General features: G+C 38.9%; 1 protein-coding gene across 1 annotated transcript; it reads left to right on the forward strand.

Annotated features, from left to right (window-relative positions):
* Positions 1 to 8,383: 8,383 nt before the first annotated feature.
* On the forward strand, positions 8,384 to 44,664 carry RUNX3 (RUNX family transcription factor 3). The gene is made up of 5 exons (XM_072136667.1): positions 8,384 to 9,457; positions 12,043 to 12,199; positions 17,988 to 18,092; positions 30,544 to 30,711; positions 40,800 to 44,664. Exons 1-5 carry the CDS (start codon positions 9,200 to 9,202, stop codon positions 41,315 to 41,317), a joined length of 1,206 nt encoding a protein of 401 aa, XP_071992768.1. The 5' UTR covers positions 8,384 to 9,199; the 3' UTR covers positions 41,318 to 44,664.
* The last annotated feature ends 27,425 nt before the right edge of the window (positions 44,665 to 72,089 follow it).

Genomic DNA, 72,089 nt, shown 5'->3' on the forward strand with positions numbered 1-72,089 from the left:
CAGCCCAGGATATTATACAGATCCTTTTGCATGTTAAATGGTAGATAACTTTTTAATAGACTTTGCATTAATCAATATTACTTTGAAATATATATTTCTTTTAACTCAGCTTATTGAACATAACACATTTGTAATATTTGTTATCAGGAAAACAATGCTTCTTATTATAATGAGGATGATGCCACCTTAGCTCTTAATCTGTTTTTTACTGTAAAATTTCTGCTAAATGTCGTTTTCTATCAAGATGGGCAGAAGCTCCTTGAGGTGTCAGATCATTTAGAAGCTCTATAAAGGGGGGAGGTAGCAGTAAGTCATAGGTGCATGGGTGTATGTTACAGCCAGAGAGGCTCTGGTGATGTCTGCAAAGCTTCATTTAAATAAAGTTAAGTAAAATTTATTGGTAAAGTTCTGTACAAACAATTCTAATAAACATATGCCTGTATTCACGCCACTGGGAGCTACCCATCAGAATGAATGGTTGATAAGTCGATCACAGGATCAGCCATAGTACCTTCTTAGGGAACACTGACATGAAAAAAATTAACAAAATCCTTGGTAGTGTTTTCCAAAGTAGATTTTTTTTTTAACCTACATGCCTATTTTGAAAGCAGCGACTCACTGGAAAAACATTTTTGCACAGAATGGGCACTCTGTAGCAAAATCTATTCTGTAACGTGTTACAGTGCCGGTGCTGCAGTCCAATAGAATTCCAATAGAGGATAGCATTTACAGAGAAAACCCCACCATTGGCCCACGTTTATTAATGTGGAAAACTACTTGCACATGTCTATATAAATTGTTGCGTAAGTATTGTAAAGTTTTGTGTTGTGGCTGCACTCTGACAAGTCTCTGACAAGACAGAAAGAAATGTGCATCTAAAGGGGGGTGTTAGTGCTTGGTCGGAGTTTGCACCACGTTGATTTTGCATCACAATTCTGCACCAGTGTTGACGCAAACTGCACATTCCACAGGAAAACTGAACATAGTACAGACTGCATTAGTTTTGATAAATATGGACCATTGCTTCCACCACTGCTAATAAAGGAGGTCACATTTTCACCTCCTATCTGCTCGTCTAGAAAACTCGTTATAGCACTCAATGATTTGGTTCCAGACTATTGCTACTATTGAAACAAAAATTAGTGAAACATAACAGTGGTAGCCACAATGCCATCCGTCCCTCTCTCTATTATTTACATGTACTTTAAGTGATAACTAATCCAGGTCTAGTAGAATATATTGAAAAAAATTCAACGGAAATAGTCCCTACAAACCAATGTATTAAAATCCCATCAGTAAATCAACATCTTCGACTATGCTCGTCTCAGACAGGCATTAAAGAAATCACCTCACGTCTTCATGTTTTTACATGTGTAGTCAGCAATTGAAGAACATGTTATTCTGAAGAGGAGACCTCTCACTCATTCTCTGCTGATATATAAACCATTTGTAGGTTCTTTATTCATAACCCAAATATTTCACAGGACAGTGCCATTTCATGGGAAACATCAATAATATATTAAAGGGCAAAGAATCAGCAGTGTACACTACTTAAATGCTTTGCAGAAAGCAGTGGAACTGTGAATTATTAATACATAATCTGCTTTCCTGTATTTTCAAAAATTACATTTTAAACAGAAAGTGGTATAAACCTTTATATTAGAGTGGAGTATGTTTTGCATTTCAACCTCAAGCAATCAACATTACTGGCATGTACATTGAAATTTCTAGAAATCACAAGAAAGCATTGATAAGTGTATGAATGATGCCCAGTTAAGTGTCTCAGCATCCTTGTTTTCATTTATTCATGGGGCAATCTTTTAACATGCCACTGAGGTATCATCATATGACATCTGTATAGGGCTATGAACTTAGAACATGATGGATTCCCAAGATGGTAAGGTTACAATGCCTTTTAAAAAGTTACGTCACTGTTAACCTTTAACAGAAAGCTTCTGCTTCTTCACAACATATATACCGTATATACTCGAGTATAAGCCGACCCGAGTATAAGCCGAGACTCCTAATTTTACCACCAGAAACTGGGAAAAACTACTGACTCGAGTATAAGCCGAGGGTGGGAAATGCATTGGTCAACCCCCCCCCAGTAGTATACAGCCTTCCAGCCCCCAGTAGTATACAGCCTGCCAGCCCCCAGTAGTATACAGCCTGCCAGCCCCCAGTAGTATACAGCAGCCCCTAGTAGTATACAGCAGCCCCTAGTAGTATACAGCAAGCCCCCTAGTAGTATACAGCAAGCCCCCTAGTAGTATACAGCAAGCCCCCTAGTACTATACAGCAAGCCCCCTAGTAGTATACAGCCAGCCTGCCCCCACGGCCCTTAAAAAAATAAACTTATATACTCACCCTCCGATGTCACCGCGGCTCCCCGATGTCGGCGCGACTTACCAATGTTCCCGATGTCAGCGCGTCCCGTCTTCTTTCTTTTCCGCGGCTCCTCTTCTCTCTTGGACGCGGCATGGACGTGGCCATGTTTTCTTCTAGCATGCGCATACTATGACGCGGCCGCTGCTGACGTCATAGTATGCGCGGCCACTAACAAACCATGGCCGCCTCCATGCCGGATGAGAGAAGAGGAGCCGCGGAGAAGAAAGAAGACGGGACGTGCTGACATCGGGGACATCGGTAAGCCGCGCTGACATCGGAGGGTGAGTATTTAAGTTTTTTTTTTTTTAAGTGAGTAATTTTTTTTGTTATAGACTCGTGTATAAGCCGAGGGGACGTTTTTCAGCACATTTTTTTGTGCTGAAAAACTCGGCTTATACACGAGTATATACGGTAGTTCCCCATCTCTCTCAGGGCACCTTTCTGTTAAGCAGTATAGGGAGTCACTGAACGGCTAGCATTCAACATACCCAATCATCATTTCCATATCATCTGCCAGTAGAGTGGAGAACCCACATGAGTAATAACTCTCATTGAATTTATATTTTACTATTCTGTGTGTTTTTTTTTTCTTCCTTTGCTTTTCTGGTGTCTTAAGAATTTTTCCTAATAATAATAATAATAATAATACTATAATACATCTTAAAAAGCTGCAAAAAGTTCTGATCTGTTTTGTACACCTGTTAAGAGCATGGATTTGTACACCTGTTAAGAGCATGGATTTGCGCCATAAATGTTACTTTTGTTAAAAAGTCACAACTTCCACACCTGTATTTAAGAACACTGTCAAAAATTAGACAAAGGCGAACAGTGGATGTGTTAGGTGCACAAAAAAGTTTCAAGAGTCCATAAAAGGTCTCAAACAAGATGAAAAAGCAAAGACAAAACAAATGGACATGCTACATTTTGATGTATCCCGCTGGGAATATGCAGCGGTGGGGCACTATGTCTGTTTTTGGAGCTCTGCTGCTCATCAGATTCATTAAAGCCTCTATTCGACTTTTTTTAGACTTAAAGGAGGACATTTATCATACGCTGGCGCTCGTGCATAGTTGCAGCGGGATACATCAAGAGGTGGAAGCTTTATGCACCAATGTAGCCTAACAAAAAAGTTGATGCAAAGATTTAGGATGTTCATTCATTATTTCTTTTGGGTTGATTTCTTTCAGGTTTACAGACTGATTTGTGTCATGGGATCTCCTAAGATTAGCTGGAATTAGAGTCTCTTAAAAGTTCTGATTCACCTCAGGTCAGCACATTCAATGATTAAAGGGGTTTTCCAATTTCAGAAAATAAACAGTAATGTTTTTATGATGAAAAGTTATACAATTTTCCAATATAATTTCTGTATCAATTACTGTATCAATAGATCTCTGTTTGTTGTCACTCTATAGAAACCTTCTATGTTTACTTCCAGTGGACAGAAATCTGTCCATGGTCACACAGGTGCACAGCTCGTTATAAGAGTAATAGGAGCTGTGGGTTATAACGAGACGTGCAACTGTGTGACCATAGTCAGATTTCTGTCCTCTGGAAGTAAACATAGAAGCTTTCTATAGAATGACAGCAAGCAGAGATCAAGAGAACTGTGAGGAATTGATACAGAAATTATATTGGAAAATTGTAGAACTTTCTATAATACAAACAATAACAGTAATGTGCTGAAATGGGAACAACCCTTTAAATATGGCACATAAAGTGAATGGCTCGGTTAGTGACAGTCTCAATAATTGAGCCCCACTTTGCATACATACTTTCAATATTTAAAGGGGTTGTCCATAGGTTGAGAAACATGGCAGTTTTCTGCAATAAGCAGCCATGCAATATTGGCACAACCCATGGTCAGGTGTAGAGATGTTTTTTGTAGAAAGCAGCCATGTTTTTTTACCCTTTTTTGGACAACCCCTTTAATGATAGACTGTTAGGGTTTGAGATCGGCAGCATACAGCTCTATTTTCTGTTTCATGGTTAGACTAGGTAACTACAGATCAACCATTTATCAGCTGGTAAGAACATCTGAACTGTAGAGGTGCTGGTAGTTGGACATCCACCAAGTTAAGAAAAATATCTCAGACGTGCATCGGAATGCCCCCATCCAGTGCAGAATTTTGTTTCGCATTGGGTATAGTGCAGCCACAAAGCAAATGTGTCACGGAAACTTTATAAATAAATGTTCAAGCAATTTGCACTAAAAAGAATGTGCAAAGTCAGGCAAAAAACTGGTGCAGGGGCTCTAATAAATGTGGGCCAGTGGGTTGTATATAATGGCCTTGTTCAGAGGTTGCTTCAAGCTGCAATAAACTTGTGTGGGTGAAGCATAAAAGATAAAAGCTTCAATCATTTTGGCGAATTCTTTTTGCAGCAACTTCTACTACTGGCTCTCTACTTTAATGTTACTGCAGTGACAACTAGTGGTCAGAAATCCCATAGCAATGTAACATACAGGTCAATGCAGCTAATCCACTCATACAAGGTAGATGAATGAGGAGGAGAAATCCATAATCGTATTTTATTCTCTGCTGTATAAGACTTAAATATTTAGAGAGAGAAATAAAACTTTTAGGACAGATTTAAAGTTTATGTTTAAACTAATAATATTTCATTATAAAGGAAGCTACGATTCAGGGGTTACAGTATTCACAAACATTATCACCAAGCTTTCCACAGATAGGGGCAGGTATATCCTTTTATTTGCATTTTTTTTCTTTAATTTTTGCATTTGCACATTTTTTGCGACGTCACTGAAGCGCACAGCAAATTGGTTTTCCTGCTTTGTGCCAAATTCATCTTAGAACTGCAGATTTTGGCGCATGATTTATCACTGATTTGCATCTAAAAAGTTGCAAAAAAAATGTGCATATACACTTCAGTCCCCAACAGGCATAGGAAACAGTTTTGTATAGGTTGCGGCAAAAATTGTTCAAATTGCACAAATATTTGCGCGACAAAAACCTGATTTATCTAAAAGATAAGTCAAAAAGCAGAACTATTCAATAAAAATGAAACACAGGAGCAAATTGCAGGACAGAATTGATTAAAAATATATCTGCCGCATATTGTGATCTGCTTTTCCTACTGTACTTTCTGAAATACTGGGAATAGGTCCATGAACCAGTTGGACAGACTGAACAGCACCATAGGTTTCCTACTCACAAACTTCATGGCATCAAGTAAGTGTATTCTAATCTGCAGGCAGCATTTTATAGAGCAAGTGCAAATCTATGAATTCTGCAGGCAGCATGTTAGAGAGTAGGAATCTATCTCTCTAATCTGCAGGTAGCATGTTATAGCGGAGGTCTCTATCCATCAAATCTGCAGGCTGTATCTTATAAAGTAAGCGCCTATCAAATCTGCAGGCAGATTTAATAGAGCAGGTAGCCTGTTATAGACACAATTTTCCATCTATCTAATCTGCAGGCTGAATGTTATAGAGCAAGTTTCCAAAATAAGCAGGCAGCTCTATATCATGCTGTCTGTAAATTATAGTATATTGTCATGTGACAGTTTCATTTTAAGTATGGTATATTTTTTTCTCGTTTTTTTACTTATTCAGTGAAGGAAATGGGGAAGGCAGCACACAGTTTTGTGGAAAGCTGGGTGACAATGTTTGTGAGCATTGTAATTGCTATGTATAATGAGATATATTCTTGTTGTTAAAGATTTGATTTAATTGGTCACGCATTCATTAATATCACTGTACTCTCTGTATTGTGTCAGGGGGTGGGCCATCAGGGGTTGAGTGTTATTTTTCATCATACAGTCGTACGCCTCACAGCACAGGAATGCAAATATATAATTGACAGGTTATGTTGAATCTTTTGCTCCATAACTATATACAACTATATACAATTTCAATCTGCTCATCTCCCTCCACTTTATAACATGCTGTCTGCATCCTGCTTTCTCAGTGACAGGTCCCCTTTATAAACATAGTCATATAAAATTGAGTTTATGTAAAGGCTCTCAAAATGCATTTCTCACATAAAAAGGGAATATCCAAAGAGGATCATAGTATTGCTCTCAAAAACAGAAGAACAAAAAAGTTGTTGATTAACTTCCATCAAAGCTTAATGTAATAATCTATTCCTCCAGGACAGACTTCCATGTTGAACTCTCCATTGACAAAACAATGTTCTGCTGATGCTACATGATGTAGTAGTTCCTAGGAATTGTTTCTTAAGAGTTGTAGCTAAATGAAAGCTCATGACAATATTATGAGTATGTATATATATATATATATATATATATATACACAAACAATAACAGTGATGTGCTGATATGGGAACAACCCTTTAAATATGGTGCATATATATATATATATATATATATATATATATATATATATATATAGAGGGGTTCTCTACTTAAGAATATCTGACTTGCAGACGACCCCTAGTTACAAACGGACCACTGGATATTGGTAATTTAATGTACTTTAGCTTTAGGCTACAATAAACAGCTATAACAGTTACATCACAGGTGTCTGTAATGAAGCTTTATTGTTAATCCTGGTTCTTATGTCAACCCAACATTTTTAAAATCCAATTGTCACAGAGACCCAAAAAAATTTGTCTGCCTGTATATATATATATATATATATATATATATATATATATATACGTCCTATATATATGTACTGTATATATCTATTTATGATACATCTTCATTTCCTTTTTCCCAGGTTTACACCATGAAGTAATTTCCCTTTAAATGCAAACTGTTGGTTAGATGAATTATTAATTACAACAAAAACAGAACAGAAGTGACATTAATACAAACAGGAATCACATCTAATTACTTATCATTGCATTTACCTTTCTTTTGATGTCACTGCATTATCTCCACACCTTATCTACTTATAACCTTATTACCATTTACATACAATTTGTAACGATTATCTATCGTTATTATTACTATTACTATTTAATAACCTGTCTTCCTACTTATTTAAAAAAAATAATGTCTCCTCAAATAGAACCTATTAATTTTAATTTGAAATAGATTTATTACCATCATGAATTCTTTATCTAGTTCATATATTTTTGTACATTTGATATGTCTTATATCTTTCATATCTTCAATCTTTGTCTGTTTTCATAACATACCATCGCCTCACTTGTCTCTTCATCTGTTATATCTAGCTAGCTATCTCACATCTATCTAACAATAAATCTATACAATAATATAAATTTGTATCTCAAAATTAATATCAACTTATCATATAATAATCACATAATATGCATCCATCTAGCAAAAGCAAAGACTGTATTGAATAGTTGCTAGATGAGAAATACATCCTTTTTCTCTTTACATTTTGTTATTCTATTTGTCTTTTTGCTTTATTATTTTTCTCTCTCCCCATCAATTGATCTATTTTCTATGTGCTATCAATCTAAGATCCACATCTCTTTATCTGTTTCTATCTAACTATCTATCTTTCTATCTACCCATCTATCTACCACTTGATTAACTTTCTATCTAGATCATGTAATCAATATCTACCTAGTTGATATCTATATATTGTTTGTTTAATATCTATATGTATTGTCTGTCTATGACATGTGGCTGGGTTACCAATGATGAGATCATATCAATGATCAGATCATTATTGAGATAGGAATGGTAACAATCTTTGTGTAAATACTTTTTCTGATACAAAGTGATGGCCAATACAATGTATACCAATCAGCATACAATAATCTGAGTTGCTTTTTAGAAATACTGTGAAAACAGATAGTTGTATTTAACAGTTTATATGTATGTTTCCGTTATATGCACAGCAGACCCTGTTACTAATTTTGCAGGGGGAGTTGTCCTGACAGGCACACCCTTCAGTGAGCTTCTGCTCTCCTATACACAGGGGCTGCTCTGTTGATTTGCCAGTCACACTTATTCTCTCCTCCTCCTCCCAGTGACAGCTCTGGTGTAAATACTGGATGACAGAGCACCACTCTTGCACTTTTTCTGGCCAGATCAGTAGAGAGGAACCTGGAGGGATTATTACATGTATCAGCATATGAGATGGTAGCTGACTCTTACCAGTTCACTGTGACCTGTGATTTGGAATGAAGTGAAGTGAATTTTTACACTGATGTGAGAGTCGCAAACTTGGACTTCCAGGATTGTTTCATAAGTAAATTGAGGTTTTAAGAGAAATCTTTAACCACCCCCGCATCATTTTATGCTGACACTGCTCTTTCCAAAACCATCAGGAAGAAGATAGATGTATTCTAACTTCTGTTTTCTCATGTATTTTTTCACATTTCATAGAGTTTTTGGACTGTGATATAAAGAAAACTACTGTTCTAAGTCATCAGAGAGACTGCGTCATTTTACCAGCCTTAAATGAGTGACTAACTTATGACTGTGATGTTACTTCACAAGAGACCATTGCAAAAAAAACAGCTGCAATTTTATACAACTCAGCGCTTGTGAAGTGTTGTTTCTAAGCAGTGCTACTTGGATTGCTCTTATAGCTGTAGACTTCGTAACATTTTGTGGTTTTGGTGCTTTAAGGAGGGCACAGAAACTTGAGAAGACGAGGTTGGGTGCAGAGTTTCTTCACATGCTACACCCCTTCTCCACCACCCCTGCAGATTTCAGATCAGACATTCACTTCCTGAGCTACTGATCTCTGGACTCTTTTATTCTGTTCAGAATAGATCAGTGATAAAGAGTCTTGAATGAGAATTGAGTGCCTTGTCTTGTATACTACATTTTACAACTTGTGAAACAGGCACTAAACTTCTAGTTCAGACCCAGTGGCTAGCTCTTTTTAACTCTTCTTGTTGTAATGCGTATTCCAGTAGACCCAAGCACCAGTCGGCGCTTTACTCCTCCTTCGACTACCTTCTCCTGCGTCAAAATGGGAGACAGTAATGGAGCCCTCAGCTCTTCTGGCCCAGGGCGAACAAGAACAGAGGTGCGAACGGTAGTGGATGTCCTTGCAGATCATGCTGGAGAATTGGTTCGGACTGACAGCCCCAACTTCTTATGCTCTGTCCTGCCTTCACATTGGAGATGCAACAAGACCCTTCCAGTAGCATTCAAGGTATGTTCGGTACACTCTTCCATAATATTAAGCGTAACCTTCATATTTATGTAATTTAAGAACAACTGTAGTCTTAATACAATGATTGTTTAGTGACTATTACACCTGCATCCAAGTGACAGTCAACATATGGCATGTCCTATAGACTGTATAGTAATTTAGTGATCATTGTATATATTCTTTTACTTTTTATGGATACATTTTTATGCAACATGCTAACTCTCTGTAGTAAAATAATGCAGTTGGATTCTTGTAAGTTGAGCCAAAAAGCAAATACATCAATTCTGCATCTGTACAGTCGGACAATTCTGTTATTCCAATTATTATAATTATACTGATAAAGCCTAATTTTCCACCTCAAATAAAAATCACAATATCAAGATTGTGAATTGACAGTGATATTTTTTATGGTTATTCTGCAGGTATTGCTTAACCAAATTGAGTGCATTAGGAATGGTGATAGGGTATGGTTTGGTATGATTGGTACACCACTTCACAAACCAGTCAAACCTCATTGTCACTCCTCCATCTCTTCTGAAGATTATCAACAGTAATGATCAGGAACCAAAAAACCTACATTAACCATAAAATTCAGTAAATTGTGTGTTCCTCTGTGAACCTAGCATCCACGTGTGCTACTAGCTCATTCACTGATTTTCCTTCTATATAACACTGCTAGATGATAGTTCTGTAATTACATAGATTGATTAGATATTTCCAACGTCACACTAAATTACAGGGTTTCATTTTAAGGAAACCATCTGAAACATACATATGAAGCTCAAATAACTTCTAATTCACAAAAACTGCAAACGGTATTTTTTAGTAACAGAACTATAATTATTAGCATTTGCAATTGTAACATTGTATAAAACTGAAATTTCAAGTTTTATTGAAGTGTTGTATCTGATGCTGGGAAATCAGTGGGTGCTGCTTAACACATTCAAGCACATGCGATATCTGCGGTTAGAGATAGAACAGAAGCAATATGACATAGATCTGAAGAAAGTTTTGTTGAGAATAAAGTACAATGACATCTAAGCATAGAAGTAAACAAGAAGTGTTAAGGTTTTGTTTCATTTCCTCCACTTTAAAGAAATGTAACAGTAAAGCGAGTCTCCATCAGTAGATGCTGCAATTATCTTGATGCTTATATTAATAAATTGTCTACTCTTAAGCTAGAGAGTGAATACGTATCAGTATCAAAAGCATATATCTATCAATGCTTGATAAAATGGGACAATAGTAAAGTATAATGTATCAGTTGCATATTAAAAATATGATAGATGTTTCATCATATATTTTAATATATATTCCTCTTTGTAACCATCAGAATTGTTGGGAAACATTAAATATTGTGATTTTAACATTTCATCTGATTATTCAGTGTTAATTTAACGAATTATTTTTGTATAGCGAAAATGTTATTAATGTGTATATTTTCTTTAGAACATCAAATTGAAAAAAAAAAATTAATGTAGGAAATAATAGTTATCAAAATGTTATTCCTGGTATACATTTAAAGGCTCTATCAAATTTAAGGTAATATTTCAACAAAAAGCAAAAACCATAAATATTAAAATAATTTGTTATAATAATTTGCTATAATCAACATATTGAAAGTACAGGTGATTAAATAGGTAAATAAAATATAAGAGGTTCTTTTTTACTTACAAAATCTTTAAAGTACTAAAATGACAAAAGAGAATTGATATAACCAACAATCATTCAAATGTGACAAAACGTTTGAGGAGCAAGAACAGATTCAAAATGAGGAAAAAAGACTATAAAAAGAATGACTGAAAACTAAATTACAAAAAGTCGAAATCACACATGTATACCAATATGAATACAATTTGTAATGCTACGCAAGTAAAACATACATAGTAAAGGCATATTCTTATGTACTTTATAGGTTATTAGCACTAATAGTATCTAAGACAATTCACAGCAGCATAAATAGATATATTACCTATTATATAAAATAGTAAAAAAAATACAAAGATTATGGAATTAATAGAAACGAAAGAAATAAAAGAGAATTTTATATAATGTATCATTTGTCTTAATTTTACAACTTTTGTATCAATTTAAAACTGTAGAACAAATTACATCATTATCTAGATGCTAAAACACAATAATTAGAATGAGAATAAAAAAGTTGTGGCATTTGTTTTAGGAGATAAATAATCTCATAAATTCACCTGCACTGATGTTGCCACTGTCCATGTAGGAAATGCTTCTCAGTTTTTATATATCTTTGTTTTATGTATATATTGTATCAGATTAAATCACTGCTGACCAAAAAGCATCTACTGCACCCTATCCAAACCATTGCAGATGGTGCATTTAGATAATGCGATATCAAGCGATATCAGGCTAGGTCATATCTAGCAATAAGTCATAATTCGCCCAAAATGAAGAATTGAGTTGAATGAAACATATGGAATTTATAGGCAGCATTTACTGATTCACACACAACTCTCCTATCCTCTGGTCTTATTAACATTGCACACGTGATATAGACCTGGTTAATATTAAAGAAATATCTTCCTCTAATCATGGCTGTAAATGTTTCCCTGCAGGTTGTAGCACTGGGTGATGTGCCTGATGGGACAGTGGTTACAGTGATGGCTGGGAATGATGAGAACTATTCAGCTGAATTGAGAAACGCTTCCGCTGTTATGAAGAATCAAGTAGCTCGATTCAATGATCTCCGTTTTGTTGGTAGAAGTGGAAGAGGTAGGCCTCACCCTCTCACTATTTTAGTAATAACACAGAATGTGACCTATATAACTGTTCTACTGAGTCATGTCAGAATAGAGATACAATACTGTTGGTAGCTGTGTTAATGTCACCTCCATAAGGCATTATTTATTATGTATTATTCAATTATATTATTTATTTCATCATTTATTTCAAATGAATCAATTATTCTTATAAGGCCAGTTACAACATTATTTTTGTCAGTATTTAGCATCAATATTTACAATATATACTTGGGCATACACACCAACATAATATACGTCATACACATGGTACAAATACGTTAGCCATGTATTACACAAATTAGACATACTCATCATACACATTAGTTAAATGCCACACAAACAAAACACACATATCAAACACATTAGATGGAAAGGTTCATCCTAACCCTATGCCCTTCTTTTTTCTTGGTACTTCTCTTTTTATAACCCACTCAAGTTTTTAGCTTAAAAAATGCATCAAAACCAATTTAAACACTGACTGTATACTTAGACCCTTAATGGAGGTCAAAGACAACTTTAAAGGCTAAATACTATACATTGTATATGATCTAAATCTTCAGCTATAGCTTTACAAATATTCCACTGTAAGTAATATATAACAGAAATATTCATTACATGTAATGTGTCAGTGGGAAAGAGTTATATAAGCTTTGAAGTAGGTCATCATAATTTGATGTTTGGATAATTTGGAGTTCCCAAATTAACAGGCTGAAGTGCATTCAAAAGCTTTATTGCTAGTATCTGTATGTGTTCTTTTGATTGAAATGCTAAAACCTCACCCTAGGACCAGCAGTAAAACAATAAAAGGTTTGATGGCATTACAAACAGTAAGAAGCAATAGCCTACCGTTAGCAATTAACCCAGGGCGACTAGTCTGCAAAACCAGTAGTCAGCATGATGCCACAGAACACTTCTTGTAAGTAATTGACTCTTGATTTAGAACAGCTTGTAGAAATTACTCGGAACACATAGAGAAAGAAAGACCACTAGAGCCATACTGCTCTATGAAAGAGTCCTGGCATCATAGAAATTGGGATGTTTAAAGCATTCAGGTTAAAGGTGTCAGTGAGAGCTCTTGTCTGTTATTCCAATGATGCTAACAATGTTTATATCGATGATGACCCCAGATAATACACTTATTTTGTATAGTACCGTATACTATAACATAGTGTAATACAGAATATAGCATGGACAAACATGATGGGGGGAGATAAGATGCAAGTGTTTGGCCACCAGCAATCTTATGTGTATATCCAACTATACAAAGCAGTGGTGTATGATTTTATTTCAATTATGAATATTTTGGTTTCTGGGTTGTCAATTATGCAGTGCCAAATGGTAAGCCATGGGTTTATTAGTCAAATTCTTTAAAAGTTCTTTAAAGAAGAGAACAAGAGAGGCCTGGAGTAAAATGAATGAGAAATCCCCTTTAAATGATGAATAAATCAGTTACACTTGGTACATCTAGAAAGAAACAACAAACTTTCTCCCAATATGTTGTACACAAAAACATAGGGCTCATGCCATTTTTAACAACACCAGTGTGCCTCCTATTATAAAAGGCAGACATATTTTTTAAAATATGAACATCTAATCCAAACCACTTATTGTCGTAGGTACTGACTACTTTTAAAACTTTCAGCATCCTTTACGTTGGTAGAAGATCACAGATCTGACATCACACCACAAACTCATTTAATTAGATCTACTGAGGAAATCAAAATCATATCTAAACTATCAAAACGTATCAGATGGGTGAAGTATAGGATGTATTTAAAGGTGCCAACTACCTCCAAGTCATCAAGAAGAAAAGCAACATTGTGTAGTAAATTTGATAAGCGTTATTTTAGAGGAAAATCTGTTTTAATTCCAATGTAAATTAGCCTATCTGTGCATCATGGGCAAGGTCATGTCTGCTGGTCATGCCTGCTTTCTTCTTACTATGCTGCCCAGCACAAACAATTTCTTTACAGCAATGATGGAAATAATTTGCAGAAAGAAGAAATAGAAAGAACAAAACCTCTTCACCAGTAGGCTTTTGGTGGGTCTCTGAAAACCCCACAGTCCCCTAAATGTGTGTCCTGAGTCCCCTATTTCATAACACTGGAGTAACCCTTTGAGAAATTTAAAATCTCACAGTCCCACATACAAACTCCATTCACTGTCTATAGGGAAAAACCCAACATAGTGCAAAGTTTCATGTTATTTAATTTAATAGTGGTGTAGAAGTTTAATATTATAAAGTTCATGTCTACATGCATGGATATAAGCTTTTATGATTTATAATTACCTATAGATGTTGAAGCATTAACATTTCTTTAACATTTCCGTCTTCTTGTTTAGTTTCCTAAAATGCATACTTTTTTTTCGGCACTTAACTGACTGCAGATTGGCGATGGAAAATCTGCCCTTTTATGAATTAAGCTTTTATTTCTGTGCTTAATTATCCTGTTAGAGTTTTTTTCATGCTTCCAAAACAAATTCCCAAACTGGAATGCTTTATAATTCTAAATCTGGTCTTTGAACTGATTCATCTTGAGTGTATTGATGTAATTTCAAAACTCAAAAATAAGTGATCACAATAGCCTCATGTCTATCCAAATGTTTTGCACACAGTAATGATTTAATAGTCTACGATGTCTACTGGAAACTTATAAAAACAAATTAGTATCTACAGTGAAGGTATGTTATATGACTTAAACTTTGAAAGAAGTCTCCAGTATGTTTCCTAAAATTGCTTGTACTGGTGCAGGCAGACAATCGTTAAAGGGATATTCTTGAAATCAAAATTTTACATCTTCCCACAGGAAAGGTGATGATTGTGAGTGGTACAACCTCTGATCTAAAGAATAAGGATATTGTATCAGTTTTTTGTTTAAAATGGTTCTCATGAGGACATAATATTCCATTCAAACATCACGATTGCTGGGGGTGCTAGACCCCCAGCAATCAGACATGTATTACATATCCCATAGTACTGTTTTGTTCTGAGAACCCCACTTAATGGGGGAAGAACACGATTCTCTCAGATCCCACAGTCATAAGTAATGTAGAATTATAAGAGCCACCAAGCCACCAGGTTTACAGAAAGTATCCATGATAGAATCTAGGGGATTCCCTAGTGAATTTTTGTAAAAAAAAATACTCTGAAATGAAGCCATTTCACTTAGTATTTACACCAACAGGACGTCAGTGGTATGAATGGAGTGCTTTACACTGTTAGGGCTCATTCAGACTGCTCATGAGGTCTGTATGCTTTCCGTATTTTGGGGGGAGATGGCATACTGACCCATTGATTCCTATGGTCTGTTCACACATCCATTTTTTTTTTACAGTTGTGAACACGTGAAAAAAACAGATGCCGATACAATATGTATCTGAACAGGGTTATGACTATGAACATAGAGTGTAAATGATGAAGAGAAAGGAAGCTTATTATGTTGAATACAGTATCTTGCCTTGGGCATCAGCTTTGCATACAAGACTTGAAAAAGTTGCAATTTTAACACATGGGATGTACTATTTAACTTTCGGCCACAAACGCCACTTTTTTTTTTTTAAAAAGTGGGCCTGGCAAAAATAAAGGTTTGCAAAGACAGGGGCACCTTGGTCTACCATATTTAAAGGGAATCTGTCATCAGTAATTGGCCTCATAAACTACTACCACTATGTTATTTAGTAGCTTCACACCTTACAGCTTATGTTTCTTTGTCTCTGGATGCAGGACCATCAATTACAGTGAAGGGGCATTCTGAGGCAGGGAGAGCTTGAATACAGTGCTAAACTCTCCACCTGACTTTATACAACCAATTTACACCTCACTTCAAAGTTGATTTTCTGGATGAAGCCACCACACTGGTCCATGAAAGAAACATTATCTAGAAGGTGTTCAGTTGCTTGACAACACACTGGTAGTGGTTTATTAGGTATATTTGTGAAGTCAGTTTCCCTTTAACTGGCGCAGTTAAAGGTTACAGAGGAAATCAACAGTAGACCTGGCATAAATTTAATTTCCGATGCTCAAGTGTTGCGCCTTTTTGGAGTTTTGAAATGTTGTGTGCTATGTGCGCTGATTTTTAAAATTGGTGCATAACACCATGGAGGCCTTTCATCTATATTGGTGCAGGTTCCATGTATTTGGCGCCCAAATTGGGCTGTAATTTAGACTGGGATATTAGGGGTTAATGAAATGGTGCATGAACAAAATTGGTCTGAAATCACTCCACCTTCATGAAGGTGAACTCTGCAGTCCAGCTTTTTGCAGCTCTAAGTGTGCACAAAAGATTGTGCCAAAAAATGTGCCAGGAAATGAGGAGTGCAGGAAAAGTGCTGGGATTTAATAGCTCTACCTAAAGTTCAGGCCCCCCAAAAAGAGGTGTGACTATCAGAAAAGTACCAATATTGTGGCACTGACACGTAATAAATAAGGCTCAACAAGCACAGCAAGAAAATCAGCAAAAAACTGTCGGAAAGTTAATAATGAAGGCCCCCCCCCCCATGTGATGCACATTTTTCTTTTCTGGACTAATCTTTCTCAGGACTTCAAGTCCATTGACGTCCTTCAGATGCCAACAGAGATGAATACAAAGAGTCATCAGCTCTCTGCATTATCACTGTGCCTCTGCTGCTGCTGTGTGTAGCAGAGGTGGCAGGCACGTTGTAATGCTTCAGGGGGGGCACAATATCAAGGTGAGCTAGGAAGCACAATAGCAGAGGGGGTCAGAATATGAGAGGACGACAATGTGATGTGGGAGCTGGCAGAAGCACATTGTGAGAGGGAGATGGGGTCACTAAGGGGGTAATTATACTGGGTGGGGTTGTAGTAAGGGGCAATACAAAAGGCGGGGCTTAGGTAAAGAAAATTATCTGCTATGCGCGACACATCCTTTGCCCTTCTTTCTGCATTGCAAAAGTTGGGTGGTATGCTTATTGATTTGTGACTTACTGTGGAATAAAGGAAGCAAACTATAATTTTCTTTAAATTGTATTTATACCACATATTGCCCCCTTCTAGAAGCCCAGAGTGACCTGTCTGATGCTAACATGAACATTAAACCATGTTATGGTTTTCTATCTGTACTCTACGTTGTTAGATTCTGCGCTTTGTGAACAGGAAGTGATAACAGACATCAATTCTTGGAATGGAATATTTTACTTGTTCAGTTTCTGACTTACCACAAGGCAGTTACCATATACTACAGTGCCAACCACAATTCCAGTACAGGCAGTCCCCGGGTTACGTACAAGATAGGGTCCGTTGTTTTGTTCTTAAGTTGAATTTGTATGTGAGTCAAAACTGTATATTTTATAATTGTAGTTCCAGACAATTTTTTTTCCCCAGTGACAATTGGAGTTTCCAAATTTTTTGCTGTAATGAGACCAATGATTATCAATAAAGCTTCATTACAGACACCTTACAGCTGGACATTGCAGCCTGGGACTATAGTAAAGCATCCAGAGAGGTCACCAGAGGTCACAGAGGGCAGAGTGGTCCATCTGTAACTATGGGTCGTCAGTAAGTCGGGTGTCCTTAAGTAGGGGACCGTCTGTACTCATAGTAAAGTTATATAAAATGTTATAGAAATACTTAGGTGGGTTAGATGAGTTACTAATGGAAGAAGTCATCCAAAATTAAATATTTTAAGGAGAGATTATTATAATGCAGCATATCCACTGATTAGAAATCTAAAGTATATATTATGTAAATTAGGTTCAGTTGTATATTATAAATAAATTAATATGTTTCTTTTTATCCTCAGGAAAGAGTTTTACCCTGACAATCACAGTTTTTACAAGTCCTACTCAGGTGGCCACATACCACAGAGCCATTAAAGTTACTGTTGATGGACCACGAGAACCAAGAAGTAAGTCCTTTAAATAATGTAGTAATACTAGAAGGAATAATTTACACATGTTGATACCGAGAATGCAATATTTTCATGTTGCCAATAATTATTTCCACCATAATTACTTGGGTTATTAAGAAACCTGCAAATAAATTCAATAGTTTTATTGTCTCCACAAAATATAAACTTTTGGAAAAAAAATAATAGTCACCTTGCCTGATATGTTTGTTTTAGAACATTCTAGAGTATTCACTTCATTAAAACATTGGAAATTGTCTCTGTTATTTTTATATAAATAAATAAACTGATAACTGTTTTTTGCCATTGCATTTGGCATAGAGGTGTATCCATATACATTCTGATATTCTCATTGCTGATCGGTCAGTGTGTGTAGACACCTCCAACTGCCAACACTCAGTTGACAAATTTTTTAGAAATGTCTTGGTGCAATACCAGGAGAAACACACAGAATAACAGCATTTATTTTGACATATATTACATTAAAGGAAACCTGTCAACAGAAATTGACCTAATAAACCACTACCATGACATCAGCCAGAAAATCAACTTTAAAGTGATATGTAAACTGGTTGTATAAAACAGTCATATAGGTCCCAAATTGATACAAGTTAATACGTCATCACATATTGCAAAAAATGACACCTTACATAAGAGTCCGTACACGACTCTTCACGACTGTGAAAAAGTTGCCTCAATATTTGGCAAAATGGAAAATATTTTTCATGTACAAAACATTAAAATATTTTAAAACCTATTAAAACCTTGTAAGACCTAAATATATTTTATATCCCTGTGATCCTAGTGACCCAAAGAATAAAGAGAAAGTGTAATTTGGAGCGCAACATAAAACCAGTAAAAACGTAGCCCAGAAGAAAACACCACAAATGTTTTTTTTTGTCAATTTTACTGCACTTGTAATTTTTTTCCAGCTTTCCAGTACATTGCATGGAATATTAAAAGGTGCCACTAAAAAGTACAATGTATCCCGCAGATAACAAACCCTAATGCATCTCTGTAAACCTAAAAATAAAAAAGGTAATTCTTTTGGAAAGAAGGGAGTAAAAAACAGAAACACAAAAACGAAAAAAGTCCTGTAAGGGTTGTCTCATTTCTTTATCACACACAAATATTTATTGTATATGGCTGTAAGATACACCTAGAAGCATAAAAGAGACTAAAAAGTTAATTTTACAGTGCAGGTTCAATAGGTATTATATTGGCATATAGTGCCCCTGGTTTATCAAGCTTGATTTTGTTGCTAGATTTCCTTTAAGGCAGAGAAATATTGTTTGATTCACCTCAACATTTAGGAATGTTCTTGCTGTTCTATAAATATGATGCAAAGAGAATTACCGTATGTAAATGTGAGGAGTTATGAAAAGGAGATTTAAGCTGCAAAATATGAAAACAACCGTGCATAAAAATAATCAGAAATCTGTCCTGGTTTTATTTAATGAGAGCATAACATGAAACAGCAGGCTGGCAGCCTGTGGTCACTATGTGGTTTCTTAGGAAAGAAAATCACTACTGTTCAGCTTGCAGAACTGTATATAGAATATCTAGCAGTAATACATAGCATGAAGTTGCAGACCAGTGTTCCAGAATTCAAGTAACCTGGCTTGTTGTTGACTCAGTTCACCTGTAAAACTGATATATAGAGATTTTAAATGACCGGGCTTGAAAAGGCCTGAAAATTGTTGTTATTATATATATATATGTGTGTGTCTTATATTCTAGGTTCTATTCAAAGTAGCCACCTTTTGCTTTGATTACTGTTTTGCACACTCTTAGCATTCTCTTGATGAGCTTCAAGAGGTAGTCTCAATTGGGTTCAGGTCTGGTGACTGTGGAGGCCAAGTCATCTGGCGTAGCACCCTATCATTCTTCTTCTTCTTAGTCAGATAGCCCTTACACAGCCAGGAGGTGTGTTTGGGGTCATTGACCTGTTGAAAAAGAAATGATTGTCCAACTAATTGCAAACCGGATGGATAAGTATGCTGCTGCAAGATGCTATGCTTACCATGCTCGTTCAGTATACCTTCAATTTTAAATAAATCCCCAACAGTGTCACCAGCAAAGCACCCCCACACCATCACAACTCCTCTTCTATCCTCTATGCTTCTAAATGGGAACCAGGCATGTAGAGTCCAATCGTTCGCCTTTTTCACAAAGACACGGTGGATGGAACCCAAATTTGGACTTATCAGACCAAAACACAGAGTTCCACTGGTCTAATGTCCATTCCTTGTCTTCTTTAGCCCAAACAAGTTTCTTGTGCTTGTTGCCTATCCTTAGCTGTGGTTTCCTAGCAGCTATTTTACCACGAAGGCTGCTGCACACAGTCTCCTCTTACCAGTTGTTGTAGAGAGGTGTTTACTGCTAGAACTCTGTGTGGCATTAACCTGGTCTCTAATCTGAGCTGCTGTTAACCTGCAATTTCTGAAGCTGGTGACTCGGATAAACTTATCCTCCACAGCAGAGGTGACTCTTGGTCTTCCTTTCCTGGGGTGGTCCTCATGTGAACCAGTTTCTTTGTAGCGCTTGATGGTTTTTGCAACTGCACTTGGGGACACTTTTAAAGTTGAAAGAATATAGACAGGTGGCACTCAGGGGAGAGCCTGATGAAGTCACCTTAGGTGTCTCTGGTGTTGTGGTCCGGTAAACTGCTATGATTCTACTTGTATATGGGCTATATGCAGCGTTCTATACTTTATGACTATTGTTACATAGGAGAGTTTACTGTGCCACTGTGTTAGCATGCACTTTATTTAGCTGATTCCTTTTGGAGCTCTTATTGTATTTACATATTGACTATACATTCTGACTATATATTGACTCTTGCGGGCTATTTTTGGGTTATTGAAGTTTGTGGATTGTGCCAAGAATCTCTGTGTCTTTATGGAGATTAAGAAAAGGGAAATGAGAGGCGGCAAAGAAAATGTGGGGGCCCACATTGAGAACAGGTCAGAAAAAGCCGGGGAGATACCAGGGGGCTCAAAATAAGAGAGGGGGAATAAAGGGGGTTTCAAAATAAGAGGGGTAGATACAAGGGGGCCTATAATTAGAAGGAGAAGAAGAGAAGGGCCACAATGAAAGGGGAAATGAGAGGGGACTGACAATATAAGGACTGACAATATATATGAGGGTCCACAATATTAAGAGAGAATGCCACAATGAGGGGCCACAATATGAGGAGGAGATGAGACGCCACAATATGGGGGGGGGGTAACAATATGAGAGGCCGCAACTAGAGGAGATGATAAGCCACAATAAGTGGAGGAGATGAAGGGCCACAATATGAGAGGGAGATGATGGGGACCACAATATGAGGGAGCGATGAGAGGCCACATTATGTGGAGGAGATAAAGGGCCACAATACGAAGAGTAGGGAAAGGGGCCACAATATGGAGTGGAGATGAGGGGCCACAATATAAGGGGTAGATGAGAGGGGCCACAATTTGTAAAGTAGATGAGAGGCCACAATATGAGGAGGAGATAAAAGCACCACAATATGAGGAGGCAATGAGAGGGCCACAATATGAGATGGAGATGAGAGGGCCACAATATGAGGAGGAGATGAGAGGGCCACAATATGCAGAGGCAATGACAGGGCCACAATATGAAGAGGAGATTAAAGGGCCACAATATGAGGGGGAGATGAGGGGGCCACAATATGCGGAGGTGATGTGAGGGCCACAATATGAGTAGGAGAAAAAAAGTATAAAAGTATATATTTTATTCAGTTTTTAAATTAACTCAAAAAGACTATTCTAAATTAATTCCGTAGTGTGTGGCAGATTTATCAAGCTGTCTGAAAGTCAGTATATTTCTAGTGGCCCATGGCTCAGCTTTCATTTTACCAGTGCTCATGAATATTTTAAAGGAAAGCTGTGATTACCATGGGATTACCATGTGATTGCCATGGGCAACTAGAAATATTCTGACTTTCAGACAGCTTGATAAATTTGCCCCAATATGTATAGTCCCCCAATATGTATTTTTATAGTATAGCGGGGGATCTTTTTCATTTTATTGGGGAATATTAATTTTTATTTTTAAATATTTATTAATATGTCATGTGTATGTGCTTTAACTTTATGTGTCATTTACATATCCAAATTTTTTTTCTTTCTAGTTTTCACCTGTAATTGGGGCATCTGTAAGAGGGAAACGGCCCCTGTGGGAACAGATGTTTGATCAGAGCTGGACTAGGACTGATCAGACCCAGCAGCTCTGATTAACCCCTACAGACCCAGGGGTTGCATGAGGAGGGGAGAAGGCAGAAGCGTTCATAAACCGCTACTTCCTTCTTCCTAGGGTCTCCCCCTATCTCTGACAGCAGGAGACCCAGCAGAAGAAAATTTCTAAAGATGTCCTTTGTCAGTTGTGAGTTAAACAGCATTGCAAACACAATGGCAAAATCCCAACTCAAAACATCTCTGCATTTTATCCATTACTAAAAATTATGTGCTTGCAATGTATTTCAAAATGCAATGGAAACACATAGGGGCAGATTTATCAAGCTGTCTGAAAGTCAGAATATTTCTAGTTGCCCATGGCAACCAATCCCAGCTCAGCTTTCATTTCACCAGTGCTCATGAATATTTTAAACGGGAGCTGTGATTGGTTGCCATGGGCAACTAGAAATATTCTGACTTTCCAACAGCTTGATAAATCTGCCCCATAGTTTCAGTGTTGCCTAAAAATGTACATTTAATTTTCCCATATAGCAGTAGGTGGGCCCCTAAAATCAATTTCACTGGTCCCCCAGTCCAACCCTGGACACAGCTTCCAAAAAAGTTGGCTGAACTTGGGTCCAAAAATGTTCATATTTCCTGGTGTAAAGATAACAAATAGGTGTATAGTTAGACTACATACATTTAAACTACACCAACTTTTAGAAAGCTTTAGTTTCACTCTTAATATGTACACCAGAGGAAAATATATTACTTAATGAGATACCAGGCAACAAAATCTTGAGTATCAACAAAAAGTTACTTTTTTTTTACTTTTAATGTTTTGCAATATAGTCAATTTGTATTGTTTTGCACAAATGCACTTGAGAAATTGTCACATTACGTTGATAGTACAAATTTTAATCTGCAGCAATGATACAGGAAGATAAGGAAAAAATGAATTTCCTGTTAATTTCTAATCTTCATTAGGATGTGTACTTGATGTTACATATGGCTATTCCCACACATGCTACCCATGCATTTGTTTTTATCTTCCAGCTGCTCCTTCCATGCCAAAAGTTAACTTTTGAAATATGCCAATGAGGCTGAAGTGCTTCAAAAGTGTTAACAGAGCACCTCAGGGCTCTGGATCCACATCAATAAAAATCCCTACAATATACTTCCACTGCCCAGCAACTGTCTCTCATCCTCCCCCCTTCAGCTATATCAACACCATCGCATTTACATTCACCAAATTTTGCACAGCAGCTCCCTGGTGGGGCATTTATTATCGACTTTCAAATGGAAAACTGGGTGAATTTTTTTCCCTTTCTGCACCTTATTTATGAAGTTTCAGAGCCACAATATTGGTGCTTTTCCAACACTCACAACTTTTGTACAATATTACACTTTTGTGTAATATGAATATACAAGGTGATATGAGGTAATACGTGAGATCATTTTACCCATACATCCACACACATTATATACAGCCCCCAGTTATATTATCCATACTTCCATATACATTATATACAACCCCTTTGATTATATTGTATGTAGCCTGACAATTATATTATCCATATAAAGCCATATACTTTTTCTGCCCCTGTGATTATATATATATTTATATGCAGCCCCCTTGTTTATACTGTATTTTGCCCACCCCAATTATATTATGTCCAGCTGACCTCCCCTTAGCCCCCTTGTTTTAATAGTATGTAAAGCTTGTGCCCAGAAATTAAAAAAAAAAAATCAGTTACTTACCTTCAGTCACGCTCCCATGCGCGGCTTCTGCCCCAGCTGGGGTCATCACACGCCATCTGGGTCGTCCAGAGCGGACCTGACAAACAGCTCTGCGCTGAACTGCTGCCCCCCCCCCCCCCTCAGGGTTCGGACATCTGCTGCCTGAGGCAAGATTCTCATCTTGCCTAATGGCAGATGCGACCCTGCTTGACATAAGTAATGATAATCCTATGTGATAAAATATTTATACAACCCTACAATAGCATTTGAAAAAAAGACATAATATATATCTTAAAATGTTCATGGAATGGAGCCACTGCTATATATTTCCATATTTCTTAGTGGGTGGGTAGAGATGTTGAAGTGTCATGTACTTTTGATAGTTTAAAGTAAGATTTCATAGATAAACGCAGCACCATCAAAGCTAACAGTCTCTTTCTGATTCATTGTTGGCTACATTAAAAAGATTTTTACCAAATGCAGGTTTTGGCATCAAAGTTTGCACTTGGTAAACAGATGTTACAAGGATAAATCAACTTCATAGGATATGTGGGACAAAGCATGTGTTTTTAATTCCATTAAAACTATCAACTAACTTCCTCTTGGTGTAATATTTGACACAATGAAAGTCATGATTTGAAAAATTAATGTATGAAATCTTGAAATGCTTTTTGTTAGTTTTTTTATTACTTGCAGATTGATCTTCTATATTTAATAAAATGTCATTACTATCTTTGATAACTATTTATGAGCCAGTTGAATGATCCCAATGACTCAACATGGGGCCACAAACATAATAAATTTATCCCCTATCCCCTACTGCTCCAGTTGAGCTGACTCCTTGGTTCCTCCTCCACTTCCTGTGGCCTGCTGGCATACAGGAAATGGTTAGAGCTTCTCCCTCTGCCAACCACTGGCAGCCACTGCCAAAGATGGATCACTGCTCTCTCCTGTGATAGACTGAATATGTATCTTAAACCTAAAAGAAAAAAAAATACAAAAAAAGATACATCTGCCCCTTTTATTTTATTTGTCTTTATATATTCATGTGTTTATTTATGACACATTGGTGATAGTGAAATGTTTGGCTGAACTGAAAAGGAACTGGTACACGTCTACTTATAATCCAGTGGCATGAGCCAGATAGCTCAGTTTGGTGGCTGCTGTTGTGTGTTACTTTCTGTACGTGATGTCAAATTGGAGTGGATATCTCTATTCACTGCTCAGTGTTCCCTTGCATTAAAGTGTGTCATTTGACAGCCTAGTATCCATACTATTGGAACCTATGTTCCACAATTCAATTGCTACATGGTAGTGGCGGAGTCACTATCTACTACTGTCTGGCCTTTCATACACAGAAGGAATCCAGCTCAAGAACAAAACTGGGTTAAATTCCCTCTGTGTATGATTTGTTGGACTTTGAACAAAGTTTATCCGTGCTTGGACTCCCGGTATCACGCTGCTAAGCCCTCAGATGATCTGACTCTCCCTCACATATATATACTGTCTGGACTTTGGTATGAGTGTATTAAAAAAAGTTATGAGATTGAGGATATTTTATTAGTTTTTGCCAAGTTAGGAGCCTCATGTTTAGCCATTTTACTAGTTCAACTATTCTATTGGGAAACGCCTTTGAGCCCCGAATATTAAAAAAAGAATTCAACACTGAATTTTTCACTTATCCACAGAAAAGCTAGTAATACTTTGAAACCCTCTAAAATGCCTGAATTATTGCAAATGAGCCTCTGAGGCCCTTCTCTGAGGGCATTTTAATGCAGCCAAGCACAGGCGTCTAAACAGCCAATGTATGACATTGTGTTAATGGGTATGTATTATAAATTATGTGTGTGCCAAAAAGCTTCACTCAGCTTATACTCAAGTATATTTAAAAAAAATTAGTACTCACCTGAGCGCTCACCCCCGGCATCCTTTTCTTCCCTTGGCTAGTCTTCTCCCCACATCTTATGGCTGCACGCACACACACTATGGCCTGGCTTGTCGCCGCCTCATTATATCATCCCGTTCCATAGTGTGTGCGTGCGGGAGGAGAGCATTGTTGTGCCTCTGCCTGCACTGGCGGGAAGCCAGAGCTGTGCCTAGAAGAGGTGAGTACTAAGTTTATTATTTTATCATGAAAGGGTCCCTCTAGGCTTTCTTATGGCAAAATTAGGTGCTTTGCCTTATACTCGGGTTGACTTATACTCAAGTATATATATATATATATATATATATATATATATATATATTACAAGGTATCTTGGAAGGCAGCATTATACTTATGAATCTTTTAATATTTATTTAAGGTTTAGGGATCTAGATAGCTACAATCTGGCTGCTATATTTCGGGTTCATAGATAAGAGAATTAATTAATATGGATGAATCTCATAAGTCAAATTTTTTTTTTTGTATTGATGTGCGATGGAGACAAAGTTTTATCTCTTTTAGGCAATGGAAACATTTGCTTTATACTGACCATTCTCACTGTAGGTGTTATAGACACATACAACACAGGAAATCACAACATGAAGTGATGAGCAATATAAGACATACACACATTTCCATAGAATACATTTGTATATAGAGGGATGAAAAACAGATAATTCTTCTAGTAAAGAAAACTCAATTGGTCACATTGCTTAAAGCAAAGAAAGCAAGATTTCCATTGCTCTGTCCTCTCCAGAAAATGCATTTAGTGTGACCAACTCATTTCATCCTTTTGGCATATATCTACCCACTTCAGAGGTGGGAATATGAATCTCTCTGCAGGCACTCTGATCAACAAAGAGCCCGTAGAAAGTTTAGGAAAGATAAATAGACATAAGGTTGACGTCAAAGAGCCTTTACAAGTGGCATATAAGTCCAAATTATCATCAAACATTAAGGGTAGAACACTCTTAATGTTTCCCTTAAGCTACTTAAAGAAAAGTAATGCTCTCTTCATTCATGTTATTCTTCCCAATGATCATATGAGTGTGAGCTAAGAGTTATAATAACTCACATCACCTGCACTGTTGACATGGCTTTTAAGATCTATAAGATATGACATCACACATCTCCCCACTGAGTTATTAATTGCAGAACAAGACTAGAATTAAATCTGCTTGTTCCTAATTTGGTATACTTCTAGTGTTACATTTTAGCAGACAGAATTTCACCCAACTGATTCCAGGAAAATACCCTAACTTTTTTTTCCTTAATATTGACTATGCTGTCTGCTACAGATGTCAAAACCATGTGATGTGAAATGAATATTGATTTAGTATTGGATTAAAATGAATACAATGCTTTACTGTTTACTAAACAGCAGTCCTACCAGGTTCATATCCAGGCCTGTAATTTAGTATGCTGATGCCATTTGATACATTTAATAAGCGATTTTGACAGTATTCTGGTTACTGAAAAAAACAGTAGTCAATCCATGACTCATAACACTCAAATTGGACATATTATAGTAATATTGTTAATATATGATTATCCAAATAGTATCAAAATATGACTTAAATGGATTTTCCCATTTCAGCAACTAATTGATATTGTTTGAATAATAAAAAGTTATACAAATTTCCAATATACTTTCTGTATCAATTTCTCATGGTTTCCTATATCTCTGATTTCTAAAACTATGATGGATTGACACAGAAAGTATAATGGAAAATTGTATAACTTATTATAATTCATTATACAAACAATAACATTACATTTCCAACGTGGGCATAACCCTTTAATTTTTTGAAAGCATACATAAAATAGAATGTTTGCTTGTTAAAAGTCTTTTAAGATTTTCCAGTCTTGTTTTCCCTTGGGACATGTCCACCTTTTCCCTTTTGCCTACATGATTTTCTTTGTTAGGTACATGAACTGTTTTCAGATGTGCATACTTTACTGTTTGCTTCAACGCTCAAATCTCCAGTAGGGGCCTTTTACTATATGAGCAGGGAAGTGAAATATCAAAACCATCATAGAAACCTGCATTTTAACCCCTTAATGTTGCAAGCGGTAATCTATGCCGCAACAATAATAAGTATATATAGAGATAGGCTGATAGGATTGGGCTACTTAAAATGGTGATTCTTCTGCAATTGTTCTAAGTGCTGTCATCGTCTCCGGTTTGGATAGATGAAAAAAATTTTTAGGTTAATAGAGAGGTTGGTTGACAAATTAATCTGGGGAAGAAAGCGTATTAGGATAAAGTTGAAGTATTTAAGTAAAGATGTCTATCTTGATCAGAGGTAGTGGATCCTCTGTACCACTGCGGGTGATGATGTAAGCCGACACCTGGGACCGGAGTCTAAGTGGTACCCGGTTTGCATCAGAGCCCGCCGCAAAGCAGGTTGGACTTGTTGTCAGGAGTCAGGAACGGAATCAAGGTCATAACAGGAAATCTGAATGAATGATGTTAAAACTGGACAGGTTGTTGGTGGGTGGTTTAAGGAACTGCTTTTTGTCACCCACTAGAAGACTTTGAGAAAAATTGGTGGGTTTGAGGGGTCACTTGTATTTACACCCTTATGGTAAAATAGGAATTTTGAAGAGGTTAGGAAAATAGTTAAGGGGTTTTCCCATGAAAGAAAATTCTTAAATTTCAATCCCCTAGTAATGTAAACACAATAAAGATAATTTTAACGCTTTACTTCACAATTTTACTAATGGTCAGTGTAAAATTCCAGGCAGACACATTATGATGCATCTAGTTCTATGAGCTGACAATGTGGTTAAATTATCAGGGTACAGGTTTATCTACACTTTAATTTAGCTTATGAACATTGTACTAGTATCTGACACATAGAAAGAGAGAGAGGAGATCCATGAGATTCCTATTATACACAATGACATAGCTCTCCTACATCTTTGCTATTATAAACTTATCTGTCTGTAACATGTAGTTCTCCTCATGCTGCTGCTGGCAGTATGTCAGATTCTGTGTCAGTGTGAGGTCCCTGCAGGGGGCAGGGCTAAAGTGCAGGGGGCAGAGAGAGAGAACTTGGCTCCATGGCCTCACACAGAAATCCAAGATGGTGGCCTACCCTAAGTCAGAAGTTACAGGGGCAACTGATGTTGTGTACACCAGGACTGATAGAGACAGGGTGGAATTATATCTATGAAATGCTGTATTTTTGTTAATAACTGTTAATTAGAGAATGTGTTATTTTTTTATCCTGAGTTATTTAAGAAAATTGTATTTGTGGAAATACCCCTTTAATAAACATATATAGATTGGGTTGGACATTCGTTATATATCAAAAGTGTTTTGTGCTGGACAATTGATATCCTTCCCTGATTTGCAAAAGAATATAATATTGATGGGAAACCCTTTTTTTATTATTTATAATTGCAAAACACTTTCCGTAAGCCAGTAAAGAAATCACTGATTTGGATTTGTAAAGACTATCATTGAAAAATGCTTTATTTCTGTACAAAAGAATAATATTTCTCGAATAAGATAATTCAGTAGAATACAATGTTTCAATTAGTATGAACCATAGAATTATTTATTTTAATTTTGCCATTTCATTTTTAATGCCCCTTGGATTTTATATACCGTAAGACACAACTGAGAGAGAATGCTAATTGTTTCCATTGTGGTAGTAAAAGGCCTGCTTTTGTTCATCTTCGCTGAAGTTGTCCAGGGGTACAATCTTTTTGGTAAAGGATAGATAAAATAATGGAAAATAGATTAAAGACCTCTCTTAACTTAGTTAAATATGTTTATTCTGAACTGTTTTTCTAATGATAACTACCCTAGCTGTTTAAAGAAATATCAAATTATTTTTTGTAGATTAACTTTACTGGCAAAAGTTGTAATTGCAAGGAATTGGATAAATGTTCTTGCAAATTAGTTTAATAAATTGCTATTAATGAAAAATGTATTATAGGAAACTTTGAGCAGTGGGAATAAAATTTGGTCAACTTTGCAGGAATTTTTGTAAAAAAGAGAAAAACACTAATTAATTTTTAATTATTTAATTGGAGTGTTTTTTTCTCCTTTTTTTCTATATATATATATGTATTTTCATATTCTATTTTTATACATATTTATATTGTACAACAACGTATAACTTTAAAATATAAAAAGAGGTCTTGCAGGCTGAGACAGAATTTGTATCTTTGTACTTACTGGCCCTTATGTTAGTCTGCAAAGGGCATATGATACAAATAATAATAATAACATTAATAATATTATTTATTTATAGAGCGCCATTAATACTATCTTCTTTATATAATAATTTTGAGTTTCCCTAAAGGTGTGCTTCCATTTTATCAGTCGTAAACAGAAAATCTGCTGTGATATATCCATTCTCTCTAATTCTGCTGCATAATTATTGAAATTTGATATTGTGAAAGTTTTATGACAATCCTTGTGGAATATAAAGTAGAATGGAAGACATAATGGTTGCCACCCAGGCTCAGAGAATCCAGTATAGAGGTATAGGAGTATATAGGAGTTTATCAGAAGAACATTGATGTACCGGTGACTTCTTCACTTTATTGGTGTTCTTGTGCTTTCACTGATCATATCTGGATTTTACAGGGCACCGACAAAAGCACGAAGAACAGGCAAGCAAGCATTTCTCAGAGCGCTACGGTGATCTGGAGATTATACGGAGGCAGGGAATAAGGGTCCAACCGAATCCTAATCCAAGACCCTCATTGACTAATCCAAACCCATTTAGCACCCAGTCTCAAACACAAATACAAGGTAAGATCATCCATTATTGCTAATAAACAAACTTTTTGTAAGAAGGAAAGAAAAAAGTAGAAAAATAGGATTAGGTTTTTTCCATAATATCCTCCTTTACACTGTGTTATAAAAGGCAGGTTGACACCCACATGAGCCAAACATTGGTTACATAGGGTCTTTATGATGTTTGTATTCTGTCCACAGAGAGATAAGGAGGCTAAAGAGTGGTACTTATAATACAGACCTATATATTATATGTACCTAGCAGCCTGCAAATCCACAGAATGAATCAGGACAGCAGATGACAAGTTGAAACTTGCTACAACTATCCCATACTGCTTCCTCTTAACTAAAAGTTGCCTGTTGTCACTTTTGCTGGCAGTGTAACCGTTAACAGTATTTTGGGATTGAAAACAAGGAGTTTTTCATCTCTATGGGAAATGCCCCCAGGATAGAGGTATTTGGCATGCAATTAAACAAAACACTGCAGAGCTGTCATTGGAAAGTCTGGGCTACTGAGCAGCAAGCACGTGAATGTATGTGCATCTGTCTTTATAGGCACACACATTTATAGTTTTGTGGTCACACTAAGAGCAGCATTATATAATGAGGCTCCCACAATGTTTTCTCCTGTGGCAAAGGAGCTTTTTTTTTTCAAAGGAGCTGAATAAATTATTGTTGTTCTTGCTGTTCTTCCATTAGATTGAAAATCAAGTTTTTTTCTAAATATAACCAATAACATCTATATATATATAGTAATATAGAAAGATGGTGATTGGACAATATTTGTTCCTTAAAAATAAATCTACCATTAAAATCAATCATGATAAACCAGAAACACTTACTGAGGCACCATGACTGTGGTACTATTCTTATATTTGTTATCCAGGGCCTCCTTTTTTCTAAAATCAACCTTTAAGATCATGCTAATGAACAAGAATGTCTCAGGAGGGGGGGGGGGGGCATTACCAGAGCCCTCCGTGCTGCAGCTTCACAGGCTGTTACACTGTACACAAGCACTTCCCAAATCCCACTGTGTGCTGAAACTTCCTCTGCTGCTATGAGAGTACAGCAGGTAGAGGGAGAAACACTAAGGGAGCAGGGAGTGGGTGAGACCGTGTAAAAGCCTGTGAAACTACAGCATGGAGGGTTCTGGTAACATCCCCTTCTAAAATGTTACATGTTAAAAATTGATTTAGAAGGAAGAAAGCCATAGATACACATATAAGAGGATTAACAAAGTCATAGTGCCCGGATCTATTAGTTCATCACTACACATAAATATTGATTGTATAGGGCTATAAGATGCATTTGAAAAGAATAAAAAGTTAAATTTGCAGTGCAGTTCCAATGGGCATTATAGTGGCAAAATGATCGGGCGATGGGATACAAATAAGAATATTCTATTTGTCTATTTGTTATCTGTCACAAAGGTGCCGGTTGGATAACCCCTGAACTGACCACTCCCAGGGGAAGTTTATATATACCCATGGGATGGAAAGTTCTAGGGCTCTTTTCTGTGAGTGCTGAAGAACAGCACACCTCTTAACAGACGGCTTGCAGACCAGGCCTGTTGCTGCAGGACCCTGAGATATACCAGGACCTGCCTCTGAACTCTGCTGCTGAAGCAGCCATCTATCTCTCCAGCCTGAATTACATATACCAAGCTGTGAGCATCCTTTGCCAAACACCATTCAACCAGTGACCTTTCGACCACCTAAATTGTTGTCTTCTACTGTTGCCTATGTTGAAGTTTTCCATGTTCTGGAATAAAGGAACTGTGACTTTTATGTTTGAAGTCCCTTGTCTTCCAGTGATCTCTACCCAAAGTTGCATAACATGGGGGCCTCCTAACCACCATCCAGCCAGGGATCCTCAAACATCCATCGCGAGTGCCCCAGGGAGAGTTACTATATACCCTCTCTTTTCTTGCAATCCACCTTTCGGATACGTGCCTGGCATGGACGAAGCCTGTTCCACTGGTACCAAGTGACTGCTAGGCCACACTTAGCCAGCCACTCAGGTACAAAAGGCAATCCAACTGCCCCCAAGCCCAAAAAGGCACTGCCCCAGTGGGGGATGTTGCACAACTTGTGCACATACCATATAACTTAATGGTGACTCAGATATGGGTCTGCTAGGATTTTGAATGTTTTGGCTAGCAAGACCACTAAAATGTGGGCCTATTACATCCTTACATCCATCAGAAACTGGTCTGGTGTAGTTGTAATTGTGCCTTGTCCAAATTATGAGACAGTCTGCAAAACTACATTACAAACGAATACTTAAAACACTCTAAGAGCATGCAAATAAACAGCAAAAGAAAAATAGAACTGAGGCTGACAATCTGCTTTCTTCTGTGGTTTTCTTCCACATGCTAGACCCCATTCAGCTAGTTGGATTGTGGCCACAAGCTGCAATTTCACTCATGGAAATTACAGCAATAACTCATATAAAACTTGTATTTAACGTTTTTATAAAACCGTGAGCTGCCAATGTAGACTTCCATTGAAGTCATCAGGAGACATCTTCCAAGTAATGTAATTTATTCATGCCCCTGACCCCCTGGGCACTACTTTAGGAGCATTCTGAGAGCCGGTGACGCCACTGGCTCTCTCTCCAATTCTTGTGCAGTGCAAAATGGTGTGAATGTCAGAAAAGAAGCAAATTTGTGGAGCCGTTGCATAATAAATAACTTTGTAAATAACAAAGTAAGAGGTGCAAATTCAAAGATTAGTGACCTGCATTGCTGTCTAACTCACAGACAGGTTCCTAGTATCTACTACCAAGTGGAGCTTTTTGGTTAGAGATCACCTGTGGACCATGGTAGAGCTCACCTGTGAACGATGGACCTCCAGAAAAGTCGATTGATGCACACACAAAAAAAAAACAGATAGCAAACTGATGGCATTTGTGTTTTTTATGTCAGATGTTTTAATGTCCAATTGTCACAAACCGTCCCTTTTCTGTGGACGTGACAAAAATGTCTACCTGCCAGCCATTTTGCATAGAAAATGTTCAACATTGAAGCAAAACATGAGATAACTGCAATTATGGGGTAATGTATTTTTGAACTCTGCCTTTTTTTGTACCTCCTGGAAATGAATAGATACAATGATAACTGGGTGTTTACAAATAATTTGTCAACAGGGTGTGTCTAGACACAGCAACACAGCAATCAGCTTTCAATTATTTCAATTTACTAAGGAACAACACTACACAACATTCTGAAAAAAAGGCCCTAGAATTGTGTCCTTTCATCTCAATACCGATAACTATAGGGGAGGCACACAAGGAGAACTGAAAGTGGTTTATCAAAGACATTTCTGTGCAAATATGGTCCTTTCTATATTGAAACTATTATTTTTTTTAGAGATGTACACTTGCTCAATTAATAGACAACTGTATTGATCCAACAAAATGCCAAAACAACTACCGGTATTTCCCTGTTAAATCCAGTGCAGAAATGGCTCCTTTCGTGTGTTCTCCACATGAAAAACTGCTCTGCAGAGCTACATTTAATTTAGATGTTTTTACATAAGTTGATTTCAGTGGAAACTTTAAAAACCTTGTCCTTTTAGGATAAAGTGGGCCTGAACATTATACAACCGCCTTACCGTAATTGTGCCTGACATCTAGTAGCAAACATTGGAATTTCCAGCTCCCCACAAGAATCTAACTATGAGAGACACAATATACACCGTTATTTTCAGACTGATATCTAATGTCAGCTCAAGCTGGAAATTTCCAGAATCTTAGCATAATAACACGACATAGGATTTAACTACTTTAGGACTTTAATAGACTTTTGTATACACTGCAGTGCATACTGTAACAGATGCCAATATATTATTTACTTTATGTATATCAAGGTTACAATAAGGAACATGGGCACCACTCTTCCTATTTAACTGTGTGCTCCATATATTTAATGGTTAAAATACCATTCTGCTGAGCTCCAGTAACCCAATAACAGCCATACCTGTTTGTAGGGTTCAGAATTGCATGCAGTTTACAGGAAACAGTGTATCCCACTTGGTGTCTAGAGGGTTATTATGTATCATTCTGTCTGGCAAGTAGTATGTTGGTATAATAGTATGTGCCACAGTGTATGTGGGTACAGTCATAAGCAGTTAAATTGTTAATGAATTCCATATATCTGACTATTCAGCAAAGAATCGTGGAACCACAGAAAAGCAAGTCTAGAGTTTGGTTAAAATCCAACTTAAAAGGCGAATAGGAATTCTGCACAACGTTTTTACTCTGGGGGTTTAAATGGTACAAAAAATAAACAGAGTTCTAATAACAGCCTGCCGGCATATGATATTGTTAAAATATATTGAGAAATTAACCCTTTTTGCGTTAGATTTTATTTTAGATTATTGGTTAATAACAGCAACCGCTTTAAACTGAAAGAGAATAAACCACTTTCCTTTTTATATGGAGCATTGCTCATGTAAATTTCCTTTACAACAAACTTTTATTTGTATGCAAATTAATCTGAGGCGCTCTGGTGAATGGCAACAGAGTCACTGTTTGCTGCAGGGGCTCTGACTATAACAAGCACCCTAAAGCTCTCCTCCCTCACCTACCTGCTCCTTCACTTGCTCCTCCTCCTGCTATCTCTCAGAAATGTTATGGCACTAGACTGTATTAGCTCTATGTAAGCAAAAATATCCGGCACAGAGTAAGAGGGGGAACAAGTGAAGGAGCAGGTAGGTGGTGGGAAAGGGCTTTTGCAGGCTGGAGGGGCGGCGACACCTCAAATTAATTGGCATTCAAATAAAAGCTAGTTTTAAATGAAATCTACAGGAGTAATACCACTGGGAAGTTATAGATTTCGTTTAAAGAGTTTTCCTGGTATTAAAATACTATTCTGAACCATAAGTACTTAATATAAGACTGTCAAAGTTTCAATAAACTTCAGCTGCCTGAAATAGTATTGGCACACTGTTTCCAATGGCAGTGATGTCATGTCCATTGTCCTGTAACCTGGTTGCAGCTCACACCATTCAAGACTTGTCTAAACCTTGTGATCTTTGTGGCTTCTTGTTACCAGACTCACACCAATCTAATATTTATCATCTAAACTAAGGATTAATGATAAGTGGTTTGGTCAAAATTTAGGTTTGATGGGTTTGTCCGAATAATTTAGTTTGGGAATTTGAACTTTGACCTGAATATGAACCCAGTGGAAGTAAATGGGAAACCAGATGTTAACACCCAAAATGTCTGTAAAATGGGGATAGTAAGGGGGTAGAGGACTGAATTTTGGAGGCATTAACAGGGCAGTTGCACTGGCCAAAATGAGCTAGTACTTGAAATAATGTAATCGAGGTTACAGGTGCTCTGGGTGTTCAGAGCCAGTCAGTCATTCTGAATCCTGTTATGCACAAAGAGGAGTGGCAATGGAAAAACCACATACCCTTCTCTCACTGTGGTTAAAGGCTTTCTGGGTATTCAGACCCAGTTAATCCTACTCATAGTGGTAAAAAAGCAATGGGAAAACAAATTTCTTCTTCTCACTGCACGCAAAATCTGCCTCGACAGTGCAGTACCTGACCAGAAGAGGAGAAACAGGCGTCAGGCCAATCCACATATGGTTTGCAGTATGTGCTCCAGTAGCACACCATGCAAGCCATGTGTGGACTGGCCTAACCCCTGTTCCCCCTATTTTTACCCCTGAACAAATTTGAATTATGAAGGCACATGACATGGAAAAATAAAAATTTTATAGAATTTTGAAGGTGGGGAGTGAAAAATGGAAACACGAAAACAAAAAAGGGCCAAGTTGTTAAGGAGTAAAAGTAAAAAAAATGTAGCAAAATCCATTCTACAATTTTCTGTACACTAGCAGGGGAGGGGAGTTTTTTGCGCAAATATTTATGCCTTTTTTGAAGCCTCACAACCGTTTAAAGGCATAAAAATATAAATCTGGTGATAGATCAGGCACAACACGGGAAAACCCAGACACTGAAAAAAAGAAAGGGATATGATTAGAGATGAGCGAGCACTAAAATGCTCGAGTGCTCGTTATTCGAGACGAACTTTTCCTGATGCTCAAGTGCTCGTCTCGAATAACGAGCCCCATTGAAGTCAATGGGAGACTCGAGCATTTTTCAAAGGGACCATGGTTCGGGAATAAAATGTGTTAATTAATTGAAAAAGAACGTCTTCTGATAAGTTAGCAGATGTATGCAAACATCTGCAATCTATTCTTCACTGTTCCGCGCGTATATTATCTCCCGACAAGTTAGCAGATGTGAAGAACAGTGAAGAATAGAATAAAAACAGTGAACACAGTGAACACAGGATCATTTAAGTGAAAAACACAATGAAGAATAGATTACAGATGTTCGGCACATCTGCTTACTTGTCGGGAGATACGCTGTCCCGGGATCCGCTGCTCTTCTTCCACTGAAGTCTCCCCGATGTCTCCGTGCCGCTGCCCGATGTCTCCGTGCCCCGATGTCTCCGTGCCCCTATGTCTCCGTGCCCCGATGTCTCCGTGCCCCGATGTCTCCGTGCCCCGATGTCTCCGTGCCCCGATGTCTCCGTGCCCCTATGTCTCTGTGCTGCTCCCCGGTGTCTCTGTGCTGCTCCCCGGTGTCTCTGTCCTGCTCACCGTGTTCTTCAATGTGTTCTTCACACATATATATTGTTCTTCACATACTATTTTGTTCGCACCGTTCCGCGCGTATCTTCCGACAAGTTAGCAGATGTGCCGAACAGTGAAGAATAGAATAAAAACAGTGAACACCGTGAACACAGGATCATTTAAGTGAAAAACACAGTAAAGAACACAATGAAGAATAGATTACAGATGTTCAGCACATCTGCTTACTTGTCGGGAGATACGCGCGGAACGGTGCGTACAAAATAGCATGTGAAGAACAATATATATGTGTGAAGAAGACATTGCAGATGTATGTAAACATCTGCAATGTGTTCTTTACACACATATATATTGTTCTTCACATACTATTTTGTACGCACCGTTCCACGCGTATCTCCCGACAAGTAAGCAGATGTGCCGAACATCTGTAATCTATTCTGCACTGTGTTCTGCACTGTGTTTTTCACTTAAATGATCCTGTGTTCACTGTTTTTATTCTATTCTTCATTGTTCTTCACTGTGTTTTTTTAATTAAATGCTCGATCTCGAGCAGGGGAAATACTCGTCCGAGCAACGAGCCGTTTCGAGTACCTTAATACTCGAACGAGCATCAAGCTCGGACGAGCATACTCGCTCATCTCTAGATATGATTAATGCCATCCATAGTTCTCTGTAACTTGTGCTACAGTGTATTGAGGAGAAACTAGTTGCAAGTGCACTTAGTACCTGGTACTAACACTGTATATAAAATAAAGTAATATGTACAGTAACATTTGGTCCCTAAAAAGAGAAATGCAGGTTGTAACAGAGACTATAATGATAATAATAATAATAATAATAATAATAATAATGATTCTTTATTTAAATAGCACACACAGATTATGCAGCACTGCACATAGCTTGCCAAATTGGTCCCTGTCCCCATGGGGCTCACAATCTAAACAACCTATCAGTGTGTTTTGGAGTGTTGGAGAAAACCAGAGGACCCAGAATAAACCCATGCAAACACCGAGAGAACATACAAACTCTTTGCAGATATTGACCTGGGTTGGGTCTTGAACCCAGAACTATAGTATATTTTCAACCTATAGGCTTGTCAGGGTTATTGCTTAGTGATAGTTGGTCCCATCACAGTGCAGTGCAGCAGTTGTGACCTTTATGGTATAAAATAATCATATCCAATGACTAGAAATGTGTGTCTTACTTGCATGAGATACTGGCTGCAGAAGTCTAGGCATAAAAAGTCCTCTACCTCATACATTCCTTATGTCTGTAGTTACGCATTGTGTGCACCGCAGTTCTTGATGTGGGCATTCATGCGGCCAGCAAGCATGTCAGATGTATTTCAAGCCTTTTTACCTACAACAACCAAGAACACGGACACTACTAATCATAATCACTGACCTCTAAATGGCTTTCAATTTATAAACATACCACAACTCGCCACTTTCCCAATCCAAAACATTGACATTTCCGTAGATAGATCAGTTAAGGTTTGGAAGCTCTTGGTCCCTGAGCTCAGTCTTACAATAGACAAATTCTTATGGATAAATGGGCTCATTCACTTGGTAAAGCAGCTGGTGTGATTTTAAGAAGAAAATAAACATATCCTTGAAATATTTTGATTGGCAAAGTGAAAGTGCAATTCAACTCTTCAGCCAGCAGGCTTTTACTATACAGAACAAAATAGAATTGGGCAAGGCCAAATGTATTAGAAATAAATGTGCACCCACAAATACTTCCTGGCTCGACACTTTTAATGTTTGATCCATGTATGTACTGTGCATGACTTGACATTCTGTGACGCCATCTATAAGAACTTTTCCTCTCTTAGTGTGAATTCTTCCAATTAAGTATGACATGAAGAATCACGCCATGAAATGAACAAACTTCCCACTGTACAAATAAAAGTACATTTTCTTGCCGCTTAATCCTTTACATGGGGTGATAGCTGAAATTCCCTACTCATCAATAGGAGAATTGTATGTACTGGTCTACATCCGAAAAATGGCACATGACACTTTACTAGAGAATAGCTGTAAAATCTGTTTAGCAATTAGTGGTCACAGCAATTCTTCCTTTTATTTTTAACACAGCTGTCTACCAAACCACTACACATTATTCTGCTTACAAAGTGCTTGACTTCCATTTCCATAAAAAATGTTTTCCTTTGTTTATGCCTTATCCATGGATGTGATATAATTACATAGCTGCTGATTTAAAACAATAGGTGATGGTTTTTGGCGTTTAAACTGCATTTCCTCTGTCCTGAGACGGACATGCTTTCTGCAAAACTTGTGAATGTCTATCCTTATTTAGAGTACAACTATTGCATCATAACATTGACTGTTGGATGTTTGCGTCAGTACGACAAATGGTACCATAAATGGTTTTCTGGTTACAATTTTGGGATTCTGTACTGTACAGTAAAGTGTAACAGATTTATGGCAGAAATTCATTTCAAGAGATTTGCAAATTTTCATGCTGCAAAAACTTTTCATTATTTGCAGAGATTTCTGTAATAAATCTGGCACATGTGAATATACCCTGACTGAGCACCACCCAGATAGATCTGGTAATAGATCTTTGTAACGTTCAGTTACTCTTGAGCTGTCAATACACTGCCCACCATTTCTGCCAGAACATTGCTTAAAGTAAATATACCACTTGGTAGACTGCATTTTAAGCCAGACATACCTTAAGATTGCTTTAATTATGCTGAGGCAGGGTCTCATCTTTAAATATTTTATCTTTAGCGAATATGTCGCGAATATGTCTTTGGTGTACAGAGCACTGTTTCATGTAATTTTTTGGGTCTGACTGTCTGACATTTTCATTGATATAATTTTTGGAACTGTGCATTCTCTTGTATGCAGAGGCCTCAGTTGTTAGAAAGTTAAATACATTTCATTAAAAACATTTGTTCCCTATTTCAATTGAAAAGAAATGACCGGTAGGAGAGACAAGGAGACATCATGTGTTAGATAACAGAGACAAAAATGGTATAATTTCTATGCAAAATGTCTATGGATTTATCCGTAGGGTAGGTCATCAATATTAAATCAGTGGGGGGCTGTCTCACAACACGTTCTTTGATGAAATGACTGAAAAGAGTTCCAAACACTGAGGTCTCTTCATAGTGTTTCTGATCATTAATAAAAGTCCTTCTCCAGCTCAATTGCTACTGGACTATAAAAGAAGGCACAGCCAGAGCCATGGCGCTCTGTTTGGTATAAAATGAAATGGCTGTATCATTCTCCAACTTTTGTTGGTTCTCCTAGGAGTCCTTTAAAATGTACTTACTCTCTCCCTCTTTCATGTCTATTCCTCACACAAGTCAGCATAAACAACCTAACTGAGAATACAGAGAAGGTTGAGAATGTATCACTTATTTTCAGATATATATTCAGAAATCTTCAGTGGTGTTTTACTTTCATAAATGTATTAATGTTAAATTGTGACCAATGAATCTTTTTCTTTATCTTTTCAGCAACAGATCTCAGTCCATTCTCAGACCCTCGACAATTCGACCGCTCTTTTTCGACGTTACCATCTCTCACAGAGTCCAGATTTTCAGATACTCGTGTGCATTACCCTGGTGCCATGTCCTCTGCCTTTTCCTATACTGCATCTCCCTCAACAACTGGAATTGGAGGAATAAGTGTGACCGGTATGCCAACTACCACACGTTTCCATCCCACTTACCTTCCACCTCCATATCCTGGATCATCTCAAAATCAGAGTGGACCATTCCAGACCAATGCATCTCCATATCATTTATACTATGGCACATCTTCTGGATCTTATCAGTTCTCTATGGTTGCAGGTGAACGCTCTCCTTCAAGAATGCTATCTTCTTGCACCAGTGTGACAGCAGGGAACAACTTGATGAACCACAACTTGAGCAATCAGAATGATGGAGTAGATGCAGATGGAAGTCATAGTAATTCTCCCACCAGTCTAACGAGCAGTGGTAGAATGGATGAGGCTGTCTGGAGGCCATACTAAGCATTTTGTAAAAATACCTAGCCTGATGCTTTAAAGAAGCAGCTGAAGGTATACAATCTCCAGAAAAGACTGGCCAAAATGTAGACATAGTTATAATAATTTAGTGGTACTTACAGCAGCATAATATATGCCAACTGTGTGACAGGTACAACATACATTTACAAATACAGAGTTTGTGTTAGCTCTAACATGTACCAATCTTATAACTGTACTATAGTCTCCACATGTAATCCACATCATCTATGTGACACATGGATTTAGAGAGTTGTGAAGCAAGGCTCAAATGAGTTGCAAGGGGAACCTCTTTAGACAAGTTCCTATTTTTGCATATTTAGGAGTTTACTGTAAAGGACAAAAGATATACGGTATGTGAAATTCAAATAAACTACACATTTGTATAAATACTAGTAATTAAAAATTGTGGTAATGCAAGGGGCGACAGTTCACAAATACATATCAGATCGGAGGAGTCGAATACAAGTTTATTGTCCTTAAAATGTAGTAATGTAAGATAATTCTATTTTCATATTCACCTAGATCTCTTTTAGAATAAGTCTTTTAAGAATTCCAATGTACATATTTTCTCAGACATTTGGGTTTCTCTGCCTAAACTATTAGTAAGGAGTCAGTTGAATACATTTCTTGTCGCAAAGTCCTCTTTTTGGATAAGTAATTTTTTTAAAAGGCCTTGAAAGCTATGGATGTGGATAATGTTTATTGATGCATTACACATAATTCTATTACTACTGAATGCTGCAAAGAGACTCCAACATCTGTCTAGGAAACATCATAAATATAGGGCTGTGGCCACCATTAACATTTGCTATGGTAGTATCTGTTGTGTATATGTAATCTTGTAATTCTGAACACATTCTTACACAGGACAGGTCCAATAGAATTCAATAGCCAATCAGGGCCATCTAGACCAAAAAACCATAACCTACCATTTTGATGGGTGTAGCCAACCATCTGAAGCCCCTTGCAGATGGCCGTTTGCTCACCTGGGCTGTACCCAGGGATAGCACACTGCCGGATAAAGCTCTATCGATAGGAAGCCAGGTAGCACACGCGGCAGTGGGTAATACGGCCATTCAAATGTATAACTGTATTGCTCATTGATTTTAATGTGGCTGTGCTACATTACTGTGCTACCAGTATCAAAGCGATTGTTGAAAAAGTCTGTGTGCAACGTGGCTGCGGTTTATCTGATCTTGGGCAAAATGTTGAATTTACAATACCTGATCTTTTGTTCTCAAACCAGGCATCTGACAGCTAGTTATTACCCCCACCTTTTCAGAACACCTACATCATCAGTATGCATGTGTGTTAGGGGGGGGGGGGTAGTTATCCCAACCTAAAATACTATTGTTTCATATATTTATCTTACAACTTCCTAATATCAAAAACTGAACTCTTGTATGTCACAGTTATCACTGTCAATACACTGAAGTTGCAACTTTGCCTTTGCGTGTAGGCATTTGGATATATGTTTAGTACATGTAATGTGCTGATATTAATATATATATACATAGTTTGCTTTATTTCGAACAAGAAATATAAAAATATTTTCTTAAAAAATATATTTGCTTTGCACTATTTTTGCTTACTTTGAATATGCATCATTTTGAAAATGAGCTAGATTCTTATTTATGTGTTTGTATATAACTATTACTATTTTTTTAATGTGTTATAAATTGCATTATATATTCACAACCATTTTATTTATTTATTTGGTGCTCATTTAACAAAATGATCATATTCCAGCCTGATAGAGGTGTTTTGTGAGTTTCTTCGGGCCATTTTGGGCATCAGAGATGCCCATTATATAACTAAATACAACTAAGATTGCACTGAGCCAGAATACATTTGTGTGCACTGTCTATGAACACCATTTATCAGCACATGAAGATAAGAATGATATAATACATCACCTATTAAGGGCAGTCAAACAATTCCATGTACATTTGCTTCATTAAGTTCGGTGGATACGGTGTACAGTATCTTGTAAACATCTGCTTAACGGAGTCAACTAATAGCATTAATTGTTGTAGAGTAGCTCTAAATCTATGCATAGAACACAACACAAACATAAAGCCATCTTGCTTCCATTAGAGGGACAAAATAATGAAGCAAATATTTCAAACTATTTCTTGACCAGTCCTTAAATGTTTCAAGATTCCCTAGGCTTTTTGACCTACTATGCTGTATGCATGGAACAGAAAGGGTTAAAATAACTTTCTAATGACGTCCAGGGACCTGAAAGCAGTACCTGTCTGCAGGGCTCCACATTTTCACTTTATCATCTCCAGAACAAAATGAACATCTAAATCAGTAAATACCACAACTAATGGGTTATAGTCTAGATGTACAAAGGGACATGAATATGTTTCTTAAATAAAATTTTAACTTATCCATTTAGTCAAGTATAATATTTTATAACAGACTTAAATAAAACAACATAAAAGACACAGTTACCAGGTAATTCCTGTGCCATTCTTGCACCCTTGCTTTGGTGCTGCTGGTCTTGTCTATGACAATGGGGTTCATTTACTAAGGGTCCGCGGAGCGCATTTTCGTCGGGTTTCCCGGCGATTTCCGTTTTGCTCCAAATTGCCCCGAGATTTTGGCGCACGTGACCGGATTTTGGCACATCAGCGCCGGCTTTCGCGCGACAGAAGTCGGGGGATTCGGACAACCCGCGGGATTTAACATTTAGAATTGTGTCGCAATTGTGTGCACTTACATGCACCGGGAAGAAGAAGGTGAACTCCGGCGGACCTAAGTAAATCTGCCCCAATAATGTGTCCTTCTACATCTGTGGCTTGTGATGTATACCAACTAACCAGTTTTTTGCTACAATGGTCATGTCGTTGAGGAGCGCATTATATATTCAGACAAGAAAGTAACATCAACATTTTAATTCATTGGTATTTGGCTTTTGCTATTTCAACCAAACTACTGTGTTTGGATTCATTTGTTTTATTTCACAAACTTTTAGGTGCCCTTATAAATCACTTTTTATCTACAATACAAATTTGTTTTAAATAAAAAAATAAAACTATAATTAAAGTATATAAAAGGTGTCTAAAAAATTAGGTCATTGTTCGAAAATATGGCAAAGAACATGAGACTGCATGTCAACCTTCCTCATTGCTCAATCTATACAATATTGAGGAGTAAAATCACAAGAGACGTGGCTTAACAAGTTGTATAAAAAATTTATTTTGTGTCAGTATTAATAATCTTATGTCATAACTTTCAGGGAAATGTTTATATAAAAGATGTTAAGGTGTATATTTCTGTTTCTGAAGCTTTCAATTGCAAAAAGACAATTTAAATAATGTAAATTAGGCGTGTTAATTATTTCATGCTGAAAAGAGAATTGTAAAAATTTTACTGAAAATTGTGTTAAATAAATGTGACAGACAAATTACAGTTTGGGTGCCTTTTCTGTGTATTATATGACAATGTGATAATGAAAGAAAACTGAATGTACAGGATAAAATAATTGGATTTTAAAGTACATCTACCACTAGGATTAAGGATTGTAAACCAAGCACACTGACATACTGTGTGTCCCCTCTGACAGGATTGGCTCTTCTTTTGGCTGCTTATGCCCTTGCTTTTAAGAAAAAAAGAGCCTGAGGGGTTCCAGCCTCCATTAACAACTATGGAAGGGAATCACTGAGGAGCTGAGTTAGGTATCGCCCAATGATACAAGAAGAGAGAGAGAATCACAGGTATCGTTGGGAAAATTCAATTGTATAAAATATAACTTTTAATAATTATACATTAAAATATAACTCTCCAATATGTGCAAACGTGTGTGCAGAGTCGATGGGGACGTGCCACCCTATCGCACTGGTTGCTTAAAAACGGACTAGTTCCAGCTCAGAGAGTATGACCCACATGTTTCATTAGTAAGTGCAACTCAGTGGCCGGAGAGTAGGTACATCTATAGTCTGGAAAGATGTTCCCATTGGCTCGTGCTCTGTTATGAATACATTGAGGCAATTTCGGGGGGTATTTCCCTAGACATTAAGGTCCTATGTGCTACATGTATTTGTGTCCTAATTTCTCATCACTCCACCTCTACGCGTTTCGCCCCTGATAGTGGGGCTCGTCAGGAGACACCTAGAGGATGAGGTATATTGAGTGAAGATTGCTATCCTCACTTCATGATGGACATATACAAAAACAAAAGGAAAAACGCTGGCGTCCTGATGGTGGGCGCCAGCGTGTATTAGTCGTAGCCCCGACTAATACACGCTGGCGCCCACCATCAGGACGCCAGCGTTTTTCCTTTTGTTTTTGTATATGTCCATCATGAAGTGAGGATAGCAATCTTCACTCAATATACCTCATCCTCTAGGTGTCTCCTGACGAGCCCCACTATCAGGGGCGAAACGCGTAGAGGTGGAGTGATGAGAAATTAGGACACAAATACATGTAGCACATAGGACCTTAATGTCTAGGGAAATACCCCCCGAAATTGCCTCAATGTATTCATAACAGAGCACGAGCCAATGGGAACATCTTTCCAGACTATAGATGTACCTACTCTCCGGCCACTGAGTTGCACTTACTAATGAAACATGTGGGTCATACTCTCTGAGCTGGAACTAGTCCGTTTTTAAGCAACCAGTGCGATAGGGTGGCACGTCCCCATCGACTCTGCACACACGTTTGCACATATTGGAGAGTTATATTTTAATGTATAATTATTAAAAGTTATATTTTATACAATTGAATTTTCCCAACGATACCATTAACAACTATGGAGCCTGGAGCCCCTTAGGTTTATTTGCATAATTTTTAAAAGCCTTTTTTTGTAACAACAAGGGCATAAGAAGCTAAAAGAAGAGCAGATCCTGTCAGAGGGGACACACACCAGTATGTCAGTGTGCTTGTTTTACAATCCTCCATGCTGATGGTAGATTTCCTTTAAAAGTATCGGATGAACTAATGTAACCTTTATTATGTATTTTTAATGACTGTGCTGCAAGAAATGGAACAGAACACGAAGGAGATTTATCAAGCTGCCAAGAGTAAGAATGTGCTTAGTTGCCCATGGCAACCAATTGAAGCTAAGCTTTTATTTTACGCTCATGGGCAACTAAGCACATTCTTACTTACAGCTTGATAAACCTCCCCCTAGTTTTTTAGATATTTGCACACAGTCAATAATTGATCAAGATTTTGGATTAGTGGTTGAAAGCCAAAACTGGAAGAGGAACCTACACAGCAAAAAAAGTATAAAAGAATGATCTGCATTTGTTACATGTTTTGAACATTCATGGTTTTGGCTTACAAATACTGAAATTTGAAGAGGAAACTTGGAAGCTGGTCACATTTTATATCATTGATCCTAATGAGTGGGAAATAACATGTTGTATAGAGTCAAATAAGTTACGATGATTTACAAGTTTACGGTTACATCCTCAGGATCTAGGACATAGAAGGAATTAATGTCTGTATACCTGGTGCTCTAGGGTAGTATGTCAGTTAATGTCAGTATCCTTGGAATTCTAGCTTCCTATAAAGGATTACTGTTGGATACCAGGTGTTTGAAAATTTACTTATACCTCCTGTCTACAGTATTACCCCTAAAGCAGGAAGGCATAGACTAAAATGTGTAGATGTTCATCTTCTCTCATAGACCACTCAATAGTTGTCTTCTTATGCCCTCTCTCACAGATTGTTATCCCCTCAACCCGTTCCCTGCCAAGCCTTCCTGGAAATGATGTTGCCTTATTGGCCAGAACAATTTTCATTATTTTGACATCTACCAATAAAACTGGAATTACAGCATAAAGAATTATACTAAACCCCATCAAATCATATATTTCCTGAAAGTAGACACTTCAGAATGACATTAAAGGGGTTGTCCAAGAGATATATAAAACAGTAATGGGGCTCCTTAAAAAATAAGCATGTAGTTACCTCCTTGGTCTCTCGCAGCGTCCCACACCACAGTCTCTCTGTGCTGTGCCCCTGTTTATTTACAGGGGCAAATAAGCTGCGCTCAGACATCCAGAAAAAATAGAGAAAAAAAATGTCACTAACACCGGAGCTCCCAATAGTTTTTTCTTCCTCCAGTAATCAGTATTTTTTCGATGAACAGCACCAGTCCTCAGAATCTTCAGATGAAAGTGTGTCACCATTCAGATTACCACCAACGCCTTTTCCTTATCTTCCTTCATTAATATTGTAAAGTACTATCGCTAGAAGAGATATCCAGGCAGATGGTGGGGCACGTTCCAACACATCAAAATTTATTTCAAATCATCATACTCACAAAGTTTAAAATAGAATGCGCATATCAAAAATTTCCACAGCGGGACGCTAGCTTTCCTGACCGCCCGACCCAGGGTTTCGCCAGCTAGGCTTCTTCTGGGGCATGAACTTTTTTGTATGTGCTCAGACATGCCCACTGTCAGCTGATAAAGCCCCTTCTCCCTAGCAACATCACTGTTTTTTAAATATCTTACAAGAGTTTATAGGCATGCATTTTTGATTCAAAGTGTAAAATTGTAAATAAAATGCATACAAATTGACTTTGATGGCATAACATGTCCACCAAAGAGAAAATAATTTACTCTACACCTCCTAAATGTAACATGTAAGATGAACATGTGTTGAGTTCATAGATACCACATATGTTCACATAAATAAATAATCATAAAATCACTACAACTGAAACAACCAAATATCTATTTTTCAGCTAGAAATTTTAGGATAGTCACAACCTGCAATATATAGCGATTAAACAGATTAAGGCCCCATGCACATGAACGTATGGGGGACGTATGTATGGCCGCAAGCTTGTGCTGAAATATAAATATACACAGTATAGCCACTTTATTTATATTTCACGAATATTATTTCCATAGAATTTGAAATTCCTTAAATTGAACTGTATCACTGCATCTATAGGGCTTCCTCAACTGCTCCCATTTCGATCGCAACCTCCTGTGCATCCATGCCAGCCCCAGGGTCTGATGAAGGACCCCTGGACTGTCTTCAGGTGCTGAGTGAAAGATCCTGTTTCCGACAGGATCTGACACTGGGCATGTCAGCTTATTGCTGTTATTTAGCTTCTGAACATTCACTAGTATTTGAGACATAGAAAAAGAGAGATGAGACAGATCAGAGATGAGAGATGATGAGATCCTTGAGATAGATATAAAATACAATGAAACTCTCCAGCGCTGCTAACTCAGCTATATCACACACACAGTCGGCTCTGTTGTATCTCCTTCCCCAGATATAAAGATCTTCAGGAAATGCTCTATTTTTTGTTAATAACAGTACATTAGAGAATATATATATATATATATATATATATATATATATATATATATATGGATCACATACAGATCCTCTTTATACACCCCTGAAAGAGCCAAAAGGCTAGGTGGTGGAACGTGTAGGGCAGCCGGCCCCCTCCTTATATTCTCTGGTGATATCCTTCCTTTATTATATTGTTCTATTACTATGCTGAACTGATGGCATCAGTTCTCATTGGATTTATATGATTCACTGCACTTTGATAGGATATCAGGATATTGTTATACCAGTTATGGATAGGAGAAGTTCAGTATCTACTGCATTATTTAAGCATACTTTAATAATTTTTTGATCTGAACTTTTTATTGTTTTAGTTTGTTTTAGCAACTTTGGTACATAGTATATGAATTCAAATAAAGATACATGAATTTTTACATTATCGTATTTATTTTTTTATTGGGACTATCATAAATCATGCTGTTGTTCTTTTATCGTATTTGTATTTTAGAGGTGTGGTCCTTTATCTAGTCACATTTATACTTTATAGTAAATAAGAGAATGTGTAATTTTGTTTTCTTGAGTACATGTAAAGGGGTATTCTGTGAATATGAACGTCTGATACAAAAATCCATGATGCTATAAATAAATGAATGTAACAAAGCGCAATGTCATTAGTCACAAAATTGAACTTAAATAGTTTGATTTTATGATTCACTACATTTTATGGCCTCTCTAAAGTATGTATAGTTATCACCAAGATGGCCGCCACTGGAAACTACAAGTCCCAAGATCCTTTAGTTCTCAGTAACTCCTCCTTCCTCTTATGCTCTGCTCCAAGTGATGATCTAACAGGTTTTATTGCTCTGTTACCATAGTAATGATGTGTAACTGCCATCACCAAAACACTGGCCATACTGGATGCACTGCAACCAACCAACTACAGCCAAAACCTGCCCAGGCAGGTGCAGGACCTGTGATGTGGACATGTGACCAGCGGCCATCTTCTGTCCTGTGTCTGCTCTGAAAAAGAATGATGCACATAATCTTTATTAACCCCTTCAGGACGCAGCCATTTTGTAGCTTAAGGCTCAGTCCCATTTTTTGGATTCTGACCTGCGTTGCTTTATATGGTTATAACTTTTGAATACTGTTACTTATCTAAACGATTCTGAGATAGTTTTTTCCCCACATGTTGTACTTCATTTTGTTGGTAAATTTTGTCTGATAAGTTTTGAGTTTATTTTAAAAAAAAAAGAAAAATATGATGAATTTTCTGAAAATTTTTCCATTTTTGAAATTCGAAATCATTGCGTTTTAAGGCAGATAGATCTACCAACCAAAAACTTGCCGAATAACATTTCCCATATGTCTTCTTTACATTTTCATAATTTTTGAAATGTTTGGATAATTTATTTTGATGTCAAGCGGCTTACAAATCGAATAGTGATTTTCCGTATTTTCAGAGTTGACTATTTTGATAAATACTTTTTGAAATTCAATTTTACATATTTAGCATTAAAACCCCCCTATATAACCAACCCATTTTCAAATCTCTACCCCTCAAGCTATCAGAAACAGCTTTTAGGAAGATTGTTAACCCCTTGAATCAAAATGGAGGTGAAATTTAGAATGGTCAAATTTTGTCGGCTATACGTTCATTTAGCCCTAAAATTTACACATTTCCAAAAGATAAAAAGAGAAAACCCACCATACAATTTGTTCTACAATTTCTCCCGAGTACAGAGACCCCCCACATGTGGCCGTTACTTGTTTTATGGGCGCACAGCGAGGTGCAGAAGGGAAGGAGCGCCCTGCAGCTGCCAGGATTTTAGTTTCCTCATTGGTCCCTGTAGAAGGCTATAAAATTTTTGCTTTTTCGTTATTGGGGCCATGTGACGGCATTTTTTTTTTGCGGGATGAGAGGCTTTTTCCAGTTTTACCATTTTGGGGTTGTTATCCGCTATTGTTGAAAATTTAGGAACTTTTTTTTGAGGTCACGAGTAGAAAAGCATAAATTCTGTACTGGATTTTTTACTTTTTTTTTTTTTCATGTTCACCGTTTAGCCTAATAATCATGTTATCTTTATTCTATGGGTCGATACGATTACGGGGATACCAGACATGAATATTTTTTCTTATGTTTTACTAAATCTGCCAAATAAAACCCTAATGTGGGGAAAATCTATCATTTGTACATCGCCGTCTTCCAAGTGGCGTTTTGTTACGTTTTTGGCTACAGAGCTGGTTGATGGCTTGTTTTTTGTGGGACATGTTGTACTTTGCACCAGTATCATTCTAGAGTACATATGTTTTGTTGATCACCTTTTTATTGCATTTTTAGTGGGATTCAATAGGTAAAAATCATAATTTTTGGAAGGTTTTTAAAGTTTTTTTTACGGCGTTCATCGATAGTTATTTAGTTTTATTCTACAGATTGTTATACTATATATGTGGGGTCTGTGTTAGGATTTAGACTTTTTTCAGCGTTCTATGTCTCTTTATATGTTTTGGGGCTAAGGGCATTTTTATTGATTTATAAACTTATTTTTTATTGAAAAACATTTTATTTTACATTTTTTACTTGATCCACCATGGGACATGAACAAGCAATCATCTGATTGCATGTTCATGATAAATATCCTGCAATACTTGTGTATTGCAGAGTATTAGCAGTGTCAGCCTATGCACATTATGCACATGCATAGGCTGACACTGTGCCTTTAAGATGACGTCACAGACGCCATCTTAAAGGCACTGCCTTCAGACATCTCTAGGGTCCCGATCGTGGGGGAAAGACCCCCGGAAGGCAGGTTAAATGCTGCAGTCACGTTAACCGCGGCATTTAACGGGTTAAACACCCTCGATCGGAGCCCACACCAACCGCGGGTGTTAGCCGGGGATGTCAGCGGTAGATTACCACTGACATCCCGCGACCCCTGATGCCGGTTTGGATCCTGTGCAGAGCTGAACTGGCATCGTCTCTGCGCAGTAGCTGTACTGCGCTGAGCGCTATTCGCAAGACTCAGCGCAGTACAGCTACAGCCCACGGCGCTAAGGGGTTAAATATCACAATACTACCAAAAAACACCAAAGAATAAAAACACTTAAAAAGGATGCAAAAGATAATGCAAACAAGAGGGGGAAAGAACAAGTACAAAGCAATGCCCCAACAATAGCCTCCCCAGAACTCCTAAACAAGTGAAGTCTGTGTAAGATGGTAAAACAGTACTAGTGAACGTCCACTTGTCCTCTGAATGGGTAAAAGTGTCAAGGTGACATATAGCAGATGTGGTTGAAAATGTGATACAATAGCAATATTGCGCTGAAAAACCAAGAGGGGAGATGGACGTCGAGTGGAGATACACAGAAGTGGGGGAGGCAGATTCCATGCGTTTCGTCACAGACTGACTTCCTCAGAGGTAATTTAAAATGTGATACAATGTGGGGGGTTTATAATAAATAGACCTTTAAAACCCCTATAAATAAGAATAGGCCTCTAAAATAATTGAATCTTTTCATGAAAATATGGAAAACTGCTGATTGCTTTGTAAGCCTTCTAACATTCTAACACTTAACATTTATAAATCAGAAAATCGCTAATTTTTCTAAATTTTCACCAAATATTAACATTTTTCATAAATAAATGCAAAACATTTCAACCAAATTGAACCACTAAGGTGAAGTACAAAATGTCACAAAACAATAGTCTGAAAATCACTTAGGTAAGTTAAAGAGTTCTAAAGATATATGGCAGATTTAAAAAAATAAAGCCGGGTCCTTAAGGTGAAAATGAGCTGGGTCCTGTAGGGGTTAAAATTTGAGAACTTTCATTCATTGGCAAACCCCTTTAATCTACTCATGTGCAATGCATACAGAATTCTCCTGCATGTTATCTACCCAAATGTTCTCCCGTGCGACCCAATGATTAACAATGTTAGGAATAAAACATAAGGATTGTTTTAATTTATATATGGCATATTAGAGATAATTATATCAGGAACAATATCAATCACTGGAGAAAGCATTAGTAAGTTTCAGGCCAAGTAGCAAACCCATTCATGTACATATGCTGTTCAACTATATTGCATCTGGAACCCATATGAAGCTGTGGAGAAGAGTACAAAACCTGAAGACTATTACACAAGTGAAGGAAACGGAAGAGAATATGCTGTATATGAATCAATGGGAGAAACAAAGATTAACACATGCAATTTCATTCAAAGACTATCACCAACAGAGTCCATGTTGTTTTCTTCCGGTGTAATATTACTGTGTAAATAACTTTGTGACTTCAAGAAAAAATATAACATAATTGTAAAGACAAGATCATGTAACAAAGACATAACAAAATCCTCAAAATAACAGGATTTTAATAACAGATCTCTGTATAAATATGTATTCAGTATTGAAATGAATATTCAGGAATAGTAAGTAAGGACATCTGCTGGACACTTAGAGATCTGCAAGGGTCAATGTACTGATAAGCGATAATTCACATCACAATTCTGTAGTCAAAACATTTGGCTGATGCCAGGCCCCTTTACTTAGTGCTGTGACTAGTGCTATCATACGCCATGGGGCCGACAAGGTCACACAAGTACTAATAAGTGTAAAGCTAAGATAATCAGTTTATTACTAATGCCGAGCCTGAGTGTTACCTTCTGTGCACTCGCTGCATTGACATAAACAGCAAAATGAAGTCATCCTGCTCCAGATTTTACTAGGCCCCTGGGCAACAAAGCCTCAGTGGGCCCCTTTGTAGTGAACTCATGTGGTGGCATTAAAAATTCAGAAATTAACTACAATAACAGCAGTTCAGTAAGTTTGTTACCTAGTGTGTGGTGGGCCTAACGGAACCTGTTTGTTTTCACCTACTCTTGATGTTAAAATGGTTCCCAGACAAAGACAATAATGCCTCAGAGGTGCCTGATTATAAAAGGCACCTTGTGACTTGCAGGTTCTCTGGACCATTTTTTATATTGGTTGCTGGTATTAAGAACCGAGGAAAGCAGGGTGTAGAGCCAGCCCCCACCTGGTCACATGTCAGGAGGTTCGGGTGGTGTCAGCATTGTCTCTGATGCTGCACTGTTCTTCAGAACCAGGTGTCAGCAGGTGCTTTCTCCTCTGGCTTCTGCTGTGTACTGTAAGCAGAGATGTACACTGTATCAACAACTAAAGCGCCCCCTTAGTCAGGCAGCTCCAGGTCCTGCTGCCCCCATCCCCCCCCCCCCATACTGAAGCACCTTAGCAGGGCAGGAAAACTAGTATGTATACAGCTCGACAGTGTACATTCTGGTCACATGCAAACTCCCCATCCCTGGATGTTTTAATGTCTACAACTTCAAGGCCCCTAAACACTCAAACCCCATCATGAGGATCAGCTAGAAGCAACACACACTATGGTCATTAGGGAACATTTGATGTTGTATGATTATCATGCGTTTTCTGATGCATATTTGTTGTGTTTTTGTTTGGTAATAAAACACATTAGGAAAAACACATGGGTTTTGGTGATAACACATATGCTTTTATAGTGCGTTTTCATTCCATTACAAAATGGAATCCAAACACTAATGTGGGACAGCACCCTAAGGGATGGTTGGAAACAGTGCTCTGGTATCTGTGGCACTCTCATTTAGTGAATAGGACTGGTGGAGATGCCTGAGTGCTGTGTTTGGCAGTTTCTGACCTCCCATACTATTGAATGAAGCAGCAGAACACTGTAATTGAAATTAGGACCTCTTTCTGTGAATTGCTGGGGGTCTCATTTTCATGATGGTTGGGGGTCTATGTCTGCTATAGAAATATTGGGCCGCTTGTAAACCTTCACTTGTGAAAGTTCGGCCCACTTGGCCAAAAGCTGTGCCTGGACATGAGGTCATTTGAGTATCAATTTGGGACTTTTCAACTAATCGGTCTCCATTCTGATGGTAGATGGAAAGAAAGATAGACATAATAGTGATTGGTTGTTATTGGCAACATAGGCCGTTTTACTGTAGGACATATTTTGTAAATTGGCCCCATATGAAACATGTTTTATGAGATAAATGATATTCAGTTTATATAAACATTTATTTTGTACTGTAATGTATAATGTGACTAGGATGGGAAGGTACAGGAAATGGAGAGTGGGTCTTTGGTATAGGTAATAATAAAGACACATATGATTTCCATTATATTTTCTATGTTGGGTATTAGTAAGTGCAGGAACTAGTTGAGTACAGTAGCTGGAAGGAGACTCTGAAATCAGTGATGTAGGGAAAGCCAACGTGTGGTATAACTGCCTCTCTCAGTGCTGTACATGCACCTTCTTGGCCCCTCCCACATTTGTTCCATGGTGACACAGAGTAGAGGCCGAACAAGCACCAGAATAACAAATAAAAAAGTATTTTTTATTCAAATTAACCATTATGAGAACATCTTCTGAATATTTACATCTCTGGGAGGGTTTTTTAAAGTAAGTTTGGTCGTGGCATAACCCCTTTAATGGCTCCACAATTTCTCAAGTTTTACGAGTTTACTGCTTTTGGTTGACCACTAATTCCTGTCAGTGATTCAGACTAAACATCCGAGCCTTTACCCCTACAGACCCTCTACAGATCTCATCACATATCTATTATTAAAAAGTATATGTGAAAACCTTAAACTTAAGAAATCTTGTTATTCTTGCTGTGGACAAAAAGTCTTATTGTCCAGTATAAAGCATATTAGTAGGGTCATTTAGCTTTATTATGGGATCCTAATAAATAAAATAAAAGAGACATTTATTGTTAATCCCCAAAAGCTTTCTTCTTCAGCTAGCATAAATATAATGGAAATGACAACCTTCTGTCGCAGTGATGAGGAGGCAACTTGGTGAACATCAAAGCTCCAGAAGTGGAATGTATTGAAAACAATTATTCTCATTAACTGTTGCCTTTTGGATGCCATTAAAGGATGAGAAATATTCATGGTTTTAATTAAGGAAGTAGAAACAGGCCCAGAAAGTGGTTATAAATATGCATGATGAGAATAATGAAATGCGAGAATAGACATCAGAGGTGAAACCCACTGAGCAATAAATTGAAGAGTCACAACAAAGTTTATCTAATACCTTGTACACTGCAAGAGGAATGTTGTCTATAAACATGATACATGAAACTAGATTAATATGTTGGAGTGCAAATAATTACATGTTCACAGCAAATAAACAAAATAAATTCACCAACCAAGGCTGTGTGTGGTGGGTAAAATATCCCAACAAAATGAACTTGCTAAATAAAATCACACCAACTATAAATGTATCATCCTGTCATTTGTAACTATAGGCCATTGCTTACCCACTTGTATGTCTCAGCAAGGCACAATATGAATGATCATTGGTCACTAACTTGTATTGTTATCCAAGATTAAAATTAAAGTTGTCAGGTCCGGGGCTAGCCAGGTAAGTTGCCCATCACCCGCAGGGAGGGAGTAGTTTAGCCTTATATTAAGGGACAGTTTTCCCTTCCCTGTTTCCCTAGTTCTTGCTGCTCTCTTAATACAGTTACCTGCTTCCTTGAAAACTGTGACATGATGATATCCTTGTCTTTTCTCCTTGACAGCTTTGGGTCCTGGACAAATCAATATGTTATAGCGAAGTATTCATTAAACTTTATATTTTATTGAAAAAATGCAGAAGCAGAAATTATGGAAAATATTGCTGTACGGATCCTTCATCAAGTTTCAGGTTGTTGGTGTCCATGCTCTTTCAACGAATCTGGGAAATGTTTCCAAAATGTTTAACTTGAAATTGGACAAAATCTAAGGCTGCCTTCACACACATGTATGGGGGACGTATATACGGCCGACGTATGTACGGCCGATATATGTCCTCCATACACTTCTATGGGCTCACGGCATGGTAAGGGAGCGGTATGGTGCAGCACACGTGTCAGAGTCCCTGACTGGCAAATCTTATATTTGTGGTGTGGTAGTTGTAGTGTACATTTTACACTGACACTGGTCGGGGGGGCTGCAGAAAGATTGTTGCCTCCCAAATAGTCTAACATTTTTAGATAATGTGACGTTTACAGCATAAAAACATTAGTACTAGCTTGTAACAAAACTAGTTAAATAGAAACTGTAAATAACTAAATGTTTTACATTGGGACAGAAATTAAAATTAAGCTTACTACATAGTTTCTTGTCACAATTGCCCCTGCGACCTATATCCCGGGTTGAAGGCGCATCGGTGTGCCGCAGTGTCCGGTCTCAACTGTCCTGGCTCCAGCGGCGATCCCAGTAATGGCTGGCTCTGTAAAACTTAAAGGGCCAGCGTGCCGCTAATTGGCGTTGGCCAGATACCTACCCTAAAGAATTCCAGCCCCTTTCTATGTTCCCTGCCGGATCTTTGTGCTTCCATGCCTGAGAGAAAGCTGTATTCCAGGCCCTCTGCGTTTATTCAGATTTACCGTTCCTGACCCTGCCTGTCTTGACCTCCTGCTTGTCCCTGACCATGAGTTTGCCCCTGAATCTGCACTACGCCTTGGCCGCCACCACGGGCAAAGTCGTGCCTGTGGAACGACCTGGTGGTACCACGCCGCAACAAGTCCAACCTGCTTTGCGGCGGGATCTGGTGAAAATCAGGTACCACTTAGACTCCGGTCCCAGGTGTCGGCTTACGTAATCGCCCACTGTGGTACAGGGGATCCACTACCTCTGATCGTGACAGATACATTACCCAAACCAAGACTACTACACAGAAAAATTATCAAAACCAAGCCTATACCATAGATAAATCACTAGAACCAAGCTTAATGCTCTTTCAGGATATCAGGATACCACTGTGCCATGTAGCCTGTTTTTACCTGTCTTTTTGTTGCTGGTGTTTCTGCATTACCTGCTGATGTTGTTTTAGTCTCAGCTGTATTAATTTGTATTATCCTATCAGTTGCTGTTCTGTAGGAATATCTATGTTTACAAAGTAGCTTGTTTCTTTGACTATGGTGAGAGATTCTGTGAAGTTGTCTTTTCTCTTATATTTTCTCACCACTTCCCTATCTGTTCCCTTTGTGAGTGTTTCTTGGACCTGCTCTGGTTGCTACCCACTATTCCTGTCTGTTCTATTGCCCTACTTCCTGCATTCAGTCTTGGTTGTTGGCTTGTGTGCATGCAGGATTGCTTGTTTCTGGGTAAGCTGACCATCACCCACAGGTAGGGACTAGTTTAGCCTTAGAATAAGGGACAGCTTTCCCCTCCCTGTTTCCCTAGTTCTCGCTGCTTTCTTAATATGGTTTCTTCATAGTATCATAGTATATAAGGCTGGAAAAAGACGCAAGTCCATCAAGTCCAACCTTTACAAATTAAATAAATGTTTTGAACACTTACATAACGCCATAACAACCTTCTGCGACAGAGAGTTCCATAGTCTCACTGCTCTTACAGTAAAGAACATTTGTCTATGTTGATGGTTCTGGCTCCCTTGAAAACCATGACACTGGGTCAGTATAAGGTGTTTTATTTGGATGATATCCTTTTCTTTTCCCGATTGAGCCACTCACCAAAACATCTCAGGAATGTACTACCTAGGTCAAGTCAAAATCAGTTACATTATTTTCTTGTTTGTTTGTTTGGAATCCAAAGAATTACCCTTCGCGGTTACATCATCACTCCTGACCCTTTTTGTATAGAACCACTCAAGGTCACAACTATTGAGGACTGGAAACGCCCCACAAACCTGAAAACTTTGCAATGTTTAGGTTTTTTTTAACTAATACCAAAAATTTCTTTAAAATATTTCTGTTCAGGCCCAGCCGTTGGTCTACGGAAGCTGACTTAGTGTTTGTACAGTACAGTAAATGCACCTGTATCAATTCTACCAGGCTTGATTTACCCTTGAATCAACCTGTGGAGGTAGGAGTTGTGGCCATTTTGTCTCAGGGTCCTAAATTTCTTGCTAATCTTCAACCAGCGACCTTTTTCTCAAGGAAGTTCTCACCATCAGAACGCTACTATGAATTGGGCGTGAAGCGTTGGCCATCAAATGGGCGTTTGATGAATGGAGAGGGGGCTAAACATCAAATTACAGTTATAACCAATGAATAGTGCTAAGAGACTTTCTCTCAGGCAGGCTCGTTGGGCATTATTTTTCACTTGATGTAATTTCATTTTATTACATATCATCCTAGTACTAAAAATGTAAGGCTGCTGTCCTCTCTTGAAGTTTTTCTAGTATTACCCCAAAGCTGTTCCCTGAAAAAACCCTGACTCCTAGTTTTGTGATTCCTGTCATTTGTAAAGGTAATACCTATGATCTAGCTCCTTGTAACGCTCCAGTGGAAAAACTGCGCCCTTACCAATTCTTGCTTCTTTAATTATCAATTGCATACTTTGTCTGAATGGTATTCCTGAAAATATTGGGGCACATTTACTAAGGGTCCATACAACGCATTTCCGTCGGGTTTCCTGACTATTTAGCACCGCATTTAACAAGGGATTTGGTGCACGCAATCGGATTTCATTCAACACAACTTTCATGCGACACAAATTGGAGTGTGTGGCCATCGGACAACCCGACTGATTCGGACTAAGCACGGCATTTAAAATTCAAATTGTGTCGCAAGTAGAGATGAGCGAACATACTCGTCCGAGCTTGATGCTCGTTCGAGCATTAGCGTACTCGAAACTGCTCGTTGCTCGGACGAATACTTCGCCCGCTCGAGAAAATGGCATCTCCCGCCGTTTTGCTTTTTGGCGGCCAGAAACAGAGCCAATCACAAGCCAGGAGACTCTGCACTCCACCCAGCATGACGTGGTACCCTTACACGTCGATAGCAGTGGTTGGCTGGCCAGATCAGGTGACCCTGGAATAGACTAGCCCCTGCCCGCGCTGCTCGGATCATTCTGTGTCTGGATGCCGCTAGGGAGAGAGCTGCTGCTGGTCAGGGAAAGCGTTAGGCTGTTCTATTAGAATAGTGTTAGGCAGGAGTGATTCTACAAGAACCCAACAGCCCTTCTTAGGGCTACAATAACGTTATACATTTTTTTTTTTATTTGCTTGTGGCTGGGCTTGCTGGCACTAGTAGTGCAGCTAGTACCATATTGTGAGGAATTTGCAGGGGGACTTGCTACCGTTGTGTTTAGCTCTTAGTGACACACATATCCACCTCAAACACCAAAGTGGGACAATTTATTAGGGGTTTGATTAGAATTAGGCAGAGTCTGCTGATTTTTTTTTTTTTTTTTACCTTTATTTCATTTTATAGCTCAAACACATCTTGCAAAGCAGTGTGCTTTCAGTGTAGGCTACAAAATAGCCATAGGAGAACCCCAACGGCTTACTTAGGCCTACAATAGCGTTATATTTTCCTTTTTTTGTTTGCTTGTGGCTGGGCTTGCTGGCATTAGTAGTGCAGCTAGTACCATATTGTGAGGAATTTGCTGGGAGACCTGCGACCATTGTGTTTAGCTCTTAGTGACACGCATATCCACCTCAAACATCGAAGTGGGACAATTTATTAGGGGTTTGATTAGAATTAGGCAGAGTCTGCTGATTTTTTTTTTTTTTTTTACCTTTATTTCATTTTATAGCTCAAACACATCTTGCAAAGCAGTGTGCTTTCAGTGTAGGCTACAAAATAGCCATAGGAGAACCCCAACGGCTTACTTAGGCCTACAATAGCGTTATATTTTCCTTTTTTTGTTTGCTTGTGGCTGGGCTTGCTGGCATTAGTAGTGCAGCTAGTACCATATTGTGAGGAATTTGCTGGGAGACCTGCGACCATTGTGTTTAGCTCTTAGTGACACGCATATCCACCTCAAACATCGAAGTGGGACAATTTATTAGGGGTTTGATTAGAATTAGGCAGAGTCTGCTGATTTATTTATTTTTTTTACCTTTATTTCATTTTATAGCTCAAACTCATCTTGCAAAGCAGTGTGCTTTCAGTGTAGGCTACAAAATAGCCATAGGAGAACCCCAACGGCTTACTTAGGCCTAAAATAGCGTTATATTTTCCTTTTTTTTGTTTGCTTGACGCTGGGCTTGCTGGCATTAGTAGTGCAGCTAGTACCATATTGTGAGGAATTTGCTGGGAGACCTGCGACCGTTGTGTTTAGCTCTTAGTGACACGCATATCCACCTCAAACACCGAAGTGGGACAATTTATTAGGGGTTTGATTAGAATTAGGCAGTCTGCTGATTTATTTATTTTTTTTACCTTTATTTCATTTTATAGCTCAAACTCATCTTGCAAAGCAGTGTGCTTTCATTGTAGGCTACAAAATAGCCATAGGAGAACCCCAAAGGCTTACTTAGGCCTACAATAGCGTTATATTTTCCTTTTTTTTGTTTGCTTGTGGCTGGGCTTGCTGGCATTAGTAGTGCAGCTAGTACCATATTGTGAGGAATTTGCTGGGAGACCTGCGACCGTTGTGTTTAGCTCTTAGTGACACGCATATCCACCTCAAACACCGAAGTGGGACAATTTATTAGGGGTTTGATTAGAATTAGGCAGAGTCTGCTGATTTTTTTTTTTTTTACCTTTATTTCATTTTATAGCTCAAACTCATCAGGCACAGCACAAAATCCAGTTGTGTGCTGTCAGTGTAGGTTAGAAACTAGCCATAGCAATAGGATAGCATCGTTTTGTTAAAAAAAAATAATAATAAAAAAAAATAAACACAAAAAAAAAAATTTTAAGTTTACACTTTAATTTGGAAAATGTTTAACCCGAGGGCTAGGGGTAGAGGACGAGGGCGTGGACGTGGACGTGGGCGTCCAACTACTGCAGGGGTCAGAGGCCGTGGTCCTGGGCGGGGTGAGACACCACCTGCTGATGAGGGAGCAGGGGAACGCCGCAGAGCTACACTCCCTAGGTTCATCATGTCTCAAGTTACTGGGACTCGTGGTAGAGCACTGTTGAGGCCAGAACAGTGCGAAGAGGTGATGTCGTGGATTGCGGACAATGCTTCTAGCCATTTGTCCACCAGTCAGTCTTCCACGCAGTCCACCCATGTCACCGAAATCAGCACTCCTCCGGCTCCTCCACCTCAGCCTCCTTCCCCCCAGTCTGCCCCCTCCCAGCAAAATTTGGCATTTGAACCGGCATACTCTGAGGAACTGTTTTCTGGACCCTTCCCACAGTCACAAACCACTTGTCCGGTTGCTGCTGAGCAATTTTCCGATGCCCAGGTTTTCCACCAGTCGCAGTCTGTGGGTGATGATGACATTATTGACGTAGTGGAAGAAGTGTGTAAAGAGGTGTCGGACGATGAGGAGACACGGTTGTCAGACAGTGGTGAAGTTGTTGTCAGGGCAGGAAGTCCGAGGGGGGAGCAGACTGAGGGATCGGAGGATGATGAGGTGACAGACCCAAGCTGGGTTGATAGGCCGGGTGAACACAGTGCTTCTGAGACGGAGGCGAGTCTTATAGCAGAACAGGTTGGAAGAGGCAGTGGTGGGGCCAGACGGAGAGGCAGGGCCAGAGCTGGTGCATCAGCGCCAAATGTTGCCCGTAGTCAAGCTCCCGTGGCGAGGGCTAGATTTTCAGAAGTCTGGAGGTTCTTTAAAGAAACACCGGATGACCGACAGACTGTGGTGTGCAACCTTTGCCAAACCAGGATCAGCAGGGGTTCCACCACTACTAGCTTAACTACCACCAGTATGCGCAGGCATATGAATGCTAAACACCCCACTCAATGGCACCAAGCCCGTTCACCTCCGGCCGGGCACACCACTGCTCCTTCCCCTGTGTCATCTGCTAGTCAGCCCCCTGCCCAGGACCACGGCCCAAACACCTCCCGTGCGAAAACCCCATCTTCGCCTCCACGATCCTCCACAGCATCCACCAGCGTTCAGCTCTCCATACCCCAGACGCTGGAGCGCAAAAGGAAGTATAGCGCAACCCACCCACACGCCCAAGCCCTCAACGTCCACATCTCCAAGTTGCTTAGCCTGGAGATGCTGCCCTATAGGCTGGTAGAGACCGAGGCCTTTCGAAACCTCATGGCGGCGGCCGCCCCTCGGTATTCGGTCCCCAGCCGCCACTACTTTTCCCGATGTGCCGTCCCAGCCCTGCACAAGCACGTGTCAGAGAACATCATCCGTGCCCTGACCAACGCCGTTTCTGACAAGGTCCACCTGACCACGGACACGTGGACGAGTGCTGCCGGGCTGGGACCGAGTCTGACCCTGGGGCTGCTCATATACTGCCGACGCCGAGGATTGCGGGGCCTACCTCGGTCCAGGTCTCAAAGGCCTACTATGCCTCCTCCTCCTCCCACCCCTCCTCCACCTCCTCCTCCTCCGAATTACCATCCGTGGGCATAACGCCATCAGTCGGTAGCTCTAGGCACAGCAGCAGTGCCATCGCTAAGCGACAGCAGGCGGTGCTCAAACTGCTGAGCCTAGGCGATAAAAGGCACACCGCCCAAGAGCTATTACAGGGCATCACGGCGCAGACTGATCTGTGGCTGGCACAGCTGAACCTGAAGCCAGGCATGGTTGTGTGTGACAACGGCCGTAACCTGGTGACGGCTCTGCAACTCGGCAGACTGACACATGTGCCATGCCTGGCCCATGTGTTAAATCTCATAGTTCAGCGTTTCCTCAAGACATACCCCAATCTGTCTGATTTGCTCACGAAGGTGCGCCGCATCTGTGCGCATTTCAGGAAGTCCAGCACAGATGCTGCCACTCTCAGGGCAGCGCAGCGCCGCCTCCAACTGCCCGCTCACCGACTGTTTTGCGACGTGCCCACGAGGTGGAATTCAACATTAACCATGTTATCCAGAGTTTACCAGCAGCGCAGAGCGATTGTAGACTGCCAGATGTCAACTTCCACCAGAACTGGTAGTCAGGTCAGTCAGCTTCCTCAAGTCTACAATGAGGAGTGGACGTGGATGTCTGATATCTGTCAGGTGCTGAGTAACTTTGAGGAGTCAACACAGATGGTCAGTGGCGATGCCACCATCATCAGCCTCACCATCCCGCTGCTTGGCCTGTTGAAAAACTCTCTGGTCAGCATGAAGTCGGAAGCTTTGCGCTCGTCACAAGAGACGGGGGAAGAAGATTCCCTTGTTGATAGCCAAAGCACCCTTAGGTCTGTTTCTCAGCGCATATCGGAGGAGGTGGAGGAGGATGAGGAGGAAGAGGAGGAGAATGTTAGCGAGACAGAAGAGGGGACCATTGTTCAGTCCTTCACTGTTCAGCGTGTATGGGCAGAAGAAGAGGAGTTGGAGGAGTTGGAGGAGGAGGAAATGGGCAGTCAGGCCAGTGAGGGGAGTGAATTCTTGCACGTTGGGACTCTGGCACATATGGCAGATTTCATGCTAGGCTGCCTATCCCGCGACCCTCGCGTTCAAAGAATTTATTCCAGCACCGATTACTGGGTATTCACTCTCCTGGACCCACGGTACAAGCAAAATCTTTCCACTCTCATCCCTGGAGAGGAAAGGAGTGTGAGAATGCATGAATACCAGCAGGCCCTGGTGCACAAGCTGAAACAGTATTTCCCTTCTGACAGCGCTAGCGGCAGAGGGCGTACTTCTGCGGGACAAGTAGCGAGGGAGAGTAGGCGAGCAGGCAGTTTGTCCAGCACTGGCAGGGGTACGCTTTACAAGGCCTTTGCCAGTTTTATGTCACCCCAGCAAGACACTGTCACCTGTCCCCAGTCTCGGCAGAGTAGGGCTGATCTTTACAGAAAGATGGTGAGGGAGTACGTAGCTGACCATACCATCGTCCTAAATGATCACACAGCTCCCTACAACTACTGGGTTTCAAAGCTAGACATGTGGCACGAACTGGCGCTGTACGCCTTGGAGGTTCTTGTCTGCCCTGCCGCTAGCGTGTTGTCCGAGCGGGTTTTCAGTGCAGCTGGTGGCATCATCACCGATAAGCGTACACGCCTGTCGACTGACAGCGCTGACAGGCTGACGCTTATCAAGATGAATAAAGCCTGGATTTCTCCGGATTTTCATTCTCCACCAGGTGAAAGAAGCTCAACCTGAATAATGTATGCACTCCTCCTCCTCATTGTCCTCCTTCTCCTCCTCTTTGTACACTAAAGCATAGGAAACTGGCTATTTTTTGCCAGGGCCAACTGGCTCTAGCTATAGTACTCTATGTATTTAATTTTTCTGGAGGGCCACCTACCCGGTCCTCTATTTTAAGCTATTTTTTGGGAGTGCCACATACAGGCACTAAATCTATTTAATTTTTCTGGAGGATCACCTACCTGCTCCTCTGGTTTGAAAACTTTTTTGGACTGCCACATCCAAATTAAATTGTCTCCATAGCAGCCTCCACATGTCGTCTTTTTAGCTGGCTCCACACGTTGTCTCCATTGCTACCTCCACACGTCATCGCCATAGCTGCCTCCAAAAGTCGTCCATATAGCTGCCTCCATACATGGTCTCCTTATCAAACGAACTGTGTCAGGCAGAATTTTGGGTTGTTTTCATGGATTCCACATCAAACTTGTTAACTTTGTCGCCACCCTGCTGGTAATCCACAAAATATACTGGCAAACTTTTATCATTTACCAATATTATTTCAGCGCTTCTTGCGCATCTGTTTACATTCCCCTCACCCGCCATATCCTAAACTTATAAGAACGCTACTACACTTGATCTTATACAAAAGGTTCTTAGAAGTGGTGTTTGGGGAGTAGCCTAGAGACAGGGGCTTGGATTGGCGAAAGCTCGCCTAGCTGCGGAGCGCCAGTTCCATCTCAAGATCCAACTAACATAGTTTAACTGCAGCACCTTTAATCTACTACTAGTTCACTGCCTCCATACATCGTCCCCTTATCAAACGAGCTGTGTCGGGCAGAATTTTGGGTTGTTTTCATGGCTTTCACATCAAACTTGTTAACTTTGTCGCCACCCTGCTGTGTAATCCACAAAATATACTGGCAAACTTTTATCATTTACCAATATTATTTCAGCGCTTCTTGCGCATCTGTTTACATTCCCCTCACCCGCCATATCCTAAACTTATAAGAACGCTACTACACTTGATCTTATACAAAAGGTTCTTAGAAGTGCTGTTTGGGGAGTAGCCTAGAGACAGGGGCTTGGATTGGCGAAAGCACGTCTGGCAGCGGAGCGCCAGCTCCATCTCAAGATCCAACTAACATAGTTTTAACTGCAGCACCTTTAATCTACTACTAGTTCACTGCCTCCATACATCGTCCCCTTATCAAACGAGCTGTGTCAGGCAGAATTTTGGGTTGTTTTCATGGCTTCCACATCAAACTTGTTAACTTTGTCGCCACCCTGCTGTGTAATCCACAAAATATACTGGCAAACTTTTATCATTTACCAATATTATTTCAGCGCTTCTTGCGCATCTGTTTACATTCCCCTCACCCGCCATATCCTAAACTTATAAGAACGCTACTACACTTGATCTTATACAAAAGGTTCTTAGAAGTGCTGTTTGGGGAGTAGCCTAGAGACAGGGGCTTGGATTGGCGAAAGCTCGCCTGGCAGCGGAGCGCCAGCTCCATGCCAAGAACCAACTAACATAGTTTTAACTGCAGCACCTTCAATCTACTACTAGTTCACTGCCTCCATACATCGTCCCCTTATCAAATGAGCTGTGTCAGGCAGAATTTTCAGGTGTTTCACCAGATACATACTGGAACACGGCCCATCTGTCGCCGCCATGCTGGAGACCTGAAGTTGCAATCATAGCAGCGCAATATGGATGCCCCATACTGTCGCTCTTAATCATGGAACCATTTCCGTAAAAACAATTAAAAATAGAACCACTATGCTATTCCATTATTCCTAGGTGAAATATTCAAACGACCCGGCCTGCTTTGAAAATTATAATTTTTTCAAAGTAAACGCTTCTGGCCCCCAGGCCCATTTTGGGTGGGGAGGAGCCGAGAGACAGGGGCTTGGAAAGGCGAAAGCTCGCCTGGCAGTGGACCGCCAGCTCCAGATTAAGCAGCCTCAGAGGCATCCATGCATGCTGCCCCTGCTGTTTCCTGTCCATTTTGCCTCCACGATCCTCCACAGCGTCCACCAATGTCTCATTTCAACTCTCTATACCCCAGATGCTGGAGCACGAGAGGATATGCAGCACATCATCCCCTTATCAAACGAGCTGTGTCAGGCAGAATTTTCAGGTGTTTCACCAGATACATAGTGGAACTCGGCCCATCTGTTGCCGCCATGCTGGAGACCTGAAGTTGCAATCATAGCAGCGCAATATGAATGCCCCATACTGTCGCTCTTAATCATGGAAGTCGTCTCCATGGCTGCCTCCACATGTCGTCCCCTTATCAAAAGAGCTGTGTCAGGCTCATTTTTCGGGTGTTTCACCAGATACGTTATGGAACTTGGTCACTATGTCGCCACCATGCTGTGTTATCGACTAAATATACCGTCAACCTTTTGTTCACATAGGAGTCCATTTAGGGTATGTCACCATGAGACTCTCTAGCCTGCCACTGCTGCCGCTGCCTCTGCATGCCGTCCCCTATAGTGTCAGGGTCAATTATTGGATGTTTTAGATGCTATCTAGCCTCATTCGGTCACTCTGTCATGGCCATGCTGTTGCCCATAATTTTGGCATAATGGTGCGATTAAGCAGCCTCAGAGGCATCCATGCATGCTGCCCCTGCTGTTTCCTGTCCATTTCCGTGGTGTTTCCATCCTTTTCTGAGGTTCCCAGGTGTTTGGCCAAGCTTCCCTGTGCAGAGCCTTGGTCCCCTTGAAAAATGCTCGAGTCTCCCATTGACTTCAATGGGGCTCGTTATTCGAGACCAGCACTCGAGCATCGGGAAAAGTTCGTCTCGAATAACGAGTACCCGAGCATTTTAGTGCTCGCTCATCTCTAGTCGCAAGACATGCACTAACATGAAGGGGAAGATGAAGGTGAACTCCAGTGGAGCTCAGCGGGGAAGTGACACATGCAGGATATCGGGCGCACAATGTTAGTGAATCGCACCAGACTTCATCCTCGTCAGACAACGCACCTCGGGGAACGCGACAGGACCGGGTAAGTAACTGTGCGTGGATCAGGCTGGATTTCTGCCATAAAGGTCTATGGTGGAGAACCAGAGGCCCTTGTTTGATAACCTGCATATAGACCCAATCAATGCGAATTATAGAGCAATGTTATCATTACCTGTGGGCGGTGCTGCGGAGGATGCATTTTGGTTCAATGCTTATTATGTGGGAACAGTTGCTGTATAGGGCTCCGTAAGCTAGTATTATAGTAAATGGGGGAATTAGGGAGAGGAAGGGGTGCCCCCACATATTTTCTGTACAGTTATTGACCTGTGTGTTGTTGATGTCACCTCTGCTGGTTATTCATGAACATTCATTATGTTCATGATTATGATGATTTTCATCCAGATTTTGTTGTGAATGCACACCACTCACACCTCTTCTTCTGCTCTGGGCCCCTCAATGTATTACGTATGTTCTGTGTGCCCCTCTTTGTCATGGCACTGACATATGCATCAGGACCTAGAAGCTAGAACTGAGCAGCACATGAAGAGAAAAAGCCCTGGGAGCAGTCAGTACTTTCCATCACTGAGCACTCAGGGGCATAACGATAGTGGCCACAGGGGGTTCGATTGCCATTAGGCCCAAAAGTTCCCTCATTTCCTTGGTCCTGTGGCCCGTCACTGTGGTACTGGATGTGGCCAGAATCGGCTGCATTGAATACTAAACTACTGTTGCCTCTAATATCCTATATACCGCAATCTTTTATACATTGGTACATTTATTATGAGTAAAGCGCTACTGCGTCTCCCCTAGACAACGCTGCTGCTTTAAGACCCAAGCCACTGTATAGCATCATGGGTCATGTCATCATTGGGTTGGGTGCAAAGCCAGAAGGTAAGTTATTTTATTATTTCATTTTGGGACCAATAAAAATGAGTATATAATATTGACATCAAAATTATACAATTATTATATAATAGATTTACTAGTAGACCCCCTAATATGTTATAGGGTCAACAAATGGGCCCCCAAAATAAATTCTACTATGGAGAAGAATAACAGAAATAAAATATTTGGGCAGGAGAGCATAGCTAGTAGGCTGCAACTAGCTGCCAAAAAAGATTGTGCACCCTATACTAAAGACATATCATCCGTATAAAAATTGACTGTGAGTTGTAAAAAGACTGCTAGTATGGCAAATGAATTCTGCCATACATATCAAATATACCTTAATGCTCGCATTGTTATTGATTGTGAAAACTGTCAAAACAATCCAACCATTGCAATTGTTAACTATTCATTTTTTTAGCAATGGGTCCATAGTAGGTACAGATTACAGATAATCTTAATGTACACTTAAATCTACATTTAAAATATGAAAGATTTTATAGACAGAAATGGACATGAAAAAGCGTTTGTAATGAAAACAAACAGGGCTATGAAAGGTCAGCTCCTATAACAGGAGAGGGACCACTTTTCAATCTTACACAGGAAGTAATTCTATAGGGACTCAAAATTAACACTCTCTTTTAATAAGGGCATGTTCTGAAAGGCACAAAATCGACTAAAGAAAATACTGGCATTTTAAAAGCAGGAGAAAAAGTAACAAATAATATTTTTCATAGTCTTTTTATTTGTTTAAATGGGGGCATAAGGAAATTTTCCTACAAGATCGCAGCTTGAAAATGCTAACATTAGACAGTAATTCTTTGTCCTACTATAAATGGAGACAGTGTATGTCAATGTTTTTTTCAGCCCTTGGATTTCTCTTAATAGTTTTAATTAAGTTTGCTGTAAAAACACAAGTGCATTAGCAGGTATCAGAAAACTGTAGAGCTGTTAATCCTCATATGCATATATATTTTTTCTCAGAACAGCATTCTCCATTAAAATAACGTGTGCAGGAGCATAATATTAAGCAATGTTGTCAAAGAATCATCTGTTCCCTGGCTCCTCAAGAAAATCAACACATAAAAAGCACAAAGGCTATTAATCTTGTTTATAAAGTAGTATTTCAGTATCGACCATTACATATGTATATACATATACACCTGTCCTCCACAATATATTGTTATTAAAACAGTTTCAAGAATGGTGAGAATTTGCTCCTAAACAGGTAACCTATCTAGTCAATCTCTGGTGTGGAAGTAGTGACCTGTTATGGTTACCTTTAAATTATTAAAACATCAGCACTTCTGGTCCAGCTAGGATCAATACCAGAATTGACCAGGCTGAATCATCTAACCTGTAGCAATGTATACCAATAGGAAATGGGATTTACAAATACTTCCACATGGTGTGGATACATGGCGCTGAATTAACCTTACTGGACTCAACCCTATTGTTTTTACATCCCCACCTTCCAAAACCCATAACTTTTGTTTTTCAGTTTACAGAGATGTATAATATAGCAAAGAAGAAATAGGACGGCATTCACCAATCTTTGCCAAAAACTTTGCCTTCTTTATTAAACATACTTACTCATTGGAATTTACAACTTTGGGAGGACAACAAACAGTGCAATGCCATTTTCCCATCACAACGTTTCTTCAGGCTAGGTCTATGAGATTTATGATAGCTAGTTTTCAGCAGAACAAATTATTTTTGTAGTATCACCATTTAATATTCCATACAATGTACCAGGAAACTGGAAAAAATTCCAAATGTGATAAGATAAAAATGCAGCATTGCAGCATTTTCTCATGGGCTTTGTATTTACGGCTTTCCCTGTACTGTCCAAACAACATTTCCCTATCATTCTTTAGGTCGGATTTTACCACAGAGAAACAAAATTTGTATAGTTTTGTTATGTGTTGAGAAAAAATTTTTGCAAAAGGCTTTGCAAAAAAATAATTCCCATTTCTCACACTATTGCCATTTTCTCACACTAACTTTTTCATACTTTGTGTAAGGACCTTTTGTGGTGTGTGATTCTGTACATGAGGAGCAGAATTCTTATTGATAACAATACCCATGAGGATATGATCTTTGGATCAATTTTTATTCCAATAAAACAGATGAAAAATCGTTGATTTTAGTTACAGGACATGCTGCGTTTAGCACTCTTTTAAAGCAATACTTTCTAGGCTTCCTGGGACAGATCAAGAGAACTTACGATATACTGCAATACTTTATTGTTGCAGTATATTGTATAAGTGATCAGAAGCCCTAGAGATAAAGCACCCTAAAGGGTCTAGAAATATCCCAAAGTATGAAAAAGTTATTAGTGTCAGAATATGGCAAAATGAACCCTTTATTGTACAAAATGTTTTAATTTTTTTTATAAAACCTATTAAAACCAAATAAAAACCTATATAAATGTATATTTTAATCATATCAAGCCAAAGAATAAAGGGGACGTGTCATAAAGAGTGCACAGTGAATGCCGTAAAAACAGAGTCCACAATAAATTGTTGCATCAAGGTTTTTTCAGCAAGTTCTTTGCATTTGGAATTTTTTCATACATGTACATGAATAATCTATGTGTACTAAACAGATGAAGGTTAGTAGTTTATGGTCTGCACAACCAAGTAGTTTCAATGCTTCAGGACAGGGATTCAACCCCTTATTAATATAAAGCCTGTGCACCAAATGCGTGTTGAGTTTCTTTAACTAACACAATACAATAATATATGCGCCCAATTCATTGCAATTTCTGGAGAGTGTAGCCGCACCATACTTAGCACCACAACCACTACCCAAACAGAATTACACAGCATTGTGTTTGATGAAGGCCATATGGTCGAAACGTCAAAGTATTGCACAGTCTTAGCCGCAAAAAGAAGCTCAATGCATGTGTAGAGCTCCGTCTATATTTGATATATATACTAAACAGATGAAGGGTTAACTTTTAGGTGATTTGGATCTCAAAAGATGTAGATTATCTCATTCACACAGGAAGCAACATATATCCTGTCACATGAGTGTACGTCTAAGTAGCATTTAGGTGTCCAGCAAGAAACTGAATTTGTAAAACAGGTGTTTATAGCAGATGCTTTTCATGTACTGTGGGAATGGGGGTTTATCAATGCATAATCTATAATCTAACAAACATTCTGAGTCATAGTCAAAGAAATGTATTCATAAATTATAACCCTGCTTTGCAAAGAATATTACAGTGTTTATGTTACTAGGTAGAATAGTGCAGCCATTCTAATTATTACAGTAGGTAAAGATGGTGAAAGGTCCTCTAATATTTTTAAGGCAGTTGGACAATGCCTATTAACAGGCCTTGAGTGAGATTTAATAATTAGTCTACATTGCAATGGCCAATATGCCACGTGTGAACATGGCCTCAGACACCACAAACCTTTATCCCAGAGAATTTGTAAAATTTTTATCGTGGTATAAGGGCATTTTAACCCCTTGCCACTGATGGGCTTTTTCCATTTTACTTTCTGTTTATTTTGTACCTTTCTAGTGGCTGTATTTTATATTCCATGCCATGTACTGGGAAGTGGAAATACAATTCAAAATGCGGTCATATTGACAAGAACCCGCATTTGAGCCATTTTCTTGTGGGCTCTGTTTTTAAGTCTTTCAGTGTACATTCCAA

The sequence above is a fragment of the Engystomops pustulosus genome, chromosome 2 (assembly GCF_040894005.1).
Source record: "Engystomops pustulosus chromosome 2, aEngPut4.maternal, whole genome shotgun sequence".
In the NCBI taxonomy this organism is placed as follows: Eukaryota; Metazoa; Chordata; class Amphibia; order Anura; family Leptodactylidae; genus Engystomops; species Engystomops pustulosus.

Bases quoted from the DNA above. Each gene is read 5' to 3' on its own strand.
- RUNX3 (XM_072136667.1), top strand. From the start codon at position 9,200: ATGCGTATTCCAGTAGACCCAAGCACCAGTCGGCGCTTTACTCCTCCT. The intron at 9,458-12,042 runs GTATGTTCGGTA...GTTTCCCTGCAG, and splicing joins CCCTTCCAGTAGCATTCAAG to GTTGTAGCACTGGGTGATGT. The intron at 12,200-17,987 runs GTAGGCCTCACC...TTTTATCCTCAG, and splicing joins TGTTGGTAGAAGTGGAAGAG to GAAAGAGTTTTACCCTGACA.